General features: G+C 44.8%; 5 protein-coding genes across 8 annotated transcripts; 3 read left to right on the top strand and 2 right to left on the bottom strand.

Annotated features, from left to right (window-relative positions):
• Positions 1–13,969: 13,969 nt before the first annotated feature.
• Positions 13,970–15,934, bottom strand: LOC123104901 (protein NUCLEAR FUSION DEFECTIVE 4). Its single transcript, XM_044526871.1, has one exon. It carries the CDS (start codon positions 15,861–15,863, stop codon positions 14,121–14,123), a length of 1,743 nt encoding a protein of 580 aa, XP_044382806.1. The 5' UTR covers positions 15,864–15,934; the 3' UTR covers positions 13,970–14,120.
• A 16,267-nt stretch (positions 15,935–32,201) lies between these two features.
• Positions 32,202–34,852, top strand: LOC123159775 (pentatricopeptide repeat-containing protein At2g34400). Its single transcript, XM_044577884.1, has 4 exons — positions 32,202–32,291; positions 32,389–32,456; positions 32,739–33,785; positions 33,894–34,852. Exons 1-4 carry the CDS (start codon positions 32,202–32,204, stop codon positions 34,840–34,842), a joined length of 2,154 nt encoding a protein of 717 aa, XP_044433819.1. The 3' UTR covers positions 34,843–34,852.
• A 310-nt stretch (positions 34,853–35,162) lies between these two features.
• Positions 35,163–39,655, top strand: LOC123039512 (probable calcium-binding protein CML22). Its single transcript, XM_044462652.1, has 6 exons — positions 35,163–35,451; positions 35,525–35,658; positions 38,391–38,594; positions 38,687–38,886; positions 38,994–39,168; positions 39,282–39,655. Exons 1-6 carry the CDS (start codon positions 35,318–35,320, stop codon positions 39,398–39,400), a joined length of 966 nt encoding a protein of 321 aa, XP_044318587.1. The 5' UTR covers positions 35,163–35,317; the 3' UTR covers positions 39,401–39,655.
• LOC123039495 (nucleolar MIF4G domain-containing protein 1) lies at positions 39,595–44,593 on the bottom strand. Of its 2 annotated transcripts, XM_044462647.1 has the most exons (14): positions 44,329–44,593; positions 43,686–43,750; positions 43,485–43,576; positions 42,723–43,383; positions 42,529–42,596; positions 42,319–42,401; positions 41,919–42,018; positions 41,646–41,731; positions 41,476–41,558; positions 41,181–41,317; positions 40,989–41,090; positions 40,607–40,900; positions 40,394–40,516; positions 39,595–40,163 (listed from the first exon to the last, which is right to left on the bottom strand). In XM_044462647.1, exons 2-14 carry the CDS (start codon positions 43,690–43,692, stop codon positions 39,774–39,776), a joined length of 2,226 nt encoding a protein of 741 aa, XP_044318582.1. In that variant the 5' UTR covers positions 43,693–43,750; positions 44,329–44,593; the 3' UTR covers positions 39,595–39,773. The 2 variants fall into 2 exon arrangements, with proteins under 2 accessions (XP_044318582.1, XP_044318576.1); XM_044462641.1 differs by having other exon boundaries at positions 41,476–41,731.
• Positions 44,594–47,528: 2,935 nt separating this feature from the next.
• On the top strand, positions 47,529–53,631 carry LOC123039477 (mediator of DNA damage checkpoint protein 1). 3 transcript variants are annotated; one of them, XM_044462634.1, is made up of 10 exons: positions 47,530–47,754; positions 47,906–47,975; positions 48,055–48,795; positions 49,745–49,809; positions 49,894–51,900; positions 51,981–52,250; positions 52,330–52,410; positions 52,871–52,982; positions 53,080–53,146; positions 53,248–53,631. In XM_044462634.1, exons 2-10 carry the CDS (start codon positions 47,924–47,926, stop codon positions 53,342–53,344), a joined length of 3,492 nt encoding a protein of 1,163 aa, XP_044318569.1. In that variant the 5' UTR covers positions 47,530–47,754; positions 47,906–47,923; the 3' UTR covers positions 53,345–53,631. The 3 variants fall into 3 exon arrangements, 2 of the variants coding, with proteins under 2 accessions (XP_044318569.1, XP_044318564.1); XR_006417950.1 differs by lacking the exon at positions 53,248–53,631 and adding an exon at positions 52,700–52,742 and having other exon boundaries at positions 47,529–47,754; positions 49,745–51,900; XM_044462629.1 differs by having other exon boundaries at positions 47,531–47,754; positions 49,745–51,900; positions 53,248–53,630.
• The last annotated feature ends 16,732 nt before the right edge of the window (positions 53,632–70,363 follow it).

Here is a 70,363-nt window from a genome sequence, read left to right as displayed (position 1 = left end):
TCAAACTGCAAACAGGTGATTGAAGATCATCAGGAAGCCAGGGAGAATATGCCGTTATAATCAGAGAAATCCGACTGAGATCACCACCCACCTGTAAATTTACTTTTGAAAATCGTGAGGCGAATGTTGAAGCCCATAAATTAGTTAAATTCGCTTTGTCTTTATTTTCAGGGCGTCATGTGTGGCTTGGCCAGCCACATGACCAAACTTGTATCCCACACTCTGTGGTCTTTGAGTAATAAAAGGCTTTTCCCCCTAAAAAAAGTATTCCTCGCAAAAAAGAAAGCTTTGCCTCATGTAGTATTAATTATGAAGAGAGTAGAGATCGTTTTACAACACACCGTGTTACATGCGGGTGCTACTCTCCCCGAATAATGAGGCCCGTTATTCCACATATATCATCCAGTTAAACGTTCTAGTTCTGCTCAAAAAAAAAAAGTTAAACGTTCTAGTATGAAGATAGGTCCATGTTTTTCAGTTACGCTCTGTTTGGATCACCGTTTCTCATTTCAATGCCCTTGTAAAAAATACACACCTGCGGCCGACGTTTCACTTCCGACTGGAATTTGCACAGCGGCCAGTCAGTTACACGTGTAAGTAATACACTTTCGTTTTGAAATACATCCATTCGAAGCCCGGCCTTAGGGAACGGTCGCCGTCAAAGTGCTAATCACATCAGCTGCTACCTGAAGCTGGTAGAGCAGCAGCAAACGGCAGAGAGGAATCAATCTGATTCCAGCAAAATCTTGCCTCGACAGCAAAGCTCGCGGTTACAACTTCCGGACGGTTCTAGTGTTGATCTTTCCATGAACGGCACGTGTGGTAGAGATCGGAGAATTTTGAGTGGCCAGATCGACAGATTGGATACAGAGATGCGTTGCACGCTCTGTCTGAACCGCCCTACGTGCACAATACTTTTTTGTAGAATTCACAGTTCAATGAGTGGCAAACATCTTGTCCTGTGCTACCGAGGCACTTGCATTACGATGTTTCTGACAAAACAAACTCTCCAAGCTGGCTATAATCTTAGAATTTAGCTGTTCTGTTATTCTCTTTGCTAACCAAAATTCAGCCTCACCCGCAAAAAAAAAAAAAAATTCAGCCTGCCTTTCGTGTTTAACTGTTTATTATCGGTAGACAATTTTGTACACTATATATTTCTTTTCTCGCATAGGAGGATCAAAGCAAGAGGCCGACTGGGACAGCCCACTAGCTACCATATGCACAGAGGTGATTCTGGTTTAACGAACCTTTTAAAAGGTTTTGATCTGTCTCTTTTTTATTTTCAATTTTTATGTTCTGTTTTTTCAGAGATTTTAGGTTTTATCTTCTTCAATTTCCATTTTCTTTTTTAGTTCTATTACATTTTTGACAAACTATTCCTCCAATTTCTAAAAATGTTCCTAACTTTAAAAAATGTTTTTGTTTATGAAAATCTTCACAAATTCCAAAAATGTTTCGTGGTTTACAAAGCAATTTTTCAAAATTGCAGTAGCTTTTCACATTTTTAAAAAGTTCAGAAATTTCAAATTATGTTCATAATTACTAAAATAGTTCAAATTTTCAAAAATGTTAAGAATTTCAAAAACAATATGTTCTAGAAACATGTTTGTAATTCAAATGACAAAATGTTCATATATGTTCATCTTGTCAAAAAATGTCCTTGTATTTTCAAAAAACGTGTTTCTTTAAAATTTATTCACAAAATTCTTAAAAAACTCAAATATTTCTAAAACTGTTCATAAACATTTCAAAAATCCCATTTTCCAAAACAATCACGAAAGTTTCAAAAAAATGTTTGCATTTTGTTAGAAAAATGTTTACTAGTTTAAAAATGTTAACAAAAAAATGTTTGCAAGTTCACAAATGTGAACAAACTTTTTTAAAATGTTTAGTATTTTTTTAAATGTTCACATATTTTAAGAAACTTCACTGAAAATTTCGGAAAAAAGGAAAAATCTTATTCCTTAATTTTTGAAACAATACTAAAATTCGATGTAAACAGAAAAACGGCTAGAAAAAGAAATCATACAGCTTTTGTTAGCGGAAAAAGAAATCATACAGTCGCACCAATTCGCTATACTATCAAATTGCTCCGGTACAGTCACAATGGGTCGGCCTAGTCGGAGGAGCGCCTTGTGCGTCAAATCACCTGTTTGCGCAAAGAGCATCAAACAGTAGGTCTTATAGGGAGACAGAAGAACGTGGTGTCTCAAGACAACCAGAAATGTGCAGGTCCAGTAAAATGTAGCACCGATTTTACTTGTTGTTGGGACGCTTATATACAGTAGTATCTTTTTTTTTTGCTAGTTTTTCAACGTTGTATTCTTGTTAGTTTTTTAGCTTTCATGATATTTTATGAATAATATTCTTACATATTCAAAAAATATTCAAAACATTCAAAAATGTTACACGTTAAAAAAATTGTTCATAATTGTTTTTAAATGTACCATTCAAAATAGTGTCCATGACATTTAAAAAATGTTCACATGTTTAATAACATTTGGAAAACTGTTCATAAAAAATAAAATATTATTGCATGTTTTATAAAAAAATATTCATGACATGAAAAATGTTTATGATGTATTTAATAAAGTGTTCGTTGTGTATTTAAAAAATGTTTGCCCTGTACTTAGAAAATGTTGACATATAAAAATGTTCACCATGTATTTCAAAAAATCTTTGGCGTGCATTTAAAATATGTTAACCATTTATTTTAAAAATGTTTGGTGTGGATTTAACAATTGTTCGAATAGGGCCAGCCCAATAACTATTTTTTAAAATTCCTAATAAATCCTAGAGGCCCACTTAGTCCATTCTTGCAAGGCAAGAGGTGGGACTGAAGTTTAATGATTACTTCCTTTGGTGATTCAGAAATGGGGCAAAAAGGATTCTTGCATTTTTTTTTCTCCAGAGGTGACCCTGAGTTATCGAACCCATCGAAAGATGATGCACTTTAAGCTAGTCTCAGACAAGCTTTTGCTAAAGGATTCTTACATCTTTCCCACAAAAAGATCCACCTTTTGACCGAATCATAAATCAAACTTGACAATGCAAACACTTATAATGAAAATAGGTACAGGTATGAGGTCTTAATGCTTACAACTATATATTTGTGAAGGGACCAGATATGATCTTAATTTGTGGGTTGGAAGCCACCCCTCAAGATGTGCTTGTTACAAACTGAAGTGGGGGCTGGTATGCGTCCTACATAAAGAGTCAGTTTTCCAAGTGAAGGGCCTATCCGTCTCACGGAGTTGCCACGATAATTAAGATTGCAATAATCAGACAAAAAGCATTGGGTGTTTAATGACTACACCTCTTGAATCCCCAAAGATAGGATCCATGTTACTGTACTAAACATGTCTGTCACTGGTGTTTAGAATAATAATTCACGGTCTTCCTACCTTTGGCCTCTCCGTGCCTCGTTCTCCATGATCCTGTGTACATGCAGGGAAGAAGAACGCGAATGAGACAAGAGACAACTAAAAAAATCATTTCACACATACGAACGTTAATTCAAAGCCCTTCCATTGGCCCTTCCAACAAATACATCGGGTTGCAAGGCTCTTGGCTCAACACATACCTTACCGCACAACTCACACATGGAAATCGAGTCACACGAAGAACTCATCATAGAACACATAATGAAGGTAGATTCATTGATAATATGTCTTACAATGGATGTCGTGTGTGATACACGATTACAAGTATGACTAGAGGAGGAAGAACTATGGTGGAGATGGAAATGGTGGCTATGGAGATGGGGAATGGCGGCGGCTAGGGTTGATGAAGATGGGATGAAGGCAACTCTCTATTTTGCGGTTTTGCGGCTCCTCAGTGGACATTTCAGCCTCGACCCCTTTATAAAGTATGTTCAGGTGGATGAGAAGAATCGGTTTCCACGCCATACGACCGCTCATGCGAGTGGGCGCGCGCGCATGGAACATCGTCTTTTGCTCTGGAGCTTCTACTACGCCTCCCACTTGATTCCTTGTATCTCCTCCTTTACTCCTTTCCATGCTCTGACTTGATTTCGTCCATAAATAGCCTATTTCTAGTGGAAACGTCATAAAGAAAGGATTTTGGAATGATATGCATTCATTAGTCATTAGTGGCAATATCAACACAAATATATCAGCTTGAACTCAGGTTAGAGGAGTGTAAAAATAACACTCATCATTTAGTCCCACATTGCTAGTTGAGTAGAAGTTGGATCTCCTTATAAGCGAGGTTGTTTCTCCACATGTATGAGCATGGGAAGAAGAGAGACATACATGCGCGCTCTTCATCGCCACGCCTCGTCACGATGCGCGCTGCAGGTTGCGGGAATGAGCTGAGCCATTGCTTATCGTTTTGCCCCGCATGACTGGCATATGAAAGATCGCACGGGAGTTGGGATTTTTTTAGTGGAGATTAAATATGAACGCTGCAACTGCTGCTAGTTCGCCTCCTCCTCCTCCTCCTCCTCTTCCTATAAGAGAGACGCGGCAGACAACACTTGCCTCACACCACCGAGTTCCAAACCACTGAACTACTATTGCAAGGTTCTTTCCCATCCTGGCTTGCTGCATGCCGCAAGTCGGGACAGTAGGCCTTCGAACCCCCACCATTTTGAGTCATGTACGGGAGAAGGGTGATAAGGTATTTTAGGGAGCTCTCTGCGCGACTACTGGATTCTTCATCACGGACGCCACCACTACGTTAATAATCACTTATCCAACGATGACTTCTTCCCCGAAGTCAACACGCTCTTCGATGACATGGGCGACAACACAAACTCCAACGCCAATGCTTCCTCCACTGCTCAGTATGTGTTCACGTCTCTTCTGTTCAAGATCATGCTAGAGTTCCTTGTTCAAGTGGTTGCACTACATATGTTATGTTCAAATTCACATCTTCAGATGCTATTTGCATATTCTCTTAGATTCATGACTTGTCTTATCTATGTTATTGTAGTCATGTTTTATCTACTATTTCCATTAATTAAATCATATGTTAAATTTCTCATATTTCCAATAGCGGTGCCTTCAAGAAGGGGACGACACCCGCTGTCGCCGCTGCTAGCATTAGCAAGCTGAGCAGGGATTTCACTTCAGCCTTTGACGGGCCAGCGCTGCTATACACAATAGATTTGCGCCCGATTTCTGGACGATCCTACATGGTAGCCCGACAGCACGTGAGCATGCATGAGATTTGAGTGGGGAGGAGTAATCATTGGAAGATCGTGTAAAAAGCATCATCCAAGAAGCAATTCCGTTGACAGAACAACCCCGAATGTCGTTGGATTAGGAATCGGAGAAAACCACATCGCTGGTCGGAATCTCCACTTTAGGAAGGAGAGTGTACCGATCACCAGACAAGAAGGTGACATGGGAGTCGTCGGACGCACCACCAGCTACAACAACCACTAACAATGATACCTTGTCGCAGGCATCCAGCCGCCACCAACCATGACGGTCCAAATCTGGGAAGAGCATGCCCAAATCTGCCGCAACCAACAGCACTACAACTAGTAGAGAGGAGAGAGGCATTGCTGGACTGAGCCACTAGGAGCAACCAATAGGGTTGCCTAAGCAAGTGAAAGTCTTGGGGGGGGGGCTCGAGTAGGTGGAGCACGGGGAGGGGAGGTGTTGCATCGGCAGGACGGTGACGACAGCAATGGAGTGAGGAGGATGCAGCCGGCGGAGCCGCCACAAGGCTAGAGAAGGGCGCCACCGGATCCTCGATAGGATGCAACCAGAGGAGACACCGGGATGCCACTGCCGCAGATCTGATGCCAGGGGAGGGATGCGCGCCACAGCGCGAGGCCGCCCCCGCTGGACCAGGGGCCGCGCCACCCCTCACCGCCAATCGCAGGGGAACCACAACGTTGGTTTGCGAGTTGCAGGGACGCACGCGCGAAGGAGGGAGACCCCGGTGCCGCCCCCACAACATGGGCTTCGTCGTGGTAGTTATTGGTGGCGATAAGGGGAGGAACTGGAGGTGGGGGTGCTAGAGGCAGCGCCGAGTGGGACGCCGCCTGTGTCGCTTACAGCGTGTTTGGTTTGGGGGAATTAGAGGTGGGGAATGGGGGTTGATGGGTGAGGAGATTAAAAGTCCTCTGTTTGATTAGAGGAAATAGGAGTTTAAGTGGGAAGGGGAATGGGAGTTGAGAAAGCCAATTCCCACCGATTTCATACCAGAGAGTACCCTATTAAGAGCATTTCTAGCCGTTCGCCCCCCGAGGACGCATAAAAATCGCCCCCTGGGGGCAAGCCGGCGATACAATCGGCGCTGGGGGCGATTTTGCACCCAGTGCCGATATTGGCCCACTTTTCAGCCCCATTTCGGCGAATAAAGGGCCCATATGAGCGACAATAGGCTCATATTCGGCGTAGTTCGCCGTTATTCGGCATTCAATTATCCACATAATTTTTTTATCACATATTTCATCATAGAAATATCAAATACTTCAACAAAATAGTACAACAACAAATAGTTCAATAAATTATATAGTTCAACAAATAAAAACTCATATTTCATCACACGTCACGCCCGACGTCGCCCTTGAGCCTCCATAGGTGCTCTATCAGATCTTGTTGCAGTTGATGATGCACCTGTGGGTCTCGGATCTCCTGACGCATACTGAGATAGGTTGCCGGTAGCTGGTGATCAACTTCGGCTAGAGGACCCTGCCTATAGTATGGTTCAGTGTCAAACACTGGGTCTTCTTGCTCGCTCTCGATGATCATGTTGTGCAAGATGACACAACAAGTCATAATCTCCCACATTTGATCTTTCGACCAGGTCTGAGCGGGGTACCGGACAACAGCAAATCGAGATTGGAGCACACCAAATGCCCACTCGACATCCTTCCTACAAGGGAAAACTTTGTTTTTGCCACTCTAGTTTTTGCCCAGTTTGCTTATACCACTCTAGAATTTTACATCTTACTTTTGCCACTCTTAGCTTTCTGCAATACATCACAAATGCCATTCAGTGGCAAAAACGATAATTTTTTATTTCACTTTTGCCACTCTTAGGTTTTGCAATGTATCACAATTGCCACTCTAAGTTTTTTGCTTTTGCCACTGAATGGCAAAATTGATATATTGTCAAAAGTTAAGAGTGGCAAAAGTGAAATGTCAAATTCTAGAGTGGCATAAGCAAAGTGGGCAAAAGCTAGAGTGGCAAAAACAAAGTTTTCCCTTCCTACAAGCCTCCTGAATCTTCGCAAACCAGGCGTTCTTGCCTCCTGAAACAGGGTTTGAGATCGTCTTCACAAATGTCGACCATCTCGGATAGATGCCATCAGCTAGATAGTACCCCTTGTTGTAGTGCCGCCCATTGATCTTGAAGTTCACCGGAGGAGAATGACCTTCAACAAGTTTGGCAAAGACAGAAGAGCACTGCAACACGTTGATGTCATTGTGAGTTCCTGGCATACCAAAGAAGGAGTGCCAAATCCAGAGGTCCTGTGTGGCCACCGCCTCAAGTACCACACTGCAACCGCCTTTGGCGCCTTTGTACATCCCCTGCCAAGCAAATGGGCAATTCTTTCATTTCCAATGCATGCAGTCGATGCTTCCAAGCATCCCAGGAAATCCTCTTGCTGCATTCTGTGCTAGGATCCGAGCAGTGTCTTCCGCATTGGGTGTTCTCAAGTATTGCGGTCCAAACACTGCCACCATTGCCCGACAGAACTTGTAGAAACACTCCATGCTGGTGGACTCGGCCATGCGCCCATAGTTGTCCAGTGAATCACCGGGAGCTCCGTATGCAAGCATTATCGCTGCCGTGCACTTCTGGATCGAGGTGAATCCAAGTTTGTCGGTGCAATCCATCTTGCACTTGAAGTAGTTGTCAAACTCCCGGATGGAATTCACAATCCTGAGGAAGAGCTTTCGGCTCATCCGATAACGGCTCCGAAATGTTTTGTCGCCGTGAAGTGGAGCATCAACGAAGTAGTCAGAGTAGAGCATGCAGTAGCCTTCGAGACGATGCCGGTTTTTTGATTTCACCCGCCCCGGCACCAAGCCACCTTGCCGCGGCTTTTCATTGCTGGCCAGCAACTGGGCGAGGGCGGCGAGCACCATCAGATGCTCTTCTTCCTGAACATCGGCCCCGGCTTCCTCCTCCAGCAGCGCGGCGAGCGCTTCCTCGTCATCTGAGTCCATCGCCGAGGCAGGCAAATCGCCGAACACCTTGCGCCCGATGGGTGTGCACCCGTCGAACTGCCCCTCCGCAGCCGAAAACGGTGGCCGGAAACACCCAGCTGTTGTTGGAGGGGCTGCCACGGAGAACCTCTGCTATTTGTCCGGCAGGGAATGGCTATCTAGCGGTGAAGGGTGGCGGGTGGCGGGCGGCGCCGGGATATAGCTAGTGGCGGTCGAGGGCCCGGGGGGTGGAAGGCGGGTCGGGAAAGAAAATCTTGATTTTTCGCCTGACGGTGTGGGCCAGCCGCGCTTTTCCCTTGAGCTAGAGCCCTCGATCGCCCCCAGTGCGCCGGGTTCGGCCTGCGGCCACCGGGCGGAAAAAAAGGCCGAACCGGCACTTTTCGTCGTCCTAGGGGCGCGACTGATCGTTTTTTAGCGTCGGCGCCGAAAAAGTGGCCTGGGGGGCCTGTTGGGGGCGCGGCTGGAGATGCTCTAATTCGTGAGCAGAGTTTTATCCCACGCCAATTCCCATCATATGCCAAATAAGGGAATGGGAGTAAAAATCTACTTCCCATGTCTAATCCCTCCATAAACATCCTTGTACAAATTCCCATTCCCATGCCCAAGTGTTTACCAAACAGGCTAGGGTTAGGCGACTGATGTTGTTGTTCATGCTATTTAGTGTTTCCAATATGTTCGACATATGCATGCTAGTGGTTGCGTTATCATGATTTAGTATATGGAAAATGTTTAAACTCTACTGGATGATTTCTTCGTTCGCGTCAACCTCCTCCCTCGGCTGCCACGTGCCCCTTGGTTTAACGCGTCTCTATCCTCTGGCAGAAATCGATAATTCTATACACACGGACTATTAGAGCAACTCCAATGGGGCAACCCATTTCATCCACTGTTGTCCGTTTGGGTCGGTGCGGACAGAAAAATTGACCAAATGCGCCGACCCAAACGGACGGGCGTTCGCTTTTCATCCGCAGGCGACCCATTCTCGGCCCATTTTTGGGCCGGATTTGTGTCGGCACGGACACGCGACGGACGCGCGCACGCTCGCCTTCTCCTCTCCCAGGGCCTGCTGATCGGCGGCTCATTGGCCTCCCCCCACCCCCCCAGCAACCCTCGCCCGCCTCCTTCATCGCCGACGCCGCCGCCCTTTTTTGTCGATGACTCTGCCAGCTGCCGCCGCCTCCACATCCGCCCAGCAATGCCGCTCACTCCCCCCGTTACCCCGCCACCGCCGTCTTGCCGCTGGGGAGCAAACTATTTCCTACCACCGCTCCCCCAACCGCACAGCCGCCCGCGACCAAGAGGCCGCCTCGCCGCGCCGGCCAGATCCTCACTGGCACGCTCGTCGGACGTCGGCCCACTCGTCGGAAGTCGGCAGGGCAGCTAGTTGGTCCGTGCGCGCCGTGACTCCCCTCGTCGGCCGTCTCCTTCTTCGACGCTCGCAAGTTGTTCGACAGTTTGCCAAGGTATGAAAATGGACTCCGCTGATGAGTTCTTTTTCCACAATTTCCTTTGCGACTCCGACGATTCGTCGCCCGACGACGAGGAGGAGATATTGGATGCCGTGTTGGTCCATCACCACCTCAACAGCTAGCGGCCGTTGTTTCGTGGCTCCATTCCGGGCCACCTTCCGGTGTTGAATCGCAACTGAGAGAGCGGGCATTTCCTTCTTTGGAAGGACTACTTTGATATAACAAACCCGTTGTTCAAACATCATAAATTCCGCCGCCGTTTCTGTATGAGTAGGCATGTTTTCAACCGTATTAGAGAGGGAGTGGTCGGCTATGATGACTATTTCGAGTGCAAAGAGGATGCCGTCGGCAAGATTGGTTTCTCCTCTTATCAGAAATGCACTGCCGCCATCCGAATGTTTGCATACGGAGTGTCTGCTGATCTCATTGACAAGTACGTTCGTATGAGCCAGTCTACATGTTTAGAGTCCCTGTATAAGTTCTGCAAGGCTGTTATTGTTGTGTTTGACCCTGAGTACTTGAGAGAGCCGACGGCTGAAGATACAGTCCATTTGTTGTCGATGAATGCCAGAAGGGGCTTCCCAGGGATGCTTGGCAGCATAGACTGCATGCACTGGGAGTGGAAGAACTGTCCTTCTGCTTGTCAAGGGCACTATAAGGGACATGTCAGGGCTTGCACTGTCATCCTAGAGGCTGTGGTGTCTCAAGATCTCCAGATCTGGAACTCTTTCTTTGGCATGGCTGGATCACACAATGATATCAACGTGCTTCAGCGCTCGCTGGTGTTTGCTAGGCTTGCTGAAGGCAACAGCCCACCGGTGAACTTTACTGTCAACGGCCATAACTACGACAAAGGATACTACCTGGGTGACGGTATCTATCCTCAGAGGACCACTATTGTCAAGACAATACCCAACCCTGTCGGAGAGAAGAGGAAAAGATTTACCCGGAAGCAAGAGAGTGCCAGGAAGGATGTCGAGCGTGCCTTTGGTGTTTTGCAATCTCGATGGGGCATCGTTTGGTATCCTGCTAATACCTGGAGCACGCAAAAACTGTGGGAGGTGATGACTGCTTGTGTGATTATGCACAATATGATCGTAGAAGACGAGCGCCCAGAATGTTTGTACGATCAAGGGTTTCAGTTTCAGGGTGAGAATGTTGCGCCTGAGCATGGAGTAGCGGCAACGTTTGAATAATTCACCCAATTTCATGAAGACATGCGTGATTGGGAAACTCACGTGCAGCTGCAAAATGATTTGGTTGAGCATATGTGGGCTCATGTTGGCAACCAATAGATGTATCTTCTTTTATTTGACTGCAAAACTATGTGAAACATTTTAATTTGTATCCAGTGGCGGAGCTAGCTTTTCACATCAGGGTGGTCCGCCCCCCAAAAAAAATTTTGACAAAAAATGCGACATGTGAACGTTCTAACTAGTTCACAGTATCACATAGAAATAGATCAATATGGTCTTACAAACAAACTAGAATTCTCAATTAAGACTAAGTTTTGCATAAAGAAACCTACATAGTACATATATACTACATGGATCATAGACATACCTTGAGAAGTTTAAAAACACTATGTTTTCGGCCTACGCTTTTGCATTGTCATGAAGGTATCAATTATATCATGTTCATTCACCTTGGAGAAAGGATTTCTCTCAACACATGTGACTAGACAATCATCCAAAAGACTATCGCCCATCTTATTTCTCAACTTGCTCTTGACTATGCTCATGGCAAAAAATGCGCTCACAACATTTGTTGTTGCCACCGGTAGAATAAATACCAATTTTAGAAGCAAGTACACCAAATGATGAACTATATGTCTCCCTATTTGACCAAGCTTAACCGAGAGATCAACAAGATTTCCAAGGACTCGGAAGTTGTCATCTTTTTTCATGTCATCTATATAGTTATGAACTTGTAGTTTAAGGTGTATCAAGTCATCACTTGAAAAATCTTTGGGATAAAACTCAACAAGTCTTTGTACCTTGCATACCATTTGTGCATCAAAAGCAGCAAATGAGTTGGCGGGATTCGAAGCAGATATAGAAGATGACAACTCCATGTTGATCTCATCAAACCGATTTTCAAGCTCTTGACTAATTTGATCGATGACTCCAAAAAAATTCTCTTCTAAAGTGATCTCCGGCCCTCTTCATTTTACAACAAATCTGCAAGAAAACGACTTTCTCTCAATAAAGCTAATTAAGGCCTAAATGATTTGCAGAATTATGTATATGTTCTTCATGTAGTGGATAGCATAGTTCAAAAAAGCAAACTCTAAATCAGAAATTTGTGTATTTCGGTACCTTAAATCAGGCAGGGTATTCTGGTTTTGGCCAGATTTGCAGCAGGGGGGCGACGCCGCGAGGGCAGGGGCGCCAGCAGTCCCGGCAGCCGGCCGACGGCAGGGGCGCAGCCGCTCGCTGGAGCAGGGCTGCACACAAGGAGGCGTCGGCTGGACCCGAGGGCCGCACGGGCGGGCGGGACGAGAGGCGGGATCTTCCTTTACGGCGGAGGGGGCGCGACCGGCGGCGAGGAATGGGGAGGCGGCTGCCGGCTTGCCGCACCGGGGTCGGGGTCGGGCGGCAGTGCGAGACTGCGAGGGCATCAGGACGAGGACGACTGGGTCTGAGCGGATGGCTGCGTTCGTCGTGGATTCCTGGGTGTGTTTACTGGGCTGGGTATTTTTCAGGCCCAATTAAAATGCATAAGTATATAGTAGGCTGTCTCAAAATCCCAGGGTGGGCCGCGGCCCACCCTGGCCACCCTGTACATCCGCCACTGTTTGTATCCGGCTTGTAAAACAATAATATTTTTATTCGATAAAACTATGTTATTTGACAATATGTTTGAATGCAAATCAATGTAAATATTGGACGACCAGCCGGCCACGCCGGCACATATGGATCGGTGTATTGGGTGCGCTGTCGACCCAAATCTAAAAGAGGACGCACACAGGGCGGACGGCCGACCCAAACAAACAAAAAGCGGACGAAATCGCCGTCTGTTTGGGTCGGCCCGTTAGAGTTGCTCTTACATCGTTTTACAGATCTTTTCTGTTAACTAATCTTCTCCCCCTTATTTTCAGGGAGTGTGGGCTAACCCTGGTCCCTATCCAATCAAATCATCCCAATTAAGGCCTTTTTTGGTTTGAAGGAATTTCATAGGAATTCTATAGGATAAGATTTTTTCCTTTAGAGCCCTTTGATTCATAGGAATGGATTCCTATTCCTACGTAGGATTCCTATTCCTACGTAGGATTGGTTCCTATCCTCCACATTTTATAGATAAATAAAAATGAGCCTAGACTCAATGGAAAAATTCCTTTGGTGTCAACCAAATGACATCTTGTTTCCTATTCCTATTCATATAATTTGAGATACATGTCATCTCATTTCCTATAGAGCAATGCTACACTCACGGGCTGTGTTTTTACTGTATTCACGGACTGTCCTAGTTGTGATCTTTTGATTGGATAGAAATTAGGATGAGGGGCCCACCCCCACTGAAAATCAGGGGGGAGAAGATTAGTTAAGGAAAGAGCCCGTGAATGGCTCGTAAAGGTCCGTGCGTTTAGAATTATCGTTTCCTATAAGATTCCTATTTCTATGATAATCCTATTCCTATCCTAAGCCACTTCGTGAATCCGTATTTTTCGTCCGTGCGTGTAGCATTGCCGGGCAGAAACAACGCCAGCCATCCATCCCCATCTTATCCACTCGGGTCCTCTCTTCTTCCTCAGCCCCTCTCGTTCTCCACCATCACAAGGCTAGCCACCAACGGCTAGCTGCTCTCGTTATCCACCATCAGCCACCGGTCGTTGCAAGAGCGGACACACAGTAGTGCGAGACGCGACTGCCAGCGGTGCTGCAGATGAGTGTGCAGCCGGCCGGACCCGGGGTCGCAGCGGTGCTGCAACGAGGGGTCAACGTGCCCCATTCATGCTTCAAGCGAGCGACGCGGTGGCTCGCCGGTTTTTCCAACAGAACCCTTGCTGCGAGGAGTAGCCGATGTGGCTTCGTTAAGTTGCACGGTGCTCCAACGGAGCGTTGCCGGAGACCGTAAGTGCTCCAATGGAGCATCGCGGGGGGACCATTGGTGCAACAACAAAACATCGCTGGAGACCGTCGCCGCTGTGCGCTACGTTGCATTGGAGCTTCACCGAAGTTACCGGAGTTGCGTTGGAGCTTCACCGGAGTTGCATTGGAGCTTCGCCGGACGCCGGCAGTTTGACATGAAAACTGCCGGGGTGCAGCCGCGCTGCGGCGAAGCTTACTGGTTACTGCTGCTGTGGGGTTGCTGTCATCCAAAGGACCAGCAGCGCGCTTATCCAGAAAGAAATCATCCCGCTGATTCGTAGCATTGGCCTTAGTATATTCTTGAATTAATCATACAAAATTACCTAATAATTTTCCAACATTGTGCTCGTCCACCTCACTACTGTGATCGCGTGTGTTGTGTTAGATCTTAGATCCATTTTCTAACTGGTCATCTCCGACGCGGCGACGCCATTTCTGCTCTGCCCAGCCATCACCACCTCCTCTTCCTCCTTAAACCGCGCGTACACGTCCCCCGCGTAGAATCCCCGAGTCCTCCACGCCAGCACCAGCGTCACGGCCGCGGCGGCCACCGTCACCGCCGTTATGACCAAGAACGACTCCTTGTAGCACCGGACGCCGATGCAGGTCACGAGCCTCTTCCCGGACGCCGATGCCACGGCGTGTCCGCCACCCTGCCGCGCGGCCTCGCGGTCGTACATGCGCCCGGCGACGCGCACGTTGAGGACGTACGACCCCACGGGGCTCGCCGTGCCGCACAGGTTGTAGAGCGTGGAGTAGTACCTGAGCCCGAACAGCTCCGACACGCTCGCCAGGATCAGCGGCTGCGCGGCGCCGAAGCAGAACCCGATGATCACCGACGTCACGTACAGGGAGCCCGGCACGCCGAACGATATGAGGAGGTGGCCCGGGACGGTGAGGAGCAGGACGACGGCGAGGACGAGCGGGCGCGGGAGGCGGTACCGCGCGAGGAGCGCCTCCGACGCGAAGCCGGAGGCGACCCGGCCGAGGTAGTTCCAGATGCTGATGAGGGAGACGAAGGTGGCGATGCTGCGCTGCGGGTAGCCCAGCGACTCGCCGATTTGGCCCATGTTGTCGATGGCCGTGAGGGTGCCGCCCATGCCGAACACCGTCGCCGTGAACAGCAGCAGCATGTCCACGCTCACCAGCGCCTGAAGGATCGTGTAGTCGTCGCCAAGCGGTGGCGGCCTCAGATCCCGCACCACCCTCGACATCAGTGTAGCCGCTGGCCTCTCCACAACGGCCGCTGGCTCTTGTGCCGGCGTCCGCGGTTTGGTGGCCACGGTCACCACGGACTGCGCTTCCAGCGTGCTCTTGAACAGTGCGGCCTCCTCGCGCAGGACCACGGTGAATGGAACAAGAAGCATTGCGAGCACGACGGCGGCGCTGACGCCAAACTCGGCTCGGGTGAACAAGAACCTCTTCTGCAAGATGATGACGACCATGAGGTAAGCGGCGAGAGCGAGCGACACGTACAGGAAGCCGCAGAACGCGCGGTACTCGCGGCGCGCCGCCACCGGGGAGCGCGGCGAGCGAATGATCCGTATTGTGCCGAGAAAAGCCACGGGGACGGCGGCGGGGAGCCAGCCAACGAGCAGTATGAGCGGCCTGGTGTCGCCGCCACCACCGCCGTAGAAGGCGAGGTAGAGCTGGGTGAAGATGGCTCCGCTGAGTCCGACGAAGCCCTTGAGCAGGCCGGGAATGACGCCACGGCTCTCGGGGAAGTTCTTGACGCAGGTGACAAGCGCGCCGGTGTTGGCGAAGGCCTGCGAGTTGGCGCCGACGGCGATGTAGATGCAGACGAGCCAGAGCGGCGGCCTGGCGCGGACGACGCCGGCGACTGAGAGGTAGAGCATGAGGTATCCCCCCAGGTTCATTGCGGCGCCGATGGCGAGGACGAACCATGGCGGGGCGACCTCGGCGATGAGGCCGGCGTGGATCCCGACGTTGGCGCCGACGTCCTTGAAGAAGCCGACGGTGTTGAGCTGCTCCTGGGTGTAGCCGAGCGTGGCCTTGATGTCCTTGGAGTAGACGGCGAAGATGTACGTCGCCCCCGCCGCGGACATGATGAGGAAGGAGCCGTACGCCATGAACCACCTCCCGCGCAGCACGTGCGCGGCGAAGGCCCTGGCCGCGGCCGCCATGGCGAGATGCTCTGCCTGTTTCCGTGCTTGGCTTTTTGGGAGATCACAATGCTGGAGTGGAGGGAAATGCGAAAGCTGGAATGATGTTTGTACGCGTGTTAAGGGAGCGGTTAATGTAGCACTTATTTGTTAGTGGAAATTAAGCACAAGTTAGTTCAAAAGTTGGAGAAGAAATTTACGGGTTGGTCTTCTGTTGAGAGTGACGTGGTATATATATAAGTAGCCTAGATTTGAATTTTGTTGCAATAGCTATGCGTAAGTTCCCTAAATTTTAATTTGAAGCCAGTCGATTCCAGAGAGAAGAGGAGGGGAGGCCTCGAGACGGCGAAGGGAGTGCCGTGATGATCGTCGTTGAGGCTCGAGGCTTGAGGCTGTAGGGGGATGGGAGCGGCGCAGCGCTAGTGACGATACGACAGCAGCATCGCTGGTGGAGGCGAGTCAAAAGCTTGACAGTTCAAGTGCGGGGTATGACTCAATGGCGGAGCTACAGCCAGGCCGGATGGGCCATGGCCCGCCCAACATTTTGTAATTTGTACACAACTTTTTTTTACTGTTGGACCTTAGAACACCAGCCATAGGCTATTTCTTCCATTTTGGCCCGCCCAGCCCGCCCAGAGTTGGGCTTCAAGCTCCGCCACTGGTATGACTGCAGGCATCAAGAAAGAAAAGGAGGTGCGAGGTTTAGACCCTGTTCGGCAATCCTCTACTCCCCCACTGTGGACCGAAGCGCCGTTCTTGCCACCCCTAGATTATAGCTGCATGCCGCTTCGCTCCGGAGCGGAGTTGCAGAGGGGAGGGAGTCCAAGCGGGCCCTTAAAGGAGTGGCGTTGAGCGGTTGTAGAAAATAGCTAGGAGTGCAGAAGCATCACCGACCGTGGTGACGGGAGCGAACATTCCATCGACGCTTTGTGAGTGGGAGGGTTGGAGGAGGAACATAGAGGGGAAGAGGAAGGCGATGAAGGTCAATCGTTGATTCAAATTCCATGACAGGAAAAATCAAATGCCCTGAATTTTTATTTTCAAGCCGTCTGACATACAAGTAGGCCCCGAATCTTGGACCGCGCCAGCGTTGATTTTGGTTTGAGCCCGATCGATCTCATTGGAGGAAAAACTTATCAAACTCTTTTGGCCATGTGAGCACGCCATCTGGAGTAGCAAAACGAAATTAGTTTAGGACCTCGATCGTGCAGTTTGGTCTCGTTGCACATGGCACCGGACTGCTCGAGCAAATCGTGGGTTTGGCTTGGCTTGGGTCCCTCATGTGCCGTGACCGTGATTCCTGGCGGAGTGGTGGTAAATTTGACAATTTTGATCCGTGGACGAAATCAAATCATAGAATGAACTACTTGTAAAATTATTTCACGCGGCTGACTTTTTTGTTTGACGCCCGACACGAAGGCCTCATACTACATTGTGCAACGCCTCACAGATAGGCGATACACGTCTGGCCAACGTTGCACCCCAAACTGCCTAAAAATTGCTAAGTCATTGTGCAGAGCCTACGAGCTAGGCGTTGTACTGTATAGTGTGACGCCTAGCTCGCAGGCGCTGCACTAGTGGTTGCACTACAAAATGAAGCAACCACTAGTGCAACGCCTAGAAGCTAGGCGCTGCACACTGACTTAGTAATTTTCGGATCATATGGGTGTAACGCTGACCAGACATGTAGCGTCTATCTGTGAGGCGTTGCACAGTGTAGTGTGGTGCTTTCGTGTCGGGCATCATACAAAAAAGTCAACCGCGTGAAATAATTTCACGGATAGTTCATTCTGTGATTTGATTTCGTTTATAGGTTAAATTTGTCAATTTTGTCCGGAGTGGCGGTACAAGAATCAAGCAATATCCACTTGACACCGCAGACAAATCCCATCACCTTTTGCTCGCTCGATCTGCTGGCTAATCATGTTTCCTAGGTGTTCGTGCATCCCGTGCGTGCCGAGCTAGACGTGCTAGCCAAGGTGGGTGGGAGCGTGCAGTGAGTTGCCGAGCTAGAGGCCCGCCCCTTTTTATGCTGCTATAGCCAAGGTGGGAGGTGTGTGGTACGATGGTTGGTCTGGCAAAGAAGTGCTATGCCGATACACGCCTATACCGAACACTATTAGAATCGCCGATTAAAAAAATGCGCGTGCTCTGTTCAAGGATGTTTCTTCCCGTCGCTTGTGCTTCTTCTTTGAATCTAACTTTTTTATCTTAAGGTAATGTCATTAGGAGTCATAAAATTTGTGTCGCATGTTCAGTTTGGTGTTAGAACTTTTTTGAAAATACGGTTTTATGATCATTTAACTTGACTCAAGCGTGCAAATACGGTTATAGTACGCGCATGCGGGCATATGCATGTATATGACCTCACATGTCGGTGAGTGATGGTGTTGGACCTGACGTATTTTTACAGAATAGACCTTCATATTATGTCTATTCATGGGAAAAGTCGACTGTAGTGCTGCACATATATTTGAAAATTAAATATATATATATATATATGTTCAGTCTTGAACTCATGACCAACTGTTTTGACAGAGGACATTACAACCACTACAACGTTCAAATCTGAATATGTATTGTCGATAACGACAATATATGTACTGGAATAGAACACACGTTGAGGTTAAATGGGCTGCGTATATTGCGGCCCATTTTGCACGTGGTATGTTTTTATAGATATTTGTAAAACCTGTGTGTTATATAAGTGTGTGAATTATATATTTTGCACATGTTTTTTAAGATAAAAAATATTTAGTAAAATATTTTATAAATCTGAGTATTGTATAAACATGTTTGTATTCATAATTTTCTATAATTTAAATATAAGACACAAGTGTATATTTTTTGGATCCATTAAAAAAATTATTTAATAAGCATTTTCAATGTCTGTACTAACTAAATATATTTTATATAATACAAATGTTTATATATAAATATTTTTATTTTCTAATCATCATTCGTATGTATAGTATTTTTAACACACAAATATGAAGTCCTTATCAATAATAAACATCCCGACCTAGATTGTGTAGTGGCTGAAGGATTTTTGTTGTAAACAGTTGGTGACTTGTTCGACTTCTGGCAGGTTTCCATTTTTGTTGTGTTGTTATTTTTTGCATATATGTGCAGTGCAGTACTGGTCGGGTTTTTCTTCCACAAATAAAAAATGTGAAGGTGTTTTGTGTAAAAATACATCACACACTCACTAATAAGTGCGGTCTGACACATGGATACGCCCGCATACACATACTATGACCGTATCTGAACGCTTGAAACAAGTTAGGTGACCACAAAACCATATTTTTAAAGTTCTAGTACCAAACTGAACATGCGACGCAAGCTCTATGACTCCCGATGATATTACCACTTTTATCTTCATACCCATCTGATGAAACATCGCGTCTTTTGTAAAAACTTAAAACACGAGAGAAAAAGTAAAACCTAAGAGGAATTGTATAGGCAACTCTAGCAGAGTCATCATGGCGACATCCTCCATAATGCATATAAAAGCGTGTTTCATATGTATGTGGAGGTTGAAGCCGTGTAAAGTCAGAATCATTGTAGTATCAGCCTTTGAAATTTTCTGCTATATAGAACCCGATTGTCATTGATTAGAAGATGTCTTCCTTCCCCACCTCAACAGTGGAAGTCTTTCCGTATAAGATTTTCAACGTCGATTTCAACAAGGATTTCAAGAAGGGTTACGATAGCGATTTGAACAACCTAATACCAAGATTCTCTACTAATTGAACTACGACTCTTCCTCCTCTTTGAAGTGACCTTGCAGGCATGAGGCTTCGACTGCCACGACTTTGGGATAAGGCCACATCCTTGATGGCCAGCGTGAATGTACCGTTCCTTTGTCATGGAGGTCGTCCACATGCAGTCAAAGTAAACGAGGGCGACGGGTAGGTGGGTGTGGTCGATGGCTGATTCATCCTTACGACGTGAGTTGCCATTAACCCAGTTGAAGTAGTGCCACACCCTCTACCAGAACTTTCTCTCGGCACGGTCCTCTTTGGTCTCGCTAACAAAAGGTCAGCAGGGAGGATGCGACCGCACCAACATACTCAATGGGGGTTATTGTGGCAGTGACGGGGAAGGACGAAGAGAGGGGTGGGGGTGGTGGCCTGCTTAGTGTGTGTGTGTGTGTGTGGCGGCGACGATAATGGGGTTTTATATATCCGCGAAGGGGCGCACTCTGGTGGAAAATAGGAACTAATTTAACTTGTGCGGGCGGGAAACGAGTGTGAAACATGGCGGCCTCCATTAATTGGTGTTCTTTCCAGCAGACAAGTGTTATCAACATTGGTTGTGACGTTACGGTAGCTGTACAGATGACCACGCCATTAACCGGGCTACATGCGAGAGGACAAGGTCATACTGAAACTTCCCTCCCGCGTGAGTGGTTGGCAGAAGACATGTGCTTCAAACCAACGGCCACAACCTCCAAATATGGAGTCTCCCGAATATGGAGTATCCTCTATAAATTATGGTGACTCAGAGTCTTAGAACAACTCTCTGCTAGAGTCCATTTTTTTGGTCAAAATCATTGGCGGTTATTATGCTGTGCGACCCGATATGGCAACTCTGGTAGAGTTGCTCCAACCTGACAACCACATTATATATTTCAGTTTTTGAACGTCTTCTTATAATTTAGAAATATTCAATGATCTCTTAAATAAAGACTTCAGTGAACATACAAAATATATTTTACTTAAATATATCAGGATGGAACTTCAGTAGCATCATAGGATAGAAATCTTACTTTGCTGCTACTTTCTATATGTATTCTCACAAAACTGAAACAACCATACAAGTTTATAGAGCCAAGGCGTGATCAGGTTTAGTACAAATATAGTTCGTGAGGTTTATTTAAATGTTAAACATAAATCATACTACCTTTGTACCAAAATACAAGATGTTTTTGCAGTTCAATTAGTAGTATAACTTTTTTTGAGGAAAATTAGCAGTAGTACAAGTTTATAGAGCCGACTAGACATGGTAGTTAGGGCCTCAAACAAACATATCCTTTATTGATAGAGCCAGCTAGAGCACCTTTATTGATAGAGGTGTTAGGGCGTCAAACAGATCTTCATGGATAAATTATCTCTTTTTTGCTGATGATAGCCTCATTTTTATCAAAGCTAATGGAGCGAGTTCTGAGAAGCTCAATGAGATATTGAATATTTACGCAGCTTGTTCAGGTCAGTGTGTTAATAAAGACAAGAGTGCAGTGTACTTTACCCCTAGTACTCCTGCAGCGAGAAGACATGAGATCAAGCATCGTTTGGGCATCCTTGTTGAGGCATTTAGTGACAAATATCTCGGTCTCCCGACTGCTGTGGGAAAGATCACGAGTGGTACCTTTGAACATATTTGTGATCAGGCTAGAAGTAAATTGTTTGGTTATTCAGAGAGGGACTTGGCATGTGCTGGTCGTGAGGTTCTACTTAAATCGGTGATTCAAGCTATTCCGACGTTCAGCATGACTTGTTTTCGCTTGACAAAGAAGGTGCTCAAGAAAATTACTTCTTGTATGGCCAGGTATTTTTAGAGTAGCAACATTGATCGTAGGTCTATGCATTGGGTCTCCTGGGCTAAACTTGCATCCGCGAAAGTAACTGGTGGGATGGGGTTCCGGGACCTCGAGGCGTTCAACTTAGCGCTACTCGGCAAACATGGATGGAGATTTATGATGAACCCCGGATCTCTGTGTGAAGGAAATATGCCCTAGAGGCAATAATAAAGTTGTTATTTATATTTCCTTATATCATGATAAATGTTTATTATTCATGCTAAAATTGTATTAACCGGAAACTTAGTACATGTGTGAATACATAGACAAACAGAGTGTCACTAGTTTGCCTCTACTTGACTAGCTCGTTGAATCAATGATGGTTATGTTTCCTAACCATAGACATGAGTTGTCATTTGATTAACGGGATCGCATCATTAGAGAATGATGTGATTGACTTGACCCATCCGTTAGCTTAGCACGATGATCATTTTGTTTTGTTGTTGTTGCTTTTTCCATAACTATACATGTTCCTATGACTATGAGATCATGCAACTCCTGAATACCGGAGGAACACTTTGTGTGCTACCAAACGTCACAACGTAACTGGATGATTAGTCTTGCAAGCAATGTAGCTAATGAGTTAGTTACGGGATGTAGCATTACGGAACGAGTAAAGAGACTTGCCGGTAACGAGATTGAACTAGGTATTGAGATACCGACGATCGAATCTCGGGCAAGTAACATACCGATGACAAAGGGAACAACGTATACCGTTATGCGGTTTGACCGATAAAGATCTTCGCAGAATATGTAGGAACCAATATGAGGATCCAGGTCCCGCTATTGTTTATTGACCGGAGATGAGTCTCGGTCATGTCTACATAGTTCTCGAACCCGTAGGGTCCGCAAGCTTAACGTTCGGTGACAATCGGTATTACGAGTTTATGTGTTTTGATGTACCGAAGGTAGTTCGGAGTCCCGGATTTGATCATGGACATGACGAGGAGTCTCGAAATGGTCGAGACGTAAAGATCGATATATTGGAAGCCTATATTTGGATATCGGAATGGTTCCAAGTGGTTCGGACATTTTTCCGAAGTACCGGAAGGTTACCGGAACCCCCGGAAAGTATATGGGCCTTATTGGGCCTTGATGGAATAGATGAGAGGGGAGGAAAAAGAGGGAGGCGCGTCCCCCAAACCCAATCCGAATTGGGGGGACCTTTCCTTCCTTCCTCTTTCCTCCTTCCTTCCTCTCCTACTTCTATTTGGAAGGGCTCCTGCTTCTATTAAGAAAGGGGGAATCCTACTCCCGGAGGGAGTAGGACTCCCCCAGGTAGGGGTGGGCATAAAAACCGAGGAACTAAAGACCGAACCAAAGCCAAAACTGAAAAAAAACGAATTTTTGGTTTTTGGTACTTGTAATGAAAATTTCGATTTTTACTTTTGTTAACCGAACTGACTTTGATCGGTTCGGTATTTGATTGGTAACGGAACAAAAAAAACAAACATGTACGCACTGCAGCGCTGCGAGAGTTTCTCCCATGCCCACGTCGCTAAAAGGACGCGCCAGGTGTGTGAGTGCGGCGGGAATATCACTTCCATGGGCCCAGCCAACAACCTGCATGCACGCACCTTTTTTGGGCTTTTTTATTATGGTACTGCACAGCCCATATAAACTTCCTTTACGTGGGAGTGGGAAGCTAGCAGGACGTGGAGTCGTCGTCCTTTTAGTCCCACCTCGGCTGGCCACAAGGAGCATAGGAAGCTCGGTTATAAAAGGGTAGGTTGCAGAAGGTACCAGCCACGCACGGCCATGAGCTAATCTTTCGGTGTATACGGTAGAAACCGAATACCAAACCGATTTGTCGGTTCACCGAAGTTTCGGTTTCCTAATTTTTGGAGCCATTTTCGATTAGCATTTTGTCTAACCAAAATTAAGAAAATACCGAAATATATTAATCGAACTTTTGGTTTATACCAAATGCCAGGCCTACCCCAGGGCGCGCCATAGAAAGGGCCGGCCCGGGAGCATCCCATGGACATACAAGTTGATCAGTTGATTTTTTAAGCCGTGTGCGGTGTCCATAATCCACCTCGATTCAAGTTGATCAATTGATCTTTTAGTCGTGTGCGGTGTCCCCCTCCACCATAATTCACCTTGATTATAGCGTAGCAGTGCTTAGGCGAAGCCCTGTTCCGGTAGCGTCATCACGCCGTCGTGCTGACGAAACTCTCCCACGAAGCTCTACTGGATCGTGAGTTTGCGGGACGTCACCGAGCTGAATGTGTGCAGATCCCGAAGGTGTCGTACGTTCGGTATTAAGATAGGTCGATCGTGAAGATGTACGACTACATCAACCGCGTTGTCATAATGCTTCCGCTTACGGTCTATAAGGGTATGTAGACGATACTCTCCCCCTCGTTGCTATACGTCACCATGATCTTGCGTGTGCGTAGGATTTTTTTTTAAATTACTGTGTTCCCCAACACTGTGCTCTAGAGTTATGAAGACTCCATATTTTCCAGATTCCGAGTTTATGAGTGCAACTATGCCCAGGACTGCTTCGCCTATTTGGAGAGCCATAGTTGCAGGTCGCGATGTGATACGTCTCCAACGTATCTATAATTTTTTATTGTTCCATGCTATTATATTATCGGTTTTGGATGTTTATGGGTTTTATTATACACTTTTATATTATTTTTGGGACTAACCTATTAACCCAGAGCCCAGTGTCAGTTTTTATTTTTTCATTATTTTAGAGTATCGCAGAAAAGGAAAATCAAACAGAGTCCAATTGACCTGAAACTTCACAGAACTTATTTTTGAACTAGAATAAGCCCACGGAGTATCGGAGATGGACCAGGAGAGTCCCGGGCTGCCCATGAGGGTGGGGGGGCGCCCCCTTGCCTCGTGGACAGCACGGAGATCCACCGACACACTTCTTCCTTCCATATATACCCATATACCCTAAAAATATCAGGGAGCACAATAGATCGGGAGTTCCGTCGCCAGAAGCCTCCGTAGCCACCGAAAACCAATCTAGACCCGTTCCGGCACCCTGCCGGAGGGGGAATCCCTCTCCGATGGCCATCTTCATCATCCGGCGCTCTCCATGATGAGGAGGGAGTAGTTCTCCCTCGGGGCTGAGGGTATGTACCAGTAGCTATGTGTTTGATCTCTCTCTCGTGTTCTTGAGGTGATACGATCTTGATGTATCGCGAGCTTTGCTATTATAGTTGGATCTTATGATGTTTCTCCCCCTGTATTCTCTTGTAATGGATTGAGTTTTCCCTTTAAAGTTATCTTATCGAATTGAGTCTTTAAGGATTTGAGAACACTTGATGTATGTCTTGCGTGGGATACCCGTGGTGACAATGGGGTATTCTATTGATCCACTTGATGTATGTTTTGGTGATCAACTTGCGGGTTCCGCCCATGAACCTATGCATAGGGGTTGGCACACGTTTTCGTCTTGACTCTCCGGTAGAAATTTTGGGGCACTCTTTGAAGTACTTTGTCTTGGTTGAATAGATGAATATGAGATTATGTGATGCATATCATATAATCATACCCATGGATACTTGAGGTGACATTGGAGTATCTAGGTGACATTAGGGTTTTGGTTGATTTGTATCTTAAGGTGTTATTCTAGTACGAACTCTATGATAGATCGAATGGAAAGAATAGCTTCATGTTATTTTACTACGGACTCTTGAATAGATCGATCAGAAAGGATAACTTTGAGGTGGTTTCGTACCCTACAATAATCTCTTCGTTTGTTCTCCGCTATTAGTGACTTTGGAGTGACTCTTTGTTGCATGTTGAGGGATAGTTATGGGATCCAATTATGTTATTATTATTGAGAGAACTTGCACTAGTAAAAGTGTGAACCCTAGGCCTTGTTTCCTAGCATTGCAATACCGTTTGTGCTCACTTTTATCATTAGTTACCTTGTTGTCTTTATATTTTCAGATTACAAAAACCTATATCTACCAACCATATTTGCACTTGTATCACCATCTCTTCGCCGAACTAGTGCACCTATATAATTTACCATTGTATTGGGTGTGTTGGGGACACAAAAGACTCTGTTATTTGGTTGCAGGGTTGTTTGAGAGAGACCATCTTCATCCTACGCCTCCTACGGATTGATAAACCTTAGGTCATGCACTTGAGGGAAATTTGCTAGTGTCCTACAAACCTCTGCATTTGGAGGCCCAACAATGTCTACAAGAAGAAGATTGTGTAGTAGACATCAAGCTCTTTTCTGGCGCCGTTGCCGGGGAGGTTAGCGCTTGAAGGTATATTTTTAGATCTTGCAATCGAATCTTTTTATTTCTTGTTTTAGCACTAGTTTAGTTTATAAAATAAAACTACAAAAAATGGAATTAAGGTTGCCTCATATGCTTCATCTTTTTAATATCTACCATGAAAATAAGAATTCCGATAATTGTGCTCAAGTGCTAGAAGAAGAATGCATTAGAATGTTTGGCATTAAATATTTGAATGATGAGCATGATTGTAATGTTGTCAGTATGAATTCCTTGAATATCCATGATGCTAATGATATGCAAAGCCACAAGCTTGGGGAAGCTATGTTTGATGAAGATGATATTTTTTGTGCCCCAAGTTTTGATGAGCAAATTTATTATGATGAAAGCATGCCTCCTATTTATGATGATTATATTGATGAAAATGGATTTGGAGAGGTCATGACTTTATTTTGTGATGAATCCACTATTTCGGAAGAGGTTCCAATTGATTATGAGAAGAAAGTTGCTACCTATGATGATTATTGTGATGACTTTTATGCTATAAAGAATAATGATATCCATAAAACTTGTCATCATGATTTTAGTTTTCAATTGGATTATGACTCACATGATAATTATTTTGTTGAGTTTGCTCCCACTATTATTCATGAAAAGAATTTTTCTTGTGTGGAGAGTAATAAAATTTCTATGCTTGTAGATCATGAAAAGAATGCTTTATGTGATAGTTATATTGTTGAATTTATTCATGATGCTACTAAAAAATTTTATGAGGGAGGAATATATGCTTGTAGGAGTTGCAATAATATCAAGTTTCCTCTCTATGTGCTTAAAGTTTCGAAGTTATGCTTGCTTTACCTTCCTATGCAAGTTGATTATTGTTCCCACAAATTGTTTGCTCACAAAATCCCTATGCATAGGAAGAGAGTTAGACTTAAATGTGCTAGTCATATTCTTCATGATGCTCTTTTTATGTTTCAATTCTTATCTTTTATGTGAGCATCCTTGAAATCATCATGCCTAGCTAGGGGCGTTAAACGATAGCGCTTGTTGGGAGGCAACCCAATTTTATTTTTGTTCCTTAATTTTTGTTCATGTTTAGTAATAAATATTGCATCTATCCTCTGTTACGATTGTGTTTTTTATGTTTTAGTTAGTGTTTGTGCCAAGTAAAGCCTTTAAGATCTTCTTGGGTGATTGTTTTTTGATCTTGGTGTAAAAAATAGAAAGTATGCGCTCACGAGAATAATTTTCATTTTTTACCAGAGAGCGATAAAATACCAATTCCAACTGCAGTAGATCAATAAACAAATTGCCCAGGACTTCCTAATTTCTTAGGATTTTGGGGGTTCCAGAAGTATACGTTTGATCCAGATTACTACAGACTGTTCTGTTTTTTGACAGATTCTGTTTTTATCGTGTTGTTTGCTTATTTTGATGAATCTATGAGTAGTATTGGAGGGTATGAACCATAGAGAAGTTGGAATACAGTAGATATTACACCAATATGAATTTAGAATGAGTTCATTACAGTACCTTGAAGTGGTGTTTTGTTTTCTTTCGCTAACGAAGCTCACGAGTTTTCTGTTAAGTTTTGTGTTGTGAAGTTTTCAAGTTTGGGGCAAAGATTCGATGGACTATGGAATAAGGAGTGGAAAGAGTCTAAGCTTGGGGATGCCCAAGTCACCCCAAGGTAATATTCAAGGACAACCAAGAGCCTAAGCTTGGGGATGCCCTAGAAGGCATCCCCTCTTTCGTCTTCGTTCATCGGTAACTTTACTTGGAGCTATATTTTCATTCGCCACATGATATGTGTTTTGCTTGGAGCGTCATTTTATTTTATTTTGTTTTGCTTGTTGTTTGAAGAAAATACCAAGATTTGAAATTCTTAAATGTTAGAGAGTCTTCATATAGTTGCATAATTATTTGACTACTCATTGATCTTCACTTATATCTTTCGGAGTAGTTTGTCGTTGCTCTAGTGTTTCACTTATATCTTTTTAGAACACGGTGGTGGTTTTATTATATAGAAATAGATGAACTCTCATGCGTCACTTATATCATTTTGAGAGTCTCTAAACAACATGATAGTTTGCTTTGGTTATGAATTTAGTCCTAATATGATGGGCATGCAAGAGGGATATAATAAAAACTTTCATATAGAGTGCATTAAATACTAAGAGAAGTTTGATACTTGATAATTGTTTTGAGATATGGAGATGGTGATATTAGAGTCATGCTAGTTGAGTAGTTGTGAATTTGAGAGATACTTGTGTTGAAGTTTGTGATTCCCGTAGGATGCACGTATGGTGAACCGTTATGTGATGAAGTCGGAGCATGATTTATTTATTGATTGTATTCCTTATGAGTGGCGGTCGGGAACGAGCGATGATCTTTTCCTACCAATCTATCCCCCTAGGAGCATGCGCCTAGTACTTTGTTTCGATAACTAATAGATTTTTGCAATAAGTATGTGAGTTCTTTATGACTAATGTTGAGTCCATAGATTATACGCACTCTCACCCTTCCACTATTGCTAGCCTCTCTTGTGTCGTGCAACTTTCGCCGATACCATAAACCCACCATATATCTTCCTCGAAACAGCCACCATACCTACCTATTATGGCATTTCCATAGCCATTCCGAGATATATTGCCATGCAACTCTCCATCATTCCATTTATTATGACACGCTCCATCATTGTCATATTGCTATGCATGATCATGTAGTTGATATCGTATTTGTGGCAAAGCCACCATTCATAATTTTTTCATACATGTCACTCATGAGTCATTGCACATCCCGGTACACCGCCGAAGGCATTCATGTAGAGTCATATTTTGTTCTAGGTATCGAGTTGTAATTCTTGAGTTGTAAGTAAATAAAAGTGTGATGATCATCATTATTAGAGCATTGTCCCATGTGAGGAAAAGATGATGGAGACTATGATTCCCCCATAAGTCGGGATGAGACTCCGGACGAAAAAAAAAGAAAGAAAAGAAAAAAAAAGGCCAAAAAAAGAGAAGGCCAAAAAAACAAAAAAAATGAGAGAAAAGAGAGAAGGGGCAATGCTACTATCCTTTTACCACACTTATGCTTCAAAGTAGCACCATGATCTTCATGATAGAGAGTCCCTTTTGTTGTCATTTTCATATACTAGTGGGAATATTTCATTATAGAATTTGGCTTGTATATTCCAATGATGGGCTTCCTCAAAATGCCCTAGGTCTTCGTGAGCAAGCGAGTTGGATGCACACCCACTAGTTTCTTTTATTGAGCTTTCATACATTTATAGCTCTAGTGCATCCGTTGCATGGCAATCCCTACTCACTCACATTGATATCTATTGATGGGCATCTCCATAGCCCGTTGATACTCCTAGTTGATGTGAGATTATCTTTTCCTTTTTGTCTTCTCCACAACCACCATTCTATTCCACCTATAGTGCTATGTCCATGGCTCAAACTCATGTATTGCGTGAAGATTAAAAAAGTTTGAGAACATCAAAAGTATGAAACAATTGTTTGGCTTATCATCGGGGTTGTGCATAATTTAAATATTTTGTGTGGTGAAGATAGAGCATAGCCAGACTATATGATTTTGTAGGGATAGCTTTCTTTGGCCATGTTATTTTGAGAAGACATGATTACTTGGTTAGTATGCTTGAAGTATTATTATTTTCATGTCAATATTAAACTTTTGTCTTGAATCTTATGGATCTGAATATTCTTGCCACAATAAAGAGAACTACATGGATAAATATGTTAGATAGCATTCCACATCAAAAATTCCATTTTTATTATTTACCTACTCGAGGACGAGCAGGAATTAAGCTTGGGGATGCTGATACGTCTCCAACGTATATTTAATTTTTGATTGTTCCATGCTATTATATTATCTGTTTTGGATGTTTATGGGCTTTATTATACACTTTAATATTATTTTTGGGACTAACCTATTAACCCAGAGCACAGTGCCAGTTCCTGTTTTTTCCTTGTTTTAGAGTATCGCAGAAAAGGAAAATCAAACAGAGTCCAATTGACCTGAAACTTCACAGAACTTATTTTTGGACCAGAAGAAGCCCACGGAGTATCGGAGATGGACCAGGAGAGTCCCGGGCTGCCCACGAGGATGGGGGGCACGCCCACCCCCCTGGGCGCGCCCCCCTTGCCTCGTGGACAGCCCAGAGATCCACCGACGTACTTCTTCCTCCCATATATGCTCATATACCCTAAAAACATCGGGGAGCACAATAGATCGGGAGTTCCGCCGCCAGAAGCCTCCGTAGCCACCGAAAACCAATATAGACCCGTTCCGGCACCCTACCAGAGGGGGAATCCCTCTCCGGTGGCCATCTTCATCATCCCAACGCTCTCCATGACGAGGATGGAGTAGTTCTCCCTCGGGGCTGAGGGTATGTACCAGTAGCTATGTGTTTGATCTCTCTCTCTCTCTCTCTCTCGTGTTCTTGAGGTGATACATCTTGATGTATCATGAGCTTTGCTATTATAGTTGGATCTTATGATGTTTCTCCCCCTCTACTCTCTTGTAATGGATTGAGTTTTCTCTTTGAAATTATCTTATCGGATTGAGTCTTTAATGATTTGAGAACACTTGATGTATGTCTTGCGTGGGATACCCGTGGTGACAATGGGGTATTCTATTGATCCACTTGATGTATGTTTTGGTGATCAACTTGCGGGTTCCACCCATGAACCTATGCATAGGGGTTGGCACATGTTTTCGTCTTGACTCTCCGGTAGAAATTTTGGGGCACTCTTTGAAGTACTTTGTCTTGGTTGAATAGATGAATCTGAGATTGTGTGATGCATATCGTATAATCATACCCACGGATACTTGAGGTGACATTGGAGTATCTAGGTGACATTAGGGTTTTGGTTGATTTGTATCTTAAGGTGTTATTCTAGTACGAACTCTATGATAGATCGAACGGAAAGAATAGCTTCATGTTATTTTACTATGGACTCTTGAATAGATCGACCAGAAATGATAACTTTGAGATGGTTTCGTACCCTACAATAATCTCTTCGTTTGTTCTCCGCTATTAGTGACTTTAGAGTGACTCTTTGTTGCATGTTGAGGGATAGTTATGTGATCCAATTATGTTATTATTGTTGAGAGAACTTGCACTATGTGATCCAATTATGCTATTAGTGACTTTAGAGGCCTTGTTTCCTAGCATTGCAATACCGTTTTTGCTCACTTTTATTATTAGTTACCTTGCTGTTTTTATATTTTCAGATTACAAAAACCTATATCTACCAACCATACTGTACTTGTATCACCATCTCTTCACCGAACTAGTGCACCTATACAATTTACCATTGTATTGGGTGTGTTGGGGACACAAGAGACTCTTTGTTATTTGGTTGCAGGGTTGTTTGAGAGAGACCATCTTCATCCTACGCCTCCTATGGATTGATAAACCATAGGTCATCCACTTGAGGGAAATTTGCTACTATCCTACAAACCTCTGCACTTGGAGGCCCAACAATATCTACAAGAAGAAGGTTGTGTAGTAGACATCACGATGATCTGAAGACAAGTCTAATAAAGCGGGTCAGTGATGGTTCCACAATTTCAATTTGGCAGGACAAGTGGATTCCTGAAACTGTATCCATAACACAAATGTTTAGACTAGCAAATACGACAATCTAGCGGGTAAGCGAGTTGATCGATATTGACAATTGGACGTGGCATCAAGAGCTGGTTCGTGATTTTTTTCTGGTACCAGATGCTACGACAATCTTGAATATACCTTTGCGCAATGGTGGTGGAGAAGATTTTCAAGCCTGGGCCTTTGAACCTACAGGAAGTTATACTGTCAAAACTGCGTACTGTGCTCTCGTGAATCAAAAAGAGATTTCAGCTCGAGATGAAGGTGCAGTTACAGGTACCTCACAGACTGAACGACAGCTATGGACTTCACTGTGGGAACTCAAAGTGATCCTTAAAGTGTGGGTTTTCTGGTGGCAAGTGTTGAACAATATCTTGTCAGTGAAAGAAAACTTGAAGCGAAGACATATCAAGGAGATCGATCGCTGTAACGTGTGTCTTGCGATTGGGGGGGGGGATTTAGTGCATGTTCTGATCCATTGTACGCATGCACATCGATTCTGGCATGAAGCACATGCCTTGTTCGATTTCCGCTTGCCGAGGCTGCACCCTGACACATGGTCACGGGATATTATTTGTGACAGACGGTTCTCGGACAATGAGCGAACAAAAATTGTTAGGGTGATGTGATCGATATGGCACTCCAGAAACAGATGGGTACAGGACCATGATCAACTTGACCCAGGTAATGTTGTAAGGAGAGTTCGGAAGGCCCTGGCCTTGCTTGAGCTTCCTCAACAACATGCATCCATACTACCAGGTCACGGCTGGAGGCTTCCAGAGCAGGAAGTGATCAAAATAAACTGTGATGGGGCAATCAGTTTTGATGAGGGCAAAGGAGGTGTAATGGGTGTTGCTCGATCAGCCACTTGTCTTCTCGGAGCTTGGTGCAAACCACACGAGAGGGTGACTGATCCCCTGATCATGGAGACGCTCCCGCTCCGTGAGGGCGTTATTTTCGCCAACCTACAAGGCATACCACATGTGATATTGGAGACGAACAGCTTGGCGTTGGTAAACCTGTGAAATTCTCGCCGCACAGGTCGCTCTGTTGTGACCCCGATACTAGATGAAATTGAAGAGCTATCCTTAGTTTTTGGTACATTTGTAGTTCAACATGTATCTAGATCAGCTAATTTGCCGGCTCATTTGTGTGCTAAGCATGCTTGCTCACTCATGGTAACCAAAAGTTGGCTGGACTCTACCCCTTGTTCTTGATCAGTAGTCTCATTGCAGACTGCCGCATGAATGCCTTTGTTGAATAAAAGCTCTCAAAGTTTCCCGGAAAAAAAACTAGACGTGATAAACGACATGATCAGAATATATTGCACCGGAAATATAGGAACATAAATGATGAATCATTTGTATTCAGAACCAATGCATTACACGTGTGGAACCAGTTTTTCCTGATCTGAGCGGATTTTTTTTCCCTGATGTGTATAGTGCTGATTCATTTTGCAGGAAATCCAGGCCGCCTATACTGTTGCTAGCAAGGCAGACAGTGTTGCAAACACTACCTCACAGGCATGTTGCAAAATCAAGGGCCGGCCTGAAGTGGGCCGTGCGTGTCTGGCCCGGAACAGCAGCGGCAGGCAGGAAGGAAGAAGGACCGAAGGAGCAGTACCAAACGTCACCGGCGGCGATGCCCAGCGCGCCACCCGTCTCCTCCGCCGTCTCCAAGCTCCACTCGCGATGCCACTCACTCTCCACCATACAGCAGCTGCACGCCCACATCCTCCACCACCACCCCCCCTTCCCGTACAACCACTTCCTCTCCAAGCTCCTATCCATCTCCTCCTCCTCCGGCGCCACCACCAGCGCCGCCGCCGCCGACTACGCGCTCCTCCTGCTCGCCTCGCACCCGGCCCCCACCGCCTTCTCCTTCAACGTCGCCCTCCGCTTCTTCGCCGCCTCGCGCCCACACACCTCCCTCCAGCTCTCCCTCCGCATGCTCCGCTCCGCGCTCCGCCCTGACGCCTACACGCTGCCATTCCTCCTCCTCGCCGCCGCACGGTGCCCCGCGCCCGCCTTCGCCGTCTCGGCGCACGCGCTCCTGCAGAAGCTCGGATTACAAAGCCACGACCACACCGTCCACTCCCTTATCACCATGTACTCCAACCTCGGCCGCCCCCGCGCCGCCCGCAGGGTGTTCGACGGAATCCTCCGGCGGGACGTCGTCTCCTGGAACTCCATGATAAAGGCGTACCAGGCGGCGGGGATGAAGGACGACGCGGCGCGCATGTTCCGCGCGATGGTCGCCGAGGGCGCGGTGGCGCCCAACGCGGTGACCGTGGCGGTCGTGCTCGCGGCGTGCAGGGACGCCGGAGACCTGATGCTTGGCAGGTGGTTGGAGGACTGGGTGAGGTCTGCGGGGATGGAGGTGGGATCGCTCATCGGCTCGGCTCTCGTTGGGATGTATGAGAAGTGCGGAGAGATGGCGGAGGCGAGGAGAGTGTTCGATGCCATCGCTGACAAGGATAACGTCGCTTGGAATGCCTTGATCACTGGGCAAGTATCCATAGATCCACTTCGGTCCTCATTTTGAAATAATCTCTCATGAATGTAGTCTTATCTGGCGGGCCTGATCATTTGTCTATGGTGTGTATGATAACGCAGGTATGCACAGAACGGCATGTCAAAGGAAGCCATTTCCTTATTCCACAGCATGCGGCAAGCAGGGGCACGTCCAGATAAGATAACCTTGGTAGGGGTGCTCTCCGCCTGTGCTGCAGTTGGAGCTCTGGAGCTAGGCACCGAACTCGACAGCTATGCCTCACAAAGAGGCTTCTACGGCAATGTCTATGTTGGGACTGCTTTAGTGGATATGTACTCAAAGTGTGGAGATCTTACCAGAGCCATACAAGTGTTTGAGAAATTGCCATGCAAGAATGAAGCTTCATGGAATGCCTTGATTTGTGGTCTTGCCTTTAATGGGCGAGGCCATGAAGCTATTCGGCAGTTTGAACTGATGAGGAAGGAGGAAGGGCTCCGGCCGGACGATATCACTTTCATAGGAGTACTTTCTGCTTGTGTGCATGCAGGGTTACTGAAAGACGGCCGGCGTTGGTTCGATTCCTTGACATCTGAGTTCCAAATCATTCCCAAGATCGAGCACTACTCCTGCATGGTTGATTTATTGGCACGTGCCGGACATTTAGAAGAAGCATGGGATTTCATTGAGAAGATCCATGGTAAGGCGGATGCGGTGATGTTGGGGGCTTTGCTTGCTGCTTGTCGGAAATGCAAAAATGTTGAGGTCAGTGTCAAGGTCATCAACAGGATCATGCTGCTGGAGCCCTCAAACTCGTGGAACTACGTGGTTTCATCCAAGATATATGCAAGCTCAGATAGATTAGATGACTCTGCACGGATGAGAGGGCTGATGAGAGAGAGAGGTGTCAGCAAAATTCCAGGTTGCAGCTGGCTTGAAGTTAGCGGCAGAGTTCTTGAATTCTATGCAGGGGATGAACCACAGCATGGTGCGGAGGATATGTATCAACTCCTCGACATGCTTGTTGATGAGATGAGACTGGAGGGATATGTTCCAAATCTTGATCTGGTTTAACACACAACCAGATGCAGATCAGCCTCAGTATTGCAGTCATACGTGAAAGAAAGGAGGTGACTCTTATTTTTTTCTCAGAGGAGCAGAAACATCTGCTGAAATGCTGAATATAAATGTTGGATTGCCAAGATGGAATATTGTTTTGCATTCCTTCTCTATGACTGGATACCCGGATCGAACCAGGTCTATTTTGAATCACCTATCAACAGAGATCTTTGAATTTTATGGCACCATGCTTAGTCATGTGCAATGGTTGGCTGCTTGAGCTGTGTCTATGAAAATACCTGATTCAGTTGTAGCCACCCTTGAAACTTTCAAGAGCCGATTTCAATTCGCCAATGGAGTCAATTGGTTTTGCGAGTTGTCAGAGCATGCTATATAATCACGAATATGGAAAACCATAAAGTGTCATATAAATTATTACATTGTATCATCTTCTGGCTGAACATATTCAAGACTCTAGTCTAAAAGAAAAATGAATTGGCACTCACCTAATGTTGGTGTTTTCGGAAAAATAGCATTCCAGGTGGAGTGGAGATGGGATCCAGAGGAGCTACGTTTGCTCCAAGTCAGCATTCATGCAGATTTTTTGGGGGGTAAATTCTTCAGGTAAGAATGGCATTACTGGTTTTCCCCTAATTGTCTGTGTAGATTGTAGACTTATCTTTTAAAATTGTTGCAGAGGTCAGGAGCTGGGATGTTCTTACTGCCAGTATCATCTTACATCGGTGACTATGAACAATCAATTCTTCGAAGAATGGATTGAGACAGAACTCTTTCAATCAAATACTTGTAGGGACAAACGAAAGAATGAAGGTATAATTGTGGGGTCCATTTGCCAGTCTAAAAATCCTGTACAAGTATTTTGTACTGCAAAACAGACCAAAGTATGTATCCTATACTATTTTGCTTGTTTCCAACCATGTGCGATTCTAGAAATCGATAGAATTCCCAGGGAAACCTTCTGGTTCACAATCTTTGAGTTTCTGTATCAGAGAAGACTTGTGCAATGCGCGGCCTTCGGTACCATACAACATCAGCATCTTCTATTTGTGCTATAGCTGGGTTGCCGTATAGTGTTTACGACTTCCATGTCAATACTGGATTATGCATGTTTGCCTTATTATACAAAAGTTATATATCCTGTTGCAATATTGGGTGGGTTTATGTCCGTTGCGTGTTTTTTCACTGAATAGATTGTACGCATAATCTTGGACTGCCACTTATGCCGTCCTGGTGACTTGGGGACCAGTATGCGCTCGTGATCCTTTTTCCTTGGACAATCCGGTATGTGCTCATATCGGTATGTGCACTTTCTAGTGTCGACCAGTAATCGGATCGCTGCTCGTTTCGATGTTGACACAGAATCTTGAAGAACATAGTCCCTTGTGAGTCTACAACAACAACAACAACAAAGCCTTTAGTCCCAAGCAAGTTGGGGTAGGCTAGAGGTGAAACCCATAAGATCTCGCAACCAACTCATAGCTCTGGCACATGGATAGCAAGCTTTCACGCACCCCTGTCCATAGCTAGCTCTTTGTCGATACTCCAATCCTTCAGGTCTCTCTTAACGGACTCCTCCCATGTCAAAATCGGTCGACTCCGCCCTCTCTTGACATTCTCCGCACGCTTTAGCCGTCCGCTATGCACTGGAGCTTCTGGAGGCCTGCGCTGAATATGCCCAAACCATCTCAAACGATGTTGGACAAGCTTCTCCTCAATTGGTGCTACCCCAACTCTATCTCATATATCATCATTCCGGACTCGATCCTTCCTCGTGTGGCCACACATCCATCTCAACATACGCATCTCCGCCATACCTAACTGTTGAACATGTCGCCTTTTAGTCGGCCAACACTTCGCGCCATACAACATTGCGGGTCGAACCGCCGTCCTGTAGAACTTGCCTTTTAGCTTTTGTGGCACTCTCTTGTCACAGAGAATGCCAGAAGCTTGGCGCCACTTCATCCATCCGGCTTTGATTCAATGGTTCACATCTTCATCAATACCCCCATCCTCCTGCAACATTGACCCCAAATACCGAAAGGTGTCCTTCCGAGGTACCACCTGGCCATCAAGGCTAACCTCCTCCTCCTCACAGCTAGTAGTACTGAAACCGCACATCATGTACTCGGTTTTAGTTCTACTAAGCCTAAACCCTTTCGATTCCAAGGTTTGTCTCCATAACTCTAACTTCCTATTTACCCCCGTCCGACTATCGTCAACTAGCACCACATCATCCGCAAAGAGCATACACCATGGGATATCTCCTTGTATACCCCTTGTGACCTCATCCATCACCAATGCAAAAAGATAAGGGCTCAAAGCTGACCCCTGATGCAGTCCTATCTTAATCGGGAAGTCATCGGTGTCGACATCACTTGTTCGAACACTTGTCACAATATTATTGTACATGTCCTTGATGAGGGTAATGTACTTTGCTGGGACTTTGTGTTTCTCCAAGGCCCACCACATGACATTCCGCGGTATCTTATCATAGGCCTTCTCCAAGTCAATGAACACCATATGCAAGTCCTTCTTATGCTCCCTATATCTCTCCATAAGTTGTCGTACCAAGAAAATGGCTTCCATGGTCGACCTCCCAGGCATGAAACCAAACTGATTTTTGGTCACGCTTGTCATTCTTCTTAAGCGGTGCTCAATGACTCTCTCCCATAGCTTCATTGTATGGCTCATCAGCTTAATTCCACGGTAATTAGTACAACTCTGAACATCTCCCTTGTTCTTGAAGATTGGTACTAATATACTCCGTCTCCATTCTTCTGGCATCTTGTTTGCCCGAAAAATGAGGTTGAAAAGCTTGGTTAGCCATACTATCGCTATGTCCCCGAGACCTTTCCACACCTCAATGGGGATACAATCAGGGCCCATCGCCTTGCCTCCTTTCATCCTTTTTAAAGTCTTCTTCACCTCAGACTCCTGGATGCGCCGCACAAAACACATGCTGGTCTCATCAAAGGAGTCATTCAGTTCAATGGTAGAACTCTCATTCTCCCCATTGAACAGCTTGTCGAAGTACTCCCGCCATCTATGCTTAATCTCTTCGTCCTTCACCAAGAGTTGGCCTGCTCCGTCCTTGATGCATTTGACTTGATGGTCTCTTGTGAGTCTATCTCACAAAAATAGCATTGATTGATGGTCTCTCTTTTTTGGGGCGTAAAAGCATTGATTGCTGATGATAACACAAGCAACAAAATTGGGTCAAGCAGAAAAGAGAGCGCAACGGACAAGGGAATGAAAGGACCAAATCTCTTTCATGCAGTCGGTAGTGGGAGCATTTGCATATTCAGGCACGCATGGCAGACGTCCTGCTGCTGCCGCGTCCACTTCTATTTTTAGGGCATCAGATTCTACCTCATCCCAGGCCAATGGAGATTGCCGTAACCAGACGGATTCCCCCACTCAGAATCCAATCCAACAAACGTACTACACCAAACAACAAAACCCTCAATTCCACCCCGCAAGGCAGCGCAGGCGTCAAGGCTGATTCAGGTCTGGGTGTGATCTTTCTCCCTCTTTCTCTGAAGAGATGGGGGGCGCGGCGTCGAGGCTCGCCGCCCCGATAAAGCACCGGCGGGTGGAGAGGGAGCTGGACAACAAGGTGGCGGAGGCGCTGCGGGAGCGGGCCAAGGCGAGGAAGAAGACGTTCCGGTCGGTGAACAGCATCACCATGCGCCTCCCTCGCTTCAAGGACGGCCTCAAGGACATCCGGGACGTCTTCGACCTCTACGGTACGTAAGAGCAGAAGCCACCATGCTAAGTTTAGCACCCATGGAGCTTCGGAGTTTGCATGCATTAGAAGTGTGAGCTGTCCAACTTTCAGACACGGACTCCAACGGGACGATCGACAACGAGGAGCTGCGGAGCTGCCTGAGCAAGCTCGAGGTGCGGATGTCGGAGAAGGAAGCCGACGACGTGCACCGCTACTGCGACGTCGACAGCCGCAAGGGGATCCAGTTCCAGGAGTTCGTCGTCCTCATCTGCCTCATGTACCTGCTCTTCGGCCCAAACGTCACGCGCCGGGTAGGGTAACCAACCAACCACATCTTCCTCCTGGCTGTCTGACAGGAGAATTCTTCCTGACTTCAATGGTTCACTGATGAAGCTTGTTCTATCTGGTTTGTTGTCAGGTTTCCGAGTTCGAGTCGGACAAGCTCAACTACATCTTCGACGAGCTCATCGACGCCTTCCTCTTCTTCAACAGGGACGGCGACGGCAAGGTGACCAGGAAAGACGTCACCCAGAGGATGAACGAGGAGTCTGACCGGGAGAGGACGCCCACCCACATCACCACACAGCTCTTCAGTCAGTACTCTTGTGCTGCCCCCTTTATTTCTTTTCCATGCATATAAACAAGATTCATGTGAAATTCAAACAGAAGCAGACTATAATATGTTGGTGCGTGTACCTTGTTGCAGAGGAGATGGACCTGAACAAGAACGGCAAGGTGAACCTCAAGGAGTTCCTCTTCTCCATGATCAGATGGGCAGGGCTCGAGCCCGAGGAAGGAGATGAAAGCAACGACACTTCTCTGTAGTGTAGTTTAGGCTTCTTCCCCTCATCAGTTTGTCAAAAATATAAGCAATCACCATTTGCAAGTTAATCCTACATGTTTTATGACAAAGCACCGTCTGTTATGGTGTCATTAGTTAACCTCAGATGTTCAGGGCAGATGGAACTTCATGTATACACAGCAGACAGCATAGTGGCCAAGAGACTGCATCCCGAAAGTTTGTATAGTATGTAATAATGACCATTAATTTTATGGAACAATACAAATTTGCATCATCAATTCAAAGAAATCATCATGTAGGGTACAAAAACGATCTGTCTACATTTCCTCAGAATACCGAACAAAACTGAGAGCCCGCGTGTCATGTAACCGAGACAGGGAAGACACGCCGGACAAATTACATCAAAACTCCAGCAGAGTTATCAAGCGCCTTCTTGGCGATCTTGAATTTGCCAGCCAACTCCTTCCCTGCGTCTTTGGCGATCACATGCTGTCGGACGAACATCACGATTCCATCTCTCAAGAGCTCGAGCTCCGGGTTCCCAGCGATACGGGTAAAGACGTTCCACATAAGCGAGTCTTCTTTCTGCATCAAGGTCTCAAACATCATCCTGAAATGCATGGTCTTTTTGGGGGTCATCTCCACTGGGTTCGCCAGGTTGACAACCTTCAGTGTTGCTAGCGACAAGGAGAAGTTTGCGAGCATCTCTGCAACTAGTTTTGCAAGGTTCATGGACCGACTCAACTCCATCTCATCTAGCTCCTTAAAACGGTCCCAGATGCAGTACTGCAATGACACCAAAATAAAATAGGAATACACAAATGTTAAAATTGATACAAGTCTGATATCAATTTATCTTCATGCACACATGTTGCATCTATTAAATATCTACGAGTATATGTTAAGGAAAAGGTATACTTGCTCCGCAAACGAAGCAGTAAAGCACTAACTTGTGAGGCAGAATACCTTTACTGTAGTCTATAGATATGGAAAATTATAAGAATGCAATGTCATACCTGTAAACTGAACTTATGATTCTTATCATGGCTGCATAGCTTGGAGGCAAGGACTGTGTAATATTTATTGAAAGTCTTTTCTTGCAGACAACAGTCAACAATGACTCTCATAATTTCTCGATCCTGCACAGCAATAGAGAGAAAAAAGTTAAATAATATTGACACACGTACACACAGAAAACAGCATCTCGCAGGAAAAAAAACAATGCAGACCTGCTTCCCAGATAGGTCCAGCCTCAGGATCTTGTCAAAAGCGTCTACATAGTCTTCAGCGCTCATTATGATGCAAAAGATTGCTCTTCGTATATCTGTGTTCATCCGCTGGGCGGCTGCAAGCTGAACCAGTTTCTGTGCCTCTACAACCTCCTTGCTGATAACTGCTGCAACATCTTCAACATTGCCTGCTGTGGACGATACATCCCCTGACAACCACCACTGCCCTTTTTTCTCAGGATCCAACAGCTTACTCCATTTTAGCCCGCGCAAGAGGATATCTTCTGACTTTAGCTGCAGGCAAGCAAAAACAAAACAAATTATTAAATGAGCAGGAAAAGGTTTCTGTTCAGGCATCGGGAGATGAAGTTCTGGTACAAACCTTTTGAAGCCACTTTTTTACACGGGTATGCTGTGAAGGATCCTCTTTGGACCTTTTCTTGTTGTTCTTAATGTCACATATCGTCTCAAGCATAAACTCCATCTGCATGGCAAGTTAAACCAGATACAAAACTTAAAACTACTCCAACTTGAATTACTTTTTAAAACAGGTGCATAAAACAAGGCAACTCACTCGTTTACTATGTAGATCTGCTTTTCCATCTTCTCGGCCAGCTGAGCGCAATTTGGACTGCCTTACCGAGTTCTGAATGCTGAGTACAAAATCTTTCATTGCACCTGGGTCATCTCCCCGCAGCTTCATTCCACAGCCTGTCCACAAAGATAAAAACATATCCCGAGTTTCACTCAGAAACAGAATAACATGGGATGGTTCTATGACAGATTAACAGTTATTATGGTGTAAGATGAGTAAGGCATTGCAAAGGTTCTTTTTTTAAGCATGGAAAGACATTATAAATGCTACATACACTGCAGGATGGTTAACACTGTTGAGACATCCAGCTCTGTCAAGCGCTCACTCAGCACTGAGAGAAGATCATACACAAGATCGCTGCAACAATAAACAAAATCATCAGAACTTACTCTGACATGTTTATATAAAAAAGAGCACGCTATAGGTTCCAGTGAGACCACAGACCATGCAATGACGTCGAATATGCACAAATAAGAGAAAAGTAACATAAGATTTCTCACTGATAACCCATCGTCTTTTGAGTGCTCATCCTGTCACCAAGGGACGAAAAACTAACATAAGGAAAATATAACTAAACTGGAAACATCAAAAGATAAACATGATTTAAGTATCCTGAAACAAAGCAGATACATAGCAAGGCAGAAGGGATGGAGATATATTTAGGTAGAAAGAGACATGTAAAAGGTCCTTGTGTTATCTTAATCAGAATAGTCATACCTCAAAAGATTTCGCAAGAGAGGAAAGGATTTTGGCACTAAAGTCCATACCAACCAAGCATGTCATACCAGCAATAAAGGCTGCAAATACAGCAGCATACCTGCACAAATGAAACAACATATTTCATTAGTTCAGTTCACCAACCTCCTACCTTAGTAGAGTAGCATAACAAACAGAACAGAAGGTTTTCCCAAATGAAAGCTTTAGGATACCAATCCTTTCCAGTTTATCATCTGCCTACACATATGTCTTAAGGTTGATCCCTCGAACTCATTCTAAAATGATTACACAGAACCATTTTGTTAAAGTCTTCATTTTTCAACAAATATTGGAACTTTTAAGCTGTGAGCATGCTAACATAATAACCAAATAAATGTGACTTATACGGAAGATCCTTAACTGTTCGTTTCCACGAGGTCCCCGGGAACAACTTGCCAAAACTTCATCACCAATTAACTGACAGCCAACACCTCGTGGAACCGACTGTTAACAGATAAATAGGAATAGAACCAGAAGTACTAAGTCATTAATCAAGCTAAAACAGAAGATCTGAAAGAAGCTTCGCAATATAGTATTAGAAGGAAAAAAGGGGGAAGATATAGGACTATACACGAAAAATTGCAGCAACTTCCTGAGTAATAGACTCCACATTGGACTCCGAAAGCCTGTTCAGAAGTCCTGATGTATACAGGAAATGAAACCATCCATGAGAATATGGTTCCAAACAAAATGGATAGAATGATAAGGAAATCAGAAATGTGTTGCATAAAACTGAAAAAAAAGGGATAGAATTGGAAGTCACACCTCTCACTCTCCGGCGTAACAGAGAGATTTCTTCTGATTCTGAACTAGAAATAGCACGGAGACTAGGAGGTACATACTTCGCCTTTGACACCGGGGGTGTTTCAACCACATTAGGCTCTTCATCCTCAGATTCGTGAACTGATACATCACTTTCTTCAGCCATTTCCACACCTCCACCACCTGGTTCCTCCGAAGCATCGTCCTTCACTTTCTTATTTTTCCTCTTTTTTTTCTTCTTGTCTACCTTATTATCATCCACTACCTTCCCACTGCCCTCCTCCATGGCATCATCTTTCACATTCTTATTTTTCCTGCTCCGTTTTTTCTTTTCTGGTTTAGTATCTTTTGTTTCACCATCCGAACCATAGTCACCGCAAAATCCGAGGTCCGCAAAAAGATCGTCCATACCATCATCTGGACCTCCCAGCTTTCCTTTTTTCACCCTGAGCTTTTTTGCAAGCTTCTTCTCCATCTCCAGATCCTCCTCTCTGCCCACGGCAGCACCACCCATCTCCATTTCAAGATACTCCTGGAATTTGGACTTGGGCTTGTGGCTATCCTCAGGCTCCCTCCTCCTCTTCTTGGGTTCTTTCTTTGGTTTTACCTCCTCTGCTGGACTAGGTTCCATGGACACCACTGTCGTCTTCTTATTTTTGCCACCCTGAATCAAGATAATTCCACCCGTCAAAATTAAAATCTTAATCTACCAAGAAATGACTGATACTCTTCTCTACTTTCTTTTAAAGATTTCGGTGCGCTCACCTGGTGCTGAACCCAAGAGAGAAACCGCAGCTTGTGCTTCTCCGATCTCGCTTCCTTTCGCTTCTCCTTGCGAGACTTCTGCTCTTCCTTTCCTGAGGAAAAGAAAAAAAATACCAACAGAACAGACGGCGCTGTAAATTCACCACAGGACATGCCCGCCTTTACTGAAGATTATAGCAACAATACCAGGAAGAAATTTACCAGTCATGATTTCTCCTCCAATCTGATCCACGCTCCTGCCCTCCTTGCTTGCCACTCAGTCAGAGCTGGTAAAACAACCACAGATGATTAGCATCAGTGGGTTTTTTCTCCCTGTTATTTCTTCTGCTGAAATCACTTTCTTAATTATCAGGATTCCTTTATCCAGGTTTTCCATAATGTAGAAAGCATGATTTGTGTCACATGATGCCGCAAACCGGATACATGATTTCATACTGTTGTTTACACCTGTTAGTGGCAGACCCAGCAATTAAATGGAGGGTGTGCACACTCCAAAAGAAAAAAAAAATCAACCTAATCCAAGTGCCATACTACACTATTTGGCAAAACATAACATAAACAGCTGAAACAAGGCTCACAACATTGTAGTTTAGGAAATAAATTCCAAATTTCTTGAAATTGCCTGATTGGGGTTCATGTGAGCTCCTCTTACAAACATCCAATTTCTCATTGCACGGTTGGCTACTGGACAGCAGTGGCGGAGCTACAAACGAACTGTTGCGTGGGCCAAGCTAAAGAAGAACGTGAAAATTTTCAAATTCTGAACGTTGTCATTAGTAAGTAACCTCTGTTCCCATTTGTTACAAGATGAAAAGTGAGTAGATATAAACAAAAGAAGCTATACCAAAATACGTGCGGCGTGGGGTCGTGGGTCGGCCAACTCGCCGTCCGCGTGCTGCTGTGTGCCGGTGGGCTGGTCGTCCGTGGGCGGTGGGCAGCGGGCGATTTGTGCCGCTGGCCAGTGGCGGCGCCGCGGGGGCCGGCGGCTGCTGTGGCGATCCGGCGGCTTGGACGAAAGGTTAGCGAGCAGGCGGCGGCGGGGACGATGGATAGAGAAACCCTTCGGCCCCGCTTGGTTCGCCGTTTTGGGGCCCAATACACCTGTAAACTATACCCCTGTGAAATAAAAACGGGTGGGCTTCACATTTATTTTTTCAGGGGTGGGTGGGCTTCGCATAAGCCACTGGAACGGGCGCCCGTATATCTCGCCTTCAGCGAGACGGCTCGAGTTAGGCCGGCCCAGGCGCACGGGAACATTCAGCCTGGTCTTCAGTTTTGTTTTTATGCGCGTTTTTTCGTTTTTTTATTTCCACTTAATTGCTTTTATACATCCAAATACTCTAAAAATATATTTCACAAATTACTCTACATAAAAAATTTAAAAATGTTTACCAAGAATTTAAAAATGTCAAATGTGCATAGAGAAATTTTTTATCACATATACAAAAAATGTATGCAGAAAAAAATGTATGAAACAATATGAGCATGTATTTTAAAATAATTAATCAAGAATTTGAAAACTGCTTGAAAATGTTACTCAAGACTTTGGAAAATGTTAAATGTGTATAGAAAAAAATGTTGACCATGTATAAAAAATGATTATTTTTATCACATATGTAAAATAGTTAATCAACCATGTTAGAAAATGTTGAAAATATTTTAAAAATGTTAATCAAGCATTTGAAAAATGCTAAACGTGCATAGAAAACATGTTGACCATGTAATAAGTAATGATGATTTTTTATCATGTACTCCCTCCGTCCCTAAATATAAGTCTTTTTATAGATTCCAATATTGACTACATATGAAGTAAAATGAGTGAATTTAGACTTTAAAATATTCTATAACATCCGTACATAGTCTATATTGAAATCCCTAAAAGACTTATATTTAGAAACGGAGAGAGTATATAAAAATGTTAATCAACCATTTGAAAAATAGTTGAACAAGTATTTTTAAAATGTTAATAAAACATTTGAAAAAAGTTAAATGTGTATAGTGAAAATGTTAACCATGTATTAAAAATATGATGAACACTTTGATCATGTATATAAAAAAGTTAATCAAGCATTTGAAGAAAATTGAACAAGTATTTGAAACAAATTTATCAAGCATTCGAAACATGTTTAACGTGTATAGATTTTCTTTATCATGTGTTAAAAAATAATTTTGTATTTGAAAAATGTTAATCATGAATTCAAAAATATTTAAAAGTGTGTATAGACACAATGTTGACCATGTATTCAAAAAAATGTTAATCTTGTATTTGAAAAATGTTAATTAATACTTAAAAATATGTATGGAAATTCTTTGACCATGTATTCAAAAAAGGGCAAATTTGTAATAAAAAATATTAAACATGCATCAGAAAAAAAAATTTGACATATACAAAAATGCAGAGTGAAAATCAAAAGAAACATAAGAAAAAACAACACACACAAAAAGAGGAGAAATAAGAAAACCAAGCAAAAACAAAAAATTGATGAGAAACGAGAAAGAAAGGAACAAAACTTTAGGAAAAAGGGATAAAAGAAAAACCCAATGAAAATTGAAAAATAAATAAAGAAAAAATGAAAAAGAAAGAAAAAACAAATTAAAAAGGAGAAAAAACCGGTGAAGAAACAAAATGGAAAAAACTTGAAAAAAAGGGACAAGAAAAGAGTGAAAACCCATATCATTTCGACTTAAGTAGTCCCGCCTTTAAATAGCACCAACTCGTGCCAAGCGCAGTTTCTTGCAGCGTCTCCTATCGACTAGAAGACTTGACACATGCATCGTGGCTGTCGTGGATGAGCCGTGTCGCACCGCACCTCCCATGCCTGCGACAGCACCATTTGCCTTCAACGTTTGCGTGCCCGCGCCCTGCCGACGGAGAAAGAAGTCGGCTTCATGGAGATCGACGAGGCTGCTTCCAGCATGTTCGTGTCCGCTGCCATCATCGAGGAGAGGGAGAACATGGGAGCTTGTTGCCGCTTGGGTTCCATGAAGGCCACGGGTGTCCCTGTTCCCTCTGGCTAAAGCACATTTCAGCGATTCTACTACGATGAGCGGTGCTGCCGGACATGGGGAAGCGAGCCGCCCTTTGCGTTCAAGCATATACCTCCAGGGCTCACAGTAGTCCGATGAGCGGGTTGACAGACATGGGGAAGACAATGAAGATCCGCCGCGAGCGGCCATAGACTTGAGGGTATTCGTGTTGTGAGATCGGAAATCCGCCGTAGCCAGCCGTAGACTAGTTTTCCTTAGTCCGGAATAGTTTTAGTTGAAAATCGTCCAAAATGTAATGAATTTCATATGATTTTATATGAAATCTGTTGCGTTTGCATGAATTTCTTACGATTAGTCCCAACAATGCTTGAAATGTATGATGGCAGCGTTGGATGCCCGGCTCCCGCACCAATGTACGTGTACTGATCCTCTCCTGTCTGCGGACAGATGCTAGAGCAAAATTACGGATCAATGTTAGAGATGGCCTAAGGCACGACGACGACACACTCCTGGCCGCGATGGTGACTCGCTCGTGACCTTGTTGACGACGTTGACCGACAGCCTTTACTTGACGGTGATGGCGACTCACTTCTGCTCCAAGTGGCCTCCTCTGATTTGCCAAGGTATCCCCTCCTCCTCTTCCCCCCTTCCCGTTCTTAGTTGGGGGCAGAGTGCACCTCCTTGGCGACATGGTCGTCCAGCTTGGTGATGATGAGTCCGAACCCTCTTATCAGTTACAACCGGATTTACGACCAACGAACCAAGCACATCTTATATCTTATACAATAAAAAAAATACATGCGTGTATCAGTATTTTGTTGGGGCCTTGTAAAATATAGTCACAGCCGGAAAAGAAATCCAACAATCCAATCAAGGCCTCTTCCGTTCGGGGAAGGGTTTCGCTTTTGCAGGCAAGCCCCCGACTATCTGCCAGTCTCCACCCACCCCCCAGCCAGAGACCGCGAGCACGATCTGTCCGTTGCTTCGAAAACGGACGGCCGCGATCCCTTCCGTCGCCTCAGCGGGCGCGAGTTTCGGCAGTTCTCCCGGCTCTGTTTCCCTCCCAGCCTCCCAGGAGAGAGAGAGGCAGAAGCGGCGCCTAAACCCCACTCCGACTCCCGAATCCCCCGGGGAGAGGAAAAAGCCCTCATTTTTTGTCGCCGGATCCCCCGTCCGCTTCCTCCTTGCCCCCCGCTGCACCTCCACGAACCATCGCGGAGGCGCCGCCGCTCTTGGAGTCGCCCCCCGCCCACGCCCCCGCAGATCTCCGGCGGACCCCCTGGTACGGCGGTTGTGTTTTTTATTGTTCCTTCGGTTCTTTCCCCAAATGTGTGTCCCCCATCTATCTTTTCTTCTGTTTTCTTATTATTGTGGTGCTATTAAACGGATGAGGGTCTAGGGTTGGTGTTGATTGGTGAGGCGTGTGTGTGCAGATTCGTGGCTGTCTCGCCATGGACGGCGGGGAGACCCAGGTCGTGGACGACGGAGGGACGCCGCCATTGGGTGAGGTTCCTGGTTTTGTTCTTTCCATGAGCGGTTCGTGTAAATGTGCTGACCTTAGGTTTGTGGCCGCTGCGAATAGGGTCTCCTGTTAGCTCCGGCGACACGACCCAGAGCGGGGGCGAGGAGGATGACAACGGTCTGAGATTAGGGTCTCCAGTTAGCTCTGGTGACACGACGCAGAGCGGGGGCGAGGACGATGGCGACGCCGGTGTGCTGTATGGCGAGACGCAGCCGCTGGACGACGACGAGGAGACCGAGGCGGTTGATGATGAATTTGAGGGGGAAGGGGAGGAGAGGATGTCTGAAGACACGCAGGTGGTGGAGGACTCAGAGGATGATGCCCGTGGCGTCGCTGGGCAGACGCAGGCAGTAGAGGAGGAGGAAGTGGAAGATGGTGACAGCACGGAGGATGAAGCTGGTGATGGGGATAGGACCCAGTTGGTTGAAGAATGTGAGGTTGAGGATGGTGGGAGCGGCGAGACCCAGTTGGTCGAGGAATGTCAGGAAGAGGAGAGAGTAAATGATAGCAGCGATGATGAGGCTGCTGTTCAACAGGGGACGACCCAGTTGGTCGAGGAATGTCAGGAAGAGGAGAGGGTAAATGATAGCAGCGATGATGACGCTGCCGATCAACGTGGGATGACCCAGTTGGTTGAAGACTCGGATAAAGAGATGGGTGATGATGGTGATGATGAGTTGAGCCAGGGCACTCAAGTGCAAAGTGACGATGATGGCCTGCCAAATAATGAGACAGATGTGAAGGATTATGCCGAGGATTCGGTAGATTCTGATGCTTCCACGGAAGAAGAAGCTGACACAGGTTAGTTATCACTGGCTAACTATGCCTTTCTAGTCACATAGCTCCACATTGTCTCTGTATAATGTAAGATTCCATTAAAGTTCATTCTGGGATGTTCAATGTGCACCTTGCGGTCATTGTCCTGCGATTTTCAATAGTTATCCATGAACAGATGTGCAAAGTCAGAAGTCATACATTTGGTTGCAAACTGTACTCTGACTCAGTTGAAAATGTGGTCCCATCACGTTTTTGTTCCTGATGTTTGTTACTCCTGGCAAAGAGGTGATTAAGCTTTAGGTCTCTTGCAGTTATATCCATGATTTATTTTTTGTTGCTACAAGAGAAGTAACATGACAAATTATTGTCATTAGTAAAAAAAAAGTTCTTAATACCTCTAGTTTAACATGATAAAGATTTGCACACTTTCATTGGTTTAACCTTACTCGCCGGAGATCTTGCCTATGCTTGTATCTAATAGTTCTAGCTACTCCAAGGGTAATGCAAGTATCAGCAATTAGGCACACCATTTCTTAAGTACACATGAATGTTTTTGGACACACAAGTAATGTGGTAATTGGATCTACTTGAATATGGTTTTCTCTGGCTTTTCATCCAGAAATTTTCCATTTTGCAAAATTCTAGGCCAATAGGCTCTTGTTATACACATGTGATGTTCTGTGGGAAGCATGCTCAGTCCTGGTTGATCCTTATATTGTGAATGAAGGCTTGTAAATCATTAGTGTATTTTGTTGTTTTTCATTCAATACAGATGCCATGATGTTACACAAATCTGATACTCAAGACATCCCTTGGTCGTCAAATTTATTTTCCTGAATTAGAACATGAAGAACATTTTTGTTCATATCTTAACCTTAGTTTCCCTACTAAAATTGTAGCAATAAACTGAAATCTAGTTTTTTTTTTGTTTTCTAACATGCTCTCCTGTGACAAACATGTGATCTTGCCACAGTCAGAAGTTTGGGACGAGGGAAAAGGCATGATTCGACCAATGGAACATTTCTCCGAACGGAAATTGTAGACAACTCTACCTCGTGTAATGCGTCCTTTGGTGATTGCCCAGGTCGTGGGATTGATGACGGGTCTTTTGGTTATGTACAGAGCCATGAAAAAGATGGGAGTAAAAGCAAAGGCAGGTGCTCAACAGCAAAGAAGCTTTTTGCTGACACAACGAACGAAGAGAATGAAATCAAGAGCAGGTGTTTGGCTGGACTAAGCTATCTCGGATCACAGGAGCCTGGTGAGCTATCTCAAGCAAATGCTTTGGACTTTGTGGAAGGGTTGATCTCAATTAATGGCGGCATATCGTCTCAAGAACCAACACCAAAAAAATTAGAAAAAGCAAAGCCACCTGTTTCAATTAAGATGGGAACTTTACTATTGGCTGAGAAGGTTGACCGGCATAGAAGTTCCAGAGGAAAGGCAGAAGTCTTTGCATGGGTGGATAGTCGCGAGGATGATGGCGGAGGTGATTTTTTCAGGAAAAACAAGGATATCTTGTTGCAACAATCAGCTGGCAGAGGGAAATCAGACATTCCCAGGCCAAAGAAGTGCTCCACAAAAATTGCACCTCCTGACAAGAAAATAATAGAGGGACGCAAAAGGAGAACGAAGTCCAAACTTTGTGACAAGACTGAAACTTTACCTTCATCGGATTCGAGACTACTCAAAAGTGAGGTGAAGAGTAAGATGGCTTCTAGAAAAAGGACTAAGAAAAACCTTTTGAAAGACTTGGATGATCATCTATCAACTGCCAAACCTATTGAAAGACAGCAGGAAAAGGTCAGTGTGGATTTGCATGATGTTGGTCAGGATACTCAAATGGCTATCGAAGCTATAGAAGCACTGGCACAAAGTTCCCCTGCTGAAAACTTGTCAGCCGAAGTTGAACCTCCAGTGAAGAGAGATCTGAGAGTTGTATCTAAAGTAGAAAAAAGTAACCCAAAGAGTGACCCTCCTAGAAAGAGAACCAGCAGCGTCCAGGAAGGTGTCACGACACGTTCTAAAAGAATAAAAGTAACTGAGATGAACCACAAACCTCAGAAAGACGTGCGACAAAATTTAGAAGATCGTGCAACAAAGACGAAACATAAGCAGGCAAAGCCAGTACCACAGAAGAATAAAGTTACGAAGATAGTTGATGGAAATAAGTATGACAGTACACCTATTGCTCATCGAACAAGGCACACTGGTAGAAATAACCTCTATGAGTCTCCTGAGTTATGTTCTAATAAGAACTTAAAGAAGGCCACTGTTGGAGAAGTAAGAAATAACCATAGTGAACATGTACTCGAGAGACCGATGATTAGTGAGAGAACCGCAGAATATGGTTCGGATTCTGTGTTAAAAGAAAACACAGAGAATACATGTGCAAATAATGCTCAGGGTCTTCAGCAAAGTACTGATGCAAGCATACGGCATACCGGTGCAAATGTTGCTCAGAACCTTGAACCATTAAGAGATGAACCAACAACTCATGTCTTCCGCAGAGAGCCCTCATCTCACCCCAAACAGAGAAGAACACCTACTGCAGTGGTACAGGCAAAGGCTCCTGCAGTTACCGAGGCTGCTACAGGTCATGATGTACAACCAGAAGTGACAAGGCCATCCAAGAAAAGACGGATTTTTATTAGCAGTTCAGAACTGCTAACGTATGCAAGGAGGGAGCGCTCTGATTGCAGATCAACTTCTTTGCTGTCTAGTATTATCACACAATCATCAGCTGCTTCTCCTGTACTTGATTCTTCATCGGGAGTTAACAGCAAAACTTCTCGTTTTAGTACCTCTGATCGGCGACAAAAGAAACCACCCGGTGTTAAGGATGCAAGCAACTCACCAAAATGTAACTCTCCAGTTCCGAATAGTGCCCTGAAAACACCTTCTAAAGTGGTAAACAAATTGTCGCCTGCTTTCAGTCCTCTAAATCCATCGAAAGCTTCGAATAGGAGCTTGTTGAAATCCTCTGTTGCCAAAGAGCTGCTGGAGTTAGATCCTGAAAATGCTCTACCAAGTCGATACCGAAAGGATTCTAGAAGAAAAGATATGACCAGTTGCAGTATTATTTTCAGCCATCATTTGGATGAGGATGTGATCAAGCGTCAGAAGAAGGTAGCTACTATATTTCTGTGTTGGTACATTCTAGTCATTAATTATTTGAAATGAGGTATAATTGTAACGCTATGTTGTAGATCTTGGCACGCTTAGGAGCCCATGAAGCACTTTCCGTTGCAGATGCAACACATTTTGTGGCGGATGGTTTTTACCGCACAAAGAATATGCTGGAGGCAGTTACACGTGGCAAACTGGTAGTGACATCAATGTGGCTTGAAAGTTGTGGAGCAGCAGGCTGTTTTGTAAACGATAAGAAGTATATTCTGAGGGATGCCAAAAAGGAAAAGGAGATGGGTTTCAGCATGCCTATATCACTGGCCTCAGCTTGCAAGAGTCCTCTGCTGTTGGTAAAGTGAATTGTATAATTTTCTTTTGCCTCAGTCTTTCCTAGATCGTTTTCTAATTATATTTATTAAAAAAATGTAGGGGAAAAGAGTGTTTGTGACACAAAATGTGAAGCCAAGTCGGGAGGTGGTGACAAGCTTGGTTTCCGCATCTTCTGGGCAGGTTATTGCCATATATTCTTTTTGAAAAATACTTGATGTTCTTTGTGTTAAATGGCATGTTTACATTGGCTGGATGATATCTAGAATCAGATGTATAGGATCTGCTTGGAACCATTTGCTAGTGTCAATTTTGCAGTCTGTATGGTAATGTCATGTGAAACCAATAAGCCTATTCTGTTCATGAATAAAGCCGTCAAAAAAATATTAGCTGGCTATCAGGCCAAATGTTTGATTAATCTTTTTGTACAAAAGGAAGATTATTTTTACTTATTTAGGTACTCTGCTTTTAGGATTCATGAAGTTACACAAAACTGCAGATCTTTACTCATTCAGGTACTCTGGTTTTAGGGTTCATTAAGTTCCAGAAAACTGCAGAATGTTTTACTTATTTAGGTACCCACAAAGTTCTTGATTTGCAGAAAGATGCAGTTCTGTCCTTTAACTTTGTGGATTTTGTGCAGCCATTGGAGAGGATGGGTAGGTCCATAAGGAAGGAAAAGGAAGCACCAGATGACCTACTGGTCATCTCATGTGAAGAGGACTACGAAACATGCGCTCCACTCGTCGAGAAAGGTTATGATTAGTTATATCGTATATCTCACTCTGCTCCATATTTTGTCGTCCAGAATCAGAATCTGGACTGCCAGCTTATGTAAAGATGAACCTGCAGGTGTTGATGTTTTCGATGCGGAGCTTCTGCTGAACGGTATAGTCACCCAGAAGCTCGATTACGAGAGGTTTGTGACGAAACCCTGATGCTAGGCTTGTTTCAAATAATTTAAACTTGAATTTTCCCTTGATAGATGACCAAAGCCGTTGTTTGTTGATCTGCATGCAGACACCGCCTTTTCTTGGACCGTGTGAAGCAGACCCGCTCGACGAGGTGGCTGAAAGACGGTGCCCACGGGCGGTTTGTGCCCGTATCGAAGAGTTGATACCATAGCAGTGTAAATGTATGATGTGGTACAGCCCATGCCTGTTTTATGCCCATCCTCGAGTTCTAGCTCGGTTGTGATTAAAATCTGTAAGTTGTAGGGTGTTTATATGTGTCTCGGTTGCTTTAAACCTTTGTTTGCATGCATCTTGGTCACGCTTGTAGCTGCTCATGAGTTATGATGGCCAGTTTCTAATGGCTGCCTTGATCCTCCTCTCTTAATACCCCCTCTGTTTTTATTTACTCTGCATATTAGCTTTGACCTAAGTCAAACTTTAGACCAAGTTCATCGAAAGCAATCTAAACTTTCACAATTAAAAATATATGTGGTATGAAAATATACTGAATGATGAGTCTAATGGTATTGACTTGGTATTGTAGATGTTTTATTTTTTGTATAAACTTGGTCAAAGTTTAGAAAGTTTGACCTGAGACAAAGCTAATATGTGAAGTAAATAGAAATGGGGGAGTAGTTATTATGGTGAAGTGGCAATCACATGAAAACCCTCACTGATAACTAATTCATCTTGATGTTCTCACTGATACCTAGTCGATAACGAAGCTGATAATTCCATCCATTTTTGTTGGGGCAGTTTTAACTTGTTCATTGAGAAGTGATCTAGCTTCTGAGATACATGACATTCTTTAAACTTGATCTTTTCCTGTTCTTCTCGGCTGGACCCTATAAATCCTTGTTCGGTTACACCCCTTCTCAAAGGGATTGAAGAGGATTGGAGGGGACTTTAACTTGTACTCCGTAGGAGATTTAATCCCCTCCAATCCATGCCCTTCCCCTGAATTCCCTGTCAACCGAACAAGGTCTTAAGGTTGTCTCTGGAACCAAACACTATATCACTCGGGAATGCATCGAGGAACTACGGGTGTGTTTGGTTCAGGAACGAAGTGTAATGGAATGGAATGGTTCCGTTCCACGGGAATGGAATGGTTCCATCTCTGTGTTTAGTATGAATAATGAGGTGGAATGGAATGGTTACGTCTCAATGTTTGGTTGGTGGAATGGAATGGAATGAAAAATATTCAAATTAGTGTTTACTTTTTGTCAATATATGCAAAATTGATTGTATTTTGAGAAGCATTTCATTTAAATTCCAAAACAACATTTTCTTTTTCTTTTCATCACCACTAATTTGTAATTTGCTTCACAAATATTCCAATAAAACGACATCATTAGTCTATATATAATTTTAATGCACAAATTTACAATTGCAAAAGGCAAAAGAAAACATGTGCAAATAGACAACGAAATTTGTCATCAATCTCAATAAGCATGTACAAATAGACAGAACAATTGCAAAAGGCAAGAACCGCTGCTGGCACCCAAGCCGGCCGCCGTCGCCCGCCAAAAAAAAGGGCACTGCTAGGATTCGAACCAAGTACCTCTCCAGTCAAAGAACACCAGTGTAACCACGCGGCCGCCGGGAGGGATCAAGTTACCTTTTAATATTTCCATCTATTATTCGTTCTCCTCCCATTTTTTTGTTCTCTTTTCTTCTTTGTCTTGTCCGATGAATTGGTTCGCAAGTACATGAACGTTTTGTTCAAATCGTGAACTTTTTTTGAAATTCATAAACTTTTTTAAAAATTTGATGAACTTTTTTTAAATTCGATGAACTATTTTTCAAATTTGATGAACTATTTTCGAATTTCGATGAACTTTTTTCAATGTTGATGATTTTTTTTTTCAAAATCGATGAACTTTTTTTAAAAATTGATGAACTTTTTTCAAAATCGATGAACCTTTTTTGAATTTTGATGAACGTTTTTCAAATCTGTGAACTTTTTCTCCAGATTCGTGAACTGTTTTTTCAAATGATGAACCTATTTCAAAATCGATAGAATTTCTTCTCAAAATGGTGAACATTTTTTTAAAATCGATTAATTTGTTTTAAAACAAATGAACTGTTCTGTAATTTATGAACTTTTTCCCAAATGTTTTGGAAAAAAATTAAAAATCAAAGCGCTACAGTAGTGTACTTAAAGTCCTTTGCCTGTATTTGGTCAGTAGCGCAAAGGAGCTCAGGTGGTTACCATTCTCGTTCGTTGTTCTAACGCAGAGTTTGATACTTGCTGAGAATGAATTTAGGGTGTTTTTTTTTTTTTGCTTTTTTCACGCCCCTGTAGATTGTTGCTGGGCCGGCCCAGTCGGATTGGCTTCGGGCGCCGATACGAGAAACCGGCGCTGAGAGCGCCGGTTAGGAGCTCCCTTCGTTTCGGGAGGACGAGTTGGTTCCGGTCCCTGATCCAACTAAACACGAGGACGAGGCCCAGGGACGGAATGGACCCGTTCCATTCCGGCCCGTGATCGAAAGCAAACACACCCTACAATTCTCTTTCACGAGGAACTGAGGATGCAGTCTGAATGTGGCTACGAGTCGGGACCGGTGGTCCAGTCCGTTGCATACATAGACCTTGAAAGGAAACAAACACACTACGCCTGGGATCTCTACTCCTATAAAAATCTGAGTTGGTGATGATGATGTGCCTGCCATCTTTCATTTACAGCCATCCGATTTGCATCCAACGCGTCTGAGACAAACTATGTCAATTTTACAAATAACCCCCTGCCACTCCAGTTCAGTGTTTAGCCAATCTCTACCCCACCTCATCTAGCGCCATCTCAGGAAAGAAAGAAGGATCTGGACAGGTCGGTGCCGTCGTTAGTTCGCCCCCAGGCTCCATTGCCGACCACTACCACAAACCCCTCCTCGTCGTCTCCACCACCCCCTTCCCTGTCTCCCTGACTTCGACCTGGGTAAGTATGCTGCCGATTAGGACTGGACACGAGCCAAGCCGAATTCAGACAGAGCCATGTTAGCTCGCTCGGAAGCAGCCAGCTCGGCTGGGTGATGCCAACGAGCTGCATATGGGTGGCTCGGCTCGTTCTGCACTGGCTCTGTTTAGCCTGAGCGGCTCGTGAGTGGATGGACAAGGGAGGTGCATGCTGTGGATGTGCTGTGAGTGATGGTGGTCACCGCCGGCCACCAGGGCGTGCCCGTGTGGCATGACCGGCCGGTGCATGCCAGAGCAAGTGGCGGTGCGGCGTTGAGGCGGAGGGCACGCACCTGCCAACGTTGGTGAGGACGCAACACAAGCAGAGAAGAACATGGGTAGCAACGCGTGAGCATCTGCGTGCGTGTGTGCGCTCGGCGACGAAAGCATGCCTGTGTGCGTGCGGCGGGGACGGATTATGAATGCGTTGGGAAGAAGAAGAAAATGTAAGAGGGAGGGAGGTGCGAGCAACAGCTGTGTGCGTCGGCGGGGGGATGGATGCATCGCGTGGGTCAGTGGGTACATACTGCTCGTCTAGGTCACCAAATAAGGATAGCTTCGTATTGGGCTTGGGCTGCTCTTGTAGCCTATACATTTTGCTGCTAATTTTAAAAAAATACTGGGCTGGAAACGAGCCACAGCCCCAACATTTCACCTCCGGAGTCGTTCAAGCCCCAACGTTTCACTACCTCCCCTGTATTCTTGCTTCAGTAGCCCCAACTGCGACCACAATGTCTGTGTCCTTCCCTGTCTCCTCCAACACCAACCCCCACAAGTACGTTGGTGGCTACGCCCTGCTCATCCTCGGCGGCGCAGCCACCACCTACTATTATTTCCCCTTCCCGTCAACGCAATCCATGTTGATCACACTCTCATAGATGAAATAGAGTGTGGGAGGTGAGATGCACTGCCCTTCGCCTTCTGATCTGACAAGGACCAATGTATGGGTATTGATGAAGAAGAAAATCTTCTTCTGCAGTTGCAGATATGTAATGGTAACATATGGAAGAAATGCCTATTCTGTAGTTGCTCGGCCCGACTCAGCTCGGCACGACAAGGATCTAATTATAGGTTCGTCCTATTTTTTTACTTGATTGTTGCATAAGAAATGCCAGAAGGAAAATGTGACATGAACTTGGCTCTTGAGCTCAAATAATATCAATAAAATTTAAAGAAATCTTTTGGAAACAAACATGTAGAACTATTTGTGCAACATTTCATGAAAAAATAACATTAATGTTGGACTAGAAAAATAAACAAATCATTAAAAAACTATTTTAAAGCTTTTTTTTGGCAAAGCACCACAAGTGTTTTTTCTTCATGAAGTTTTGCATGCAGCTTGAACATTGGAACGTGTTTGTTTGCAAGAATAGGTTTGTTATGTTTGCTATTCTGTCTGCATTTACTCTTCACCCGGATGCTTGTGAGCTCAAAAACAGAATGAATATATCCAAAGAAACATATTGATATTTGTTACACATGAGATGACCACCGCATAAGTTGTGAAATAAACTACTCTAGATCAATGCATTTTGGTTAGCCGTGCAACGCACGGGCATCTTACTAGTAGAAGAAGAATCACGTGAAGCAATCACAGGCTTCGTTCCTCTTATGAAAGAGTTGGCTTAGCTAGCACCAAGGTTGTATGACAGCACCAACTATACTTACTCGTGACTCCATACAAATGGCGTAGGCGAGCAGCTATATATACCAACATGCCCTGCCATAGTTCAATCACTCAAGCGCAGACTACTTTTGGTTTATCGAATCTTACTGTTCAAGGAGGTCTATGTAGCGAGAAATGTTTGGCGTAGACCTTCGTTTGGTAGCGAGGGATCCTCACGGGATCCCGGCCCGTTCCCTGGGTGGAAAGCCCGTGTGGAGAGTCAGCCCTGGGCCAACTGCGTGGACATTTGGACGCTCGAGTCCATGTGGTTTTCTCGGCCCAATCACCCTTATTTCCCTGGGATCAGATCCACGACTGGCGACATCGGGAAATATTCCCCTGTTTCGCTCGCTTGCGACGCCCTCCCGCAGTTGCCTCTCCTCTCGGCAGTCTCCGCCTGCGCTTCTGTAGTGTGGGGGATTTGCACTTTCGAACCAAATGCCAATGTCAATATCCACGGGACTTCTAGTTGGCCAAGAATATTTCAACCGGTGCATCTACTCCCTGGAAATATCCACCCTAACATCCAAATGAAGCCTACAAGTGTTATGTTTTCGTGAGATACTGGAGTAAGCCAAATAAATAAGATACATTTTTATAAATGGTGAGGCAGCCTTGATGCTCTAGGATTGGGACAGTGGTTGCCAGTTTAGGGTCGCGAACATGTCAGCCGTTGATAGTGTGACGGATGTGCAGCCAGTGAGAACGTACAGGGCCCCGAAATTGAAGACCTTTCCGAGCACTACAGATCTTGAGCCCACCACCATCTGGCGTTTGGCCTATAAACCTCTTCCTTCAATGTATCTTTCCAAACCCTGGATAGACTTCGTTGGTTGCTCCCATATTATTGAAGAACTAATTGCTTATGTGTTCAATTAAAAGATAGAATTAAATGGCAAAGATAGTAAATCATGAGCCTAGTAGCAAGGAACTACGGAAAAGGACATTAGGAATGTAGTCAGAACCAGCATCACAAAACTTATGTATGTATTACCTATTGTACTAGTGCACACCATTAGGGCTGGAATTTTAACTTGAAACTTGCAAACTAAACGAGTAGCTCATGACTCGACTCGGCTTGAACTCGATGAGTAATGAGTCAAGCCGCGTTTTAATCTGAGTTTGTTAACACAATGAGTTTAACAAGCCGAGCTAACAAGTTACTCGTTTAGCTCATTAAGCTTGTTAATCAAAAGAGGTGTGAGATAAATATCAATATCATTGTTGATTGTTGTCATTTGTGGAGTGCACCAAATATGTCTTTAGTCTAAATTGTTGATTTTTGGTTTGTGAATAAAAGGTATTTTTTTGTTATTTACGTTTATAACGAGTTAAACAAGCTAGCTGCGAGTTACACGAGTTGAGCCGACTTCGAAGTTGAGCTCTTTATGATAATGAGTTGAGCCGAGCTAACTCACTATCTTAACGAGGTCTAACAGAGTCGAGCCGAGCTAGCTCGACTCGACTTGAATTTCATCCCTACACACCATTGCCATGAACTAGCTAATATAAGGACACTATGTATGTCCCCACAATGTATTCAAGAGAAAGCATCGCTTTGTTCGTTATATGGTGTCACTACAAATCAACACCTTTTATTCTAACCTTTATCTTAACCAGTAAATCAATTAAATGGACCAACTCTAACTAATTAATCCCAACTCTAGAACATGGGATTTTGTTGTTCTTGGGCAAATCTTTCATCTGATTCATCCAGCAAAACCTAATGGTATCACCAAGTGAGAGAATAACTATGTTGCACCTAGTGAAAGATCATGGATGTCGCCTAGAGGGAGGGGTGAATAGGCGCTTTAAAATAATTACGGTTTAGGCTTGAACAAATGCAAAATAAACCTAGCGGTTAATTTGTCAAGCACAAAACCTACAACAACTAGGCTCACCTATGTGCACCAACAACTTATGCTAAGCAAGATAAACAACTAAGTGATAGCAAGATATATGACAAGAAACAATATGGCTATCACAAAGTAAAGTGCATAAGTAAAGGTCTCGGGTAGAGATAACCAAGGCACGCGGAGATGACGATGTATCCCGAAGTTCACACCCTTGCGGATGCTAATCTCCGTTTGGAGCGGTGTGGAGGCACAATGCTCTCCAAGAAGCCACTAGGGCCACCGTAATCTCCTCACGCCCTCGCACAATGCAAGATGCCGTGATTCTACTACGGGACCCTTGAGGGCGGTCACCGAACCCGTACAAATGGCAACCCTTGGGGGCGGTCATCGAACCCGTACACTTTGGCAACCCTTGGGGACGGTCACCGGAACCCGTCAAAATGCTCGGGGCGATCTCCACAACCTAATTGGAGATCCCAACACTTGCCTAGAGCTTTACATCATAATGATTGAGCCCCGAACACCACCAACCGTCTAGGGCGCCCAAGCACCCAAGAGGAACAAGCTCAAGGGTACCAAGCACCCAAGAGTAATAAACTTCTCAACTTGTAACTTCCACGTATCACCGTGAAGAACTCAAACGGATGCACCAAATGCAATGGTAAGGGCACACGGAGTACCCAAGTCCTTCTCTCCCAAATCCCACCAAAGCAACTAATGCTAGGGAGGAAAATGAGAGGAAGAACGAAGAAGAGAACACGAAGAACTCCAAGATCTAGATCCAATGTGTTCCCCTCACAGAGAGGAGAAAGTAATTGGTGGAAACGTAGATCTAGATCTCCTCTCTCTTTTCCCTCAAGAACTAGCAAGAATCATTGGAGGGATTGAGAGAAAGCAAGCTCGAAGAAGGTCAACAATGGGGGAAGAACACGAGCTCAAAAGATAGGATACAATGGGGAAGAAGATCCCCTTTTATAGGTCCCCATGAATCTGCCCGTTATGTGTAGAAAATAGTAGGACCGGTACAACCGGTGCACGAACCGGTACAACAGGTCAAAGCAGAGGAAAAACCAACCTATAGGAAAAAGCCCTGAGCGGTACAACAGCCTGGGGAACCGGTAGTACTGGTCAAGCTGAACTAACCGGTACAACTGGTCAACAACCGCCCAAGAACCGCTCCAAAACAGAAACTAGTCCGGTGATAGAGCGGTACATGGCCGATACAACCTTTAGACCAATTCTGGAGCGGTACAACCGCTCCAAATACCCGGTACAACCTCTCTATGGGGCGGTACAACCTCTCTATGAAAAACAGGTAATATCAAAACAGCCACAACTTTCGCATATGAGCTCCGAATTCGACGAAATCAAGTTTGTTGGAAAGCTAAGGACAAGAGCAAACACAATCTTGATAGAAATATTAAGAAATAGCAATTGAGAAAATACACAAAATAAAAGAGTGAGAACACTTTCTCAATTAAGACCGGTAAAAACTCCAACATTGTCGTGGAATTGTCACGGCAGATGTCCTAGTGTGAGGACTTAGTCGTGGAGCCATCGCGTTGAGGTTAGCTTAAAGGGGTTAATCGGGACAAAGGACACGAGGAGTTTATACTGGTTCGGCCCCTTACGATGAAGGTAAAAGCCTAGTCCAGTTTGTAGTTGGTATTGCTAGGGTTTCGGTGAGCAGGGAGCGAATACGCTTGACCCGACTCTCGATCTGTTGTTTTTCTTCTCTTAAGCCACTGCTAGGTCGTCCACTTATATACACGGGTTGACGCCCTACGGCCCTTAGAGTCCCGGCCGGTTTATACAATGTATCCGGCTCGGTGACCTTTCTTACATACTTTACAATACAAGCTTTACATACATGGCGGTTTATATCTATGGGCCTTAAGCCGCCTTTGGGTCTGGGCCCTCTACTAAGCCTACCTATGAACCACCATATGATCTTGGGCTTCATTGTGATGAATCGTCATGGGGATGACCCGGCCCCTCCTGGGCGGGTCATACCTAATAGTTATATCCCCAACATTAGGCCTCGGGTTGATTTGAACTTGTTCATGTCAATCTTCAAGACTTAGAAAAATTCTTCCATATCCGCTGCAAAAACTTTGTAACCCGCCATGACGTCATCTCCAAGAATTTTGGAAACCCGCCACGACGTCATATTTAACGGATCTTTATCTTAATGTCTTCCCAAAAATCGAGGCGTCCAATTAGCTGGATAACCATCATTCGGCCTCCTCGTCTTTCACGCCTACCTATTTTCCTGTATCCTTATAAATAGGACCATAGGGTCATCTCTCATTCTTCTCCTTCTCCTTCCTTCCTCCTCGCAACACATCGTCCCGCACGAACCTTGTCGCCGTCGACCTCCGTCCTCGTCCTCGACTCTGGCCGCTGCATCGCCCTGAGTAGACCAGAGAACCGCGGCGCCACTCCGCTGTTCTAACAACACCAGTAAGCTTTACTTTCTCTGTCACAAATCTGCCATTAGGGTTTGTCGGTGTTCATCCGTGTTCGTCACCGTCCTTCTTTTTCTTTGTTTAGATCCATGTATTAGATCCAAAAACCATAGGAATCTTGCGCGGTAGTAGTTTTAGCACTTGTTTTAATACTAGATCATATCCCCACCGCGACAGATCTCCTCCAGGGCTCCTCTGCTTTTCCACGGTCACCTTTTGTAGATGAATTTATTCCCTTTTTTCTAAACAACGGTAGATCCAAATTTGTAACCTCCGTCTGCGGAAATTTGTTTATCCAGTACTTAGCCAATTTTTCTAATTTTGCTTTCGGCAACTCTTGAATATCTTAGTCATGGCGGCTTACCCTGCCGGCTTATCTTTTCTTCATATATCATTAGCCCTTGCTTAAGCCGCCATTATAAACATGCACTGTAATTGTTAACTTGTAATCCCACCAACTAATTTGAGCCGACAAACTATTTCCTTGTAGATTGTCCTTTCACCATGCTGGTGAAAACGATGACCACTTGTAATTGGGTCCCTTCCACAGTCACCGAGAGCACTTTGAAAGATTTCGTCACTGTTGGATAATTACCAGAGAAAAGTGTCATGCCTTATCGTGCTCCTGATCCGGCTGAAGAAATACCTCAACCGAAGGACGGTGAAATTATTGTCTTCACTGATCATATGACCCGGGGCTTCTCGCCGCCCGGCTCAAAATTCTTTAGAGATGTTCTGCAGTTTTTCAAACTCCATCCGCAAGATATCGGACCCAATTCCGTATCAAACATCTGTAACTTCCAAGTTTTATGTGAAGTTTACCTTCAAGAAGAACCTACTGTTGAACTCTTCAGGGAATACTTCTACCTGAACCGCCAGAACGAGTACACCAATGGTCCCATCTTGGAACTTGGCGGGATTTCAATTCAACGCCGACAAGATGCCATCTTCCCTCAAGTAGTCCTACCAAGCCATCCCAAGGACTGGAATCAAACATGGTTCTATTGTAAAGACATCTCACCGTCTGATGAGAATCCGATGCCGGGTTATCGTGCTGATCATCTTGACGCAAAGCACCCACTTCCTGATAAACTCACCCCTGCCGAACGCAAGAAACTTGTCCCCAAAATCAAAAAAGTTCAAGCCTTGTTAGGAAATGGCTTGACCAGAGTTGACTTGATCCGCTACTGGGTCGCATGGAGGATCATACCTTTAAGCCGCCGACCCGGCTTGATGTGTTCATACACAGGAGGAACTGATGATCCTTTACGCCATAGCTCTCTGTGTTTGACTGAACATGCCATCGTTGAAATGGCAACCACACTTTTCAATAGCAAATATGAAGACTGCAGCCTAGTGGGTTTGAATCCTTTTTGCAAGCTTAACCCGGCGCAAGAGGAAAATCTTTTTGACTTCTTTTTTCCTTCAGCGGTTTAAATATTGTATGAATTTCAACATGTCATCCTTCCACAGGCCAAATCTAACTTCTGGAAAGCCAAATATGACCATGAGGCTGCTAAAAAAGCTAGAGCTGCTGCAAGAGCCGCCAAGAAGACCGTCAGAAAGTCTAAGAAGAAACCAAATGCCTCTGATTTACCCAAGATGGATGACACCTCTGAGTCAGAGGTAGCCCTTGACTCCCTTGGCCTGTTTTTAACAACATTATTGACACTGACTATTGCCAGGATGACACGGGGACCAACCAGGCAGGCGAAGAAGAGGTAACTATTATTTCCTCCGACTCAGAACCTTTACCAAGGCAGAAACTTCGGCGGGTAACCCGGAAAGTAAGGTTTTCACACCCCTTGGCTTATTTAGATCCTCATTTTCTTTTGAAACGACAACAACATGAGAGCCGCCGCCAGACTCGGACCGGTGGAGATGACGATTTACCCTCCGGCTTACCGAATACCCCTCGGAAACGCCAAAATGAGGTTCTTTTTTAACCTGGACCCTTGTATTTACAAACGGAGTTACCTTTATTAATCACCCAATTTTGATTCCATCCTTGCAGGAGATTTGTCGTTCCTCCTCTGGTGATTCATCACAGACTCAATTGCCGGCTTTCAAGACCGCCCCGGGTAAAGATAATTATCCTTCTTCTGTACCTTTATATACGCATCCGTATACTGACTTATCCAAATTCTTTTTAGTGGTCAAGCAACGCCCAAGAAAGCAAAGGTGACAAAGCCGGCCGAGGATCCAAAAACTACTGAACCGGAGCAGTCAACCTTTGTGCCAGAACACGCTGAACAACCAGAGGACCCTGCTTTCAACGTTCAACCAGATCTACCTGAGCCGTCTGCGGATGAAACTGCTATTGACCCATCAAGTATTGAGCCGTCAAGCTCAGCTAACCCGCCAGAGAGGCACGATGATGACGTTTTAATCACTGGTACCAGTTTCGTTGAACCGGGGAACCCAACTATTCTGGCAAGACACTCTGCCAAACAAGAAGTTATGGAAAGGCAGAAGGTGAGGTTTGACGTCTCCCACTATGCTCACCTGAGTATTAGCGAAGTGTTATCTGGTTATCTCAGTCAAGTGCACTCCAGCCATGATTCAGAAAATGAGATGGTCAAACAGATGCACCAAAAATATGAGGTACGTTCTCCGGCTTATATAAGTTATATACCCTGCCAGCCTCCAAGTCTTCTGATTATGATAAGATTGAATGATCTGTAGACTTAGAATACTTAGAAGCCTCTGACTTAGACTCCCTCCAAGTCTGGTTTGCAACTAAACCAGATGCTTATAGTATTTCAATTGGCATGTGTAGTCCCCAAGGGTCGGTTTAATCGGTAGGAATGAGCCGGTCCTACTAGTCATTATGCAAAAGACAAAAAATTAACTACATATCTCTCCTGAGTCGGCTAGAACTGTCACAACCGGCTCCTCTTTAATAAGAAACCAAGCAATATGCATTAGCCCCCAAGTGCCAAGTGTTATTGCTTGCAAAACACTTGGGACTTGTTAGAAAGAACCAATTTCTTTGAAAAATTCCGTTTGATAGACATTAGCCCCCAAGTGCCAAGTGTTGTTTGCTTGCAAAGCACTTGGGACTTGTATTTTGTAATCCGCCATGAAATTGAACGAACTTATGTTGTATGTAGGATGCAACCACAGAACTGGAAACTCAATTGTCTGAGGCCAAGACTCGGCTGTCGGCTCAGGAGATTGAGACAAAAAGGCTGAATCTAAATTCCAGTTGAGTGCATCTGAGGCAGAGAAAGTGAAAACCAGCTTTACTGCGGAGAAAGAGGCTTGGGCCAATGAGAAGACTGCCTTGACGCAGCGGGCTGAGAAAGCCGAGGCCGCTCTGGAAGAGGTTACCACTGAACTCACTGGTTTAAAGAACCGTGTGTCTCAGATGGTTTCTGCAATCTTCGGTAAATCGCCTTGTTGTTTACCTAAAGTGAGTATTTGTCATCATAACGTAAGCCGCTTCTTAACCAACTGTGGAAACTTGCAGGTCCCACGAGTAGCAATCTGGGCCGAGACACGTTGGTCAATCTCAAGGCGGTTTACACGCTTATGGAGCAATTATATACTGGAGCTCAGCGGACTCTTGCCACTATCTCCCCAGTGATTCAAGGGCCGACTCTATTAAGTGATGTCTTGAAGAAGTTGTCTATCTTGCCAGCTCGGTTCCAAGAAATCAAGCGATCTTGTGTTAGAGCCGGAGCTGTAACAGCTTTAAGCCGTGCCAAAGCCTGGGTACCGGAATTAGACCCGGCGGATGTAGCCAGTGGATATCCCAGCCTCAAAGAAGATGGAACTCCTTTCGACCAAGAAGACTTTGCTGCTTGTGTCAAGGAAATTCGCCCTCATGCTACAATCGTTGTCGAAGAGACCTACCTTACCAAGTATCAGCCGGGTTATGACACAGATAATCAGAAGATGTTGACTCCTTCATATAAAGTGATGGACTTAATCCCGCCGATTCGTAAGCACACTTTCGCCCATGACATTGATCCATCTGACCTGATTGATGACGAGGCCGAATTTGTCGCCGTACATGGTTTTGACTGGTCCAAACCCAACTTCCAAACGGTGGAGGAGGACGAACCGGCGAGGGATGAGTCGTAACCTTCAAGTCAGCCGGGCCAAGATTCATAAACCGGGGCCGGTTTATCATCTACTGTGTGTGAAACTGAAAAACAATTATCCTTTTGAGCTCCAAATGCCTTGTAATAGGATAGCTTTAAACGTCTTGTTCTGCTATGCCATCGTGCATATTGTGCTGTTTATAATACTTCTTCATCCGTCGTGCGAAGTTATGATATATATGCCTGATGATATTATCAATCTTGAATCTTTTCCTGCCTGTGATATTTGATCACACCTATTGGTTCATAGTGCAGTAATGGTGATAGCCCAAAACTTCAAACACTGATAATTATCAGAGATTGTCGGCTTATGAACAAAGCCGGACCGGGTCAATAAACACCGGATATTATCTTTATTTCATACTGGCGACTTATAGTCAAAACCAGGCCGGGTCAATAAACACCGGTTAAAGTCATATATGACTCAGAAGGCATTATAAGCCTTATTGGTTTTCAACCATATATTACTATGTCACAAAAGGAAAAAATCTCAAAAAGACATGCAAAGCAACAAACAACAGAAAACCCAAGGCTTTCATAGGCCGCCAAGCCAAAATATCTTCTTTAATGAAACTAGCATTAGCCACTGGAAGGTACGCGCTGTCCGTGAGCCGACTCTCACGTTACCCAATCGACATTTTAACCCTAGATAAGTTCAGTTCTTATTTGAAGATAGACTTATCAGGAGTACGTGGGGTCAGAGTAGCATCGTGCATCATAGGCTGATTTATCCAAGTTTCAAGGAAGGCGGTTGTATCAGCCTGAGCTTCTCCTTGCTTTCCGTAAATTGTGCCCTCTCATGACAAACCGGCGTTTTAACCTTAACGAGTTCAGGGTCTTGTTTAAAAGATTGACTGTTAAGAGTTCGGTGGGTCAATCAGGATTACCTGATGGAGAAGCATCTGGCATACAGGCCGGATAACCTGGGGTTTTAGGTGAATACACCTGGCTTCCAAGCCTGGCTTTTATAGCCTATTACAAGGTTATGAACTCTGATAACCCACAAGTATAGGGGATCGCAACAGTTTTCGATAAGTAAGAGTGTCGAACCCAACGAGGAGCTAAAGGTAGAACAAATATTCCCTCAAGTTCTATCGACCACCGATACAACTCTACGCACGCTTGACGTTCGCTTTACCTAGAACAAGTATGAAACTAGAAGTACTTTGTAGGTGTTCTTGGATAGGTTTGCAAGATAATAAAGATTACGCAAATAAAAAGTAGGGGATGTTTAGGTAAAGACACAACTAAGTTAGTTTTAGTAAAGAGCTTTTTGTTACGAGAAAGTTATTTGTCCCTAGGCAATCGATAACTAGACCGGTAATCATTATTGTAATTTTATATGAGGGAGAGGCATAATCTAACATACTTTCTCTACTTGGATCATATGCACTTATGATTGGAACTCTAGCAAGCATCCGCATTTACTAAAGATCATTAAGGTAAAACCCAACCATAGCATTAAAGCATCAAGTCCTCTTTATCCCATACACAACAACCCCCTTACTCGGGTTTGTGTTTCAGTCACTCACGCAACCCACTATAAGTGAATCATGAACGTATTGCAACACCCTACAGCGGGGATCCCTCATGCTTGCGCGACACAGAGAGCACCATAGGACAGCACCAATAATAAAACATGCAACTCAAACCAATCTTGATCATCAAATAGCCCATAGGACAAAATTGATCTACTCAAACATCATAGGATAGCCATACATCATTGGGAAATAATATATAGCGTTGAGCACCATGTTTAATTAGAGATTACAACGGGTAAGAGAGAGGTTACACCGCTGCATAGAGGGGGGGAAGAGTTGGTGATGATGGCGGTGAAGTTGTTGGTGAAGATTGCGGTGATGATGATGGCCACGGCAGCGTTTCAGCGCCACCGAAAGAGAAGGGGAGAGGGGTCCCCTTCTTCTTCTTCTTCCTTGACCTCCTCCCTAGATGGGAGAAGGGTTTCCCCTCTGGTCCTTGGCCTCCATGGCGTGGGAGGGGCGAGAGCCCCTCCGAGATTGGATCTGTCTCTCTGTCTCTCTCTGTTTCTGCGTTCTCAGATTCTATCCTTTCACCATTTCTTATATTCATGGAGATCCGTAACTCCGATCGGGCTGAAATTTTAACACGATATCTATCCAGATATTAGCTTTCTTGCGGCGAAATAAGGGCATCAACCGCCTTACGGGGTGGCCACGAGGGTCAGGGGCGCGCCCCCTGCCTCGTGCCTCCCTCGGGCACCATCTCGCGTGGATTTTTCTTCCCAAAAATCATATATATTCCAAAAAAAATCTCCATCAGTTTTTATCCCGTTTGGACTCCGTTTGATACGGATATTCTGCGAAACAAAAAACATGCAACAAACAGGAACTGGCACTCGGCACTGGATCAATATGTTAGTCCTAAAAATAGTATAAAAAGTTGCCAAAAGTATATGAAAGTTGTAGAATATTGGCATGGAACAATCAAAAATTATAGATACGACGGAGACATTGAAGGAAATATGCCCTAGAGGCAATAATAAAGTTATTATTTATTTCCTTATATCATGATAAATGTTTATTATTCATGCTAGAATTGTATTAACCGGAAACATAATACATGTGTGAATACATAGACAAACATAGTGTCACTAGTATGCCTCTACTTGACTAGCTCGTTGATCGAAGATGGTTATGTTTCCTAACCATAGACATGAGTTGTCATTTGATTAACGGGATCACATAATTAGGAGAATGATGTGATTGACTTGACCCATTTCGTTAGCTTAGCACTTGATCGTTTAGTTTGTTGTTATTGCTTTCTTCATGACTTATACATGTTCCTATGACTATGAGATTATGCAACTCCCGTTTACCGGAGGAACACTTTGTGTGCTACCAAACGTCACAACGTAACTGGGTGATTATAAAGGTGCTCTACAGGTGTCTCCGAAGGTACTTGTTGGGTTGGCGTATTTCGAGATTAGGATTTGTCACTCCGATTGTCAGAGAGGTATCTCTGGGCCCTCTCGGTAATGCACATCACATAAGCATTGCAACTAATAAGTTAGTTACGGGATGATGTATTACGGAACGAGTAAAGAGACTTGCCGGTAACAAGATTGAACTAGGTATTGAGATACCGATGATCAAATCTCGGGCAAGTAACATACCGATGACAAAGGGAACAACGTATGTTGTTATGTGGATCTTCGTAGAATATGTAGGAGCCAATATGAGCATCCAGGTTCCTCTATTGGTTATTGACCGGAGACGTGTCTCGGTCATGTCTACATTGTTCTCGAACCCGTAGGGTCCGCACGCTTAACGTTACGATGACAGTTTCATTATGAGTTTATATATTTTGATGTACCGAAGGTTGTCCGGAGTCCCGGATGTGATCACGGACATAACGAGGAGTCTCGAAATAGTCGAGACATAAAGATTGATATATTGGATGACTATATTCGGACACAGGAATGGTTCCGGGAGTTATCGGATATAAAACGGAGTACCGGGGGTTACCGGAACCCCCCCGGGGGTTAATGGGCCTCATGGGCCCAAAGTGGAGCAGAGGAGGGGCGGCCAGGGCAGGCTGCACACCCCCTCCCCCTCTAGTCCAAATTGGATAAGGAGGGAGGGGTGGCGCCCCCCCTTTCCTTTCTCTCCTCTCTTCCTTCCTTCCCCCCTCTCCTAGTTGGACAAGGAAAGGAGGGAGTCCTACTCCCGATAGGAGTAGGACTCCTCCCTGGCACGCCTCCTCCTGGCCGGCCGCCCCTCCCCCTTGCTCCTTTATATACGGGGGCAGGGGGAACCTCTAGACACAACAATTGATCCTTGAGATCTATTAGCCGTGTGCGGTGCCCTCCTCCACCATAATCCTCGATAATATTGTAGCGGTGCTTAGGCAAAGCCCTTCGACGGTAGAACATCAAGATCGTCACCATGTCGTCGTGCTGACGGAACTCTTCCTCGACATTCTGCTAGATCGGAGTCTGGGGATCGTCATCGAGCTGAACGTGTGCTAGAACTCGGAGGTGCCGTAGTTTCGATGCTTGATCGGTCGGGCCGTGAAGACGTACAACTACATCAAGCGCGTTGTGCTAACGCTTCCGCTTCCGGTCTACGAGGGTATGTAGACAACACTCTC

Source organism: Triticum aestivum, chromosome 1A (genome assembly GCF_018294505.1).
Source record: "Triticum aestivum cultivar Chinese Spring chromosome 1A, IWGSC CS RefSeq v2.1, whole genome shotgun sequence".
Lineage (NCBI taxonomy): Eukaryota > Viridiplantae > Streptophyta > Magnoliopsida > Poales > Poaceae > Triticum > Triticum aestivum.
Note: the sequence above shows the minus strand (reverse complement) of the source record. Positions and strands in the feature narration are given on the sequence as shown.

Excerpts from the sequence above, each read along its gene's own strand:
- LOC123039512 (XM_044462652.1), top strand. The coding sequence starts at position 35,318 with ATGAATTGGCACTCACCTAATGTTGGTGTTTTCGGAAAAATAGCATTC. Across the intron at positions 35,659-38,390 it reads GGACAAACGAAAGAATGAAG|AGATGGGGGGCGCGGCGTCG; the intron begins GTATAATTGTGG and ends CTTTCTCTGAAG. Across the intron at positions 38,595-38,686 it reads GGACGTCTTCGACCTCTACG|ACACGGACTCCAACGGGACG; the intron begins GTACGTAAGAGC and ends TCCAACTTTCAG.
- LOC123039495 (XM_044462641.1), bottom strand. Across the intron at positions 41,732-41,918 it reads CTCTTGCGAAATCTTTTGAG|GATGAGCACTCAAAAGACGA; the intron begins GTATGACTATTC and ends CCTTGGTGACAG. Across the intron at positions 41,091-41,180 it reads CAGATCTACATAGTAAACGA|ATGGAGTTTATGCTTGAGAC; the intron begins GTGAGTTGCCTT and ends CTTGCCATGCAG.
- LOC123104901 (XM_044526871.1), bottom strand. The coding sequence starts at position 15,863 with ATGGCGGCCGCGGCCAGGGCCTTCGCCGCGCACGTGCTGCGCGGGAGG.
- LOC123159775 (XM_044577884.1), top strand. The coding sequence starts at position 32,202 with ATGGAGACGCTCCCGCTCCGTGAGGGCGTTATTTTCGCCAACCTACAA. Across the intron at positions 32,457-32,738 it reads AGCATGCTTGCTCACTCATG|GAAATCCAGGCCGCCTATAC; the intron begins GTAACCAAAAGT and ends TTCATTTTGCAG. Across the intron at positions 33,786-33,893 it reads TGGAATGCCTTGATCACTGG|GTATGCACAGAACGGCATGT; the intron begins GCAAGTATCCAT and ends ATGATAACGCAG.
- LOC123039477 (XM_044462629.1), top strand. The coding sequence starts at position 47,924 with ATGGACGGCGGGGAGACCCAGGTCGTGGACGACGGAGGGACGCCGCCA. Across the intron at positions 52,411-52,870 it reads TTTCCGCATCTTCTGGGCAG|CCATTGGAGAGGATGGGTAG; the intron begins GTTATTGCCATA and ends GATTTTGTGCAG. Across the intron at positions 53,147-53,247 it reads CAGAAGCTCGATTACGAGAG|ACACCGCCTTTTCTTGGACC; the intron begins GTTTGTGACGAA and ends ATCTGCATGCAG.